We start from the raw sequence: 72,089 nt of genomic DNA, 5'->3' as shown, positions 1-72,089 counted from the left end.
TTATAAAGCTCTATTGCTCCTAATACCTACACCAATGTCTTCAAAATGTCGAAATTATCTAGGAACACCTTTTCTTGAACTCAATATGGTCGAAAATTGCTCCAATTATGGCTCAAACAGTCTTTCCCTACAATTTCTCCTCCAAATATGGAAGAACTCTAGTGAGGGCTACTAAATTTGGGGGCAGGCCCGAAAATAGCGGAGTCCACCAAAAATCCATTGTTTTAAACTTGAGTTTAATTAAATATTAAATAGGTTTAATTATCCACTAATCTGCAATTATCACTATAAATCGCAATTAGGGCTAACCGTTACTGTTGGAGGTTTTTGTGGGGTCACATGTGGTGTAACCGTCATGGTTTTGTAGCATTGGCCACCAAGTAAATTAACCTCCATCGTAACCATGGGGTATGCGTTCAAATGGCATATATTAACCTTCACAGTTAAGGTTTATGAAGTCATTGCATTAATTGTTTGTGGTAGCCATTGTTGTGGCCACATGGGGATAATCGTTGTATTGTTGGAGCCCCGAGTGTTGCTGTAACATTAACCAATAATTATTTGTGTTCACATGGGGAGGTTTGGCCTATGGGCTGGCCCCCCCAATCACCAACTCCAAAAAAACTATAATTTAAATATTTGTGGAGGTTTATTCACGTTAAGCAACAACAAATGGATATGGTAGAAGGCTTTGGTCTGTGGAAGGGAGGTCGCGGGGTCGAACCCCGGCGCATCCATAAATTTTTTGTTGAAATAAACCTTTTTCCTAGGTCGTTGGGAGGTGCCACGTGGCAGCCTCTGGGCTTGCCACATGGCATCCTCTCATTGGCCCAAAACTAACCAATAGAATTGCACCAACGCACCTGCCACATCACCAAACTGCAACCAATCACACTCTGACACTTGGCGAGACATGATTGAATGTTGACCAAAGTTGACCGTACCTAGTCACTTTCCATGTCCACAGTACAAATTGCTGACTTTGCAGTGACTAGGCATTTTGTTTTGCAAATTTCACCTATTTAGCAAAGTGAACAGAGCTCAATAACTTCCTCATACGAACTCGGTTTTTAGTGAAACAAGTTCCGTTAGGATTATTTTTTCGAGATGAACGCAGCCATTCAAATTTTGAGCCATTCTTAGAACTTTTATTTTTGAGCTAAATACTGAGGGACAGATCACTTTGAACCACAAAACTAATATAATTGGTAGGCAAAAATAAAACCCTCTTCATGAATTTTCAAGAACTTCTGGAATGATTTTGATGTTAGATTGAGCAATTGCCCTGACCTCAACTTTAGAGGTTTGTGCAAACCTACATTAAAGAAGGATTTGTACACACTTGCAGAAGTCTGCAAATACCTAAAAGAAATATCCACATAGAAAACCTATACTTAGTAAAACTCTAATTTATTGTTGCAACCCTGATGAGCCCTGAAAATGTTGTAGGCCATGACCCAAATGCAAACTACAATCCATGAATCCAATTAGGACTAACAACCATAGCTTGTGCATTTTTATATAATAAATTTCTATTAAATAAAACTCACATTATAAAACAAAATTTCATTAGGATTCCCGAGGTAAACAAGTAAAAAAAATGGCATTGGAAAATTTAGATCGCTAGGCAGAGCTAAAAGTTCAAACTCGAAGCCTGCAATCTCCCAACGTGCTTTTCATGTAGATATTTGAGTAGAGTAGTCTCTTGCAAATGAAAAAATCAAACGTTAGGAATAATATCATTCAAATAAAAAATATTAGGCTCCATACTCACTTGGAACGTTGCAGTGCTCGAAAAGTTATATTTTATGAGAAGCCCTAGCATATGAACCAGATTCAACAAAGCGATACCATCAGCTCCATTAGAAATTTTCTGAGTACAAATATTTTTATTTGAATTATTACATATCAGTGATAACAGTATAAATTGCTCAATAGCTATCACCACAAGATCAACAACATTCCCTAGAGAAGATTACAGGTACCAGTGGGGACCAATGTTGACTAGCAGTTTTCGTACTAGTGGGGACTAGTTTTCTATTAAGGCAAGAAAAGATCACTGAATAGGTTGCCAACCATTGGACCATACTTGGTTCATCAAGTTCTGCTGTGTACACTCCATTTCAAGGGGCTCTCCTTGAAACAACCTCTTTGCATCATCTTGAACCTTGCTAGTCTAGACTAGAACATCTACTTGAAGTTCCTTAAAAATTCCAACCTGATTTGTGCAGGGATGATTATCATCTAACATATGCCAGAAAAAACAAACTTTATCTTCATCAGGTTTCTCTGATTTTGATCTTCTTTCATCAAAAATACTTTGGGAATTTTTTCTTACAATAAGGCACTTCTTTTCTATTATCTTCCTCTTGTTTTTGCAATATTGGAAATTTCATTCATCTAGAGCAAGTACTGATTTTATTTTAGGAGTACAACATGTCATATGGAAGGCTTCCTCATAGATATCACAAATGAGGGTTCTAGTTGAATCTTTTGAAAAACAATATATTTTGTTGAAAAGTGAGAAATTGCCATCACCAACAACACCTGGATGACCTGTTGTTGCATACTCTCCCAGATAAACAAACCAACCAAGCAATCCATTCTCTTCTAAAACATAAATGCACCACTCTTTTTCACAGACACTCTCTTGAGAAAGTAGTTTTAGGTGCCTTACCAATTCAAACTTGATTTGTGAAAGGTTGATTATCTTCTAACCTGTGCCAGAAAATATCAGCATTATCTTCAACAAATTTCGTTCATTTTTATCCTCTTTCATCAAGAATACTTTCAGAGTTTATGCTTACAATAAGGAACTTCTTTTCTATTATCTTCCTCTTCTTTTGTCGATATTGGCAATGCCATTCATCTTGAACAAGTACTGATTTTATTTTAGTAGTATAACATGTCATATCAAAGGCTTCCTCACACATATCACAATTGAGATTTTTGGTTGAGTCTTCTGACAAATTGCATATTTTACAGAATAGTGAGAAACTTCCATCACTAACAACACCTGGATGCCCTGTTGCTACATACTCTCCCGAATACACAAACCAACCAAGCAATTCATACTCCTCCAAAACAAAAATGCACCATTCTTTTTCACAGCCACTCTCTCTAGAAAGTAGTTTATTATCACTAGAAGACACGTACTTAGATAGATAAATTACATCTTATTTAGTGGAGACCACAATCTGTTTTAAAATACAATCAGATAATTGGAAGGATGGACTGCTTAGAATCTGTAATTTGTGAGACTCTTAAATGATTGACATATTTCCTGAAGTAATCTCTCCAACATCAACAACATTCATATCTACGTTTTTGGAATCCAAATGTAAATTTGAATATCTTGTCTGACATAATGAAATGAATTCACCATCAACTATCCTACAATAAATATGCATTCCAGGACAAGTTTCATATTTCTTAGTATGAAAAATCCGACCCAAGCTATGGTTTATGAACTTGTTTCCCGATTGCAAAAGATTCAATGGATAACCTGTATAAGGGCTACCCAATACACTTATATCATGTTGCTCAATATTAATAGTGTGCTTGCCATTATCTTCTATCTGTGTCGCCTAGGGTGTCTAGATAGAATTTATGTTGTCATTATGCAATAACTCCTTTTGAGGAACAATATGGGTTTGTTTTTCTAGAAGTACTAAAAAAATTATCTCTAACTTTTTGTGTTTATATACATAATTATTTTTCTTTAGCACATAATCCCTAGACTTTTTCTCCATAATAGATGAATCCAAGCATTATTCAACATGCATTGAATAAAAAAAATAAGATCATCTACTATTATATTAGGATTTTCCTTTATACCAATGGAATTTAAACTTAACCCATCATCTAATCTCTTTCAACAAAATGTTGCAAAATCACCATATGAGGGGAAAAAAGTAATTGTTCTACTGTAGCATGGCCTGACACAGAACTCAATGCAACTCTTAAGGAACTGGGAAGGCTACTTTGAACACTCATTTGGTCTGCGTTTATGTCTGTTGGAACTATCATAGAGCTCCCTGCCCAAGAATCTACCAAAGAGCTCGATACTCCCTCCATTCCTCCAGTATTTATGGCCTAGAAAAGTTCCCTAGAGGAACCATCTCAGCCTCAGATACAACATGCAAAAAATTCACTCAAGTGGCTGTGCATAAATTAGATCCACTACAAATTTGAGCATGCCATGATAGATGCAAGAACATTAACGCCTGGAAAGACGACATTTTAGCAAATTTTTTTCAAGTAATAGCCAAACTCCATAATTCATAGATCTAGAATTGATTATAAGCCTTGACAGGGCCTTTGAAAATGGTGGTTTTCTCCAGGGCAAACCCTGAACACTCTAATATTTGAAGAGGCCACTTTATTCCTTCTCGTCTTGTAGTGGCATGGTATTTCTCCTCCTCTTCCTCTTCTCACTTGTTCTCATCCAAATGGGAATTGGAAGGTGGTTCCTTCTCCCTTGTCCCTGGGAAGGACCACTGACTTTATCTACAACTTCACCATATTCAACAAAATGTGATTTAAATCAAGATTATTGATGGTTTTTGAGAAATTTCACTTTCCACACTTTGATCACTAACTCTTGTAAATTATTGTACCGAAGCCTGGGAGGAAGGAACAAATGATTTAAATGATGTCCTGCGGCATACATCATTCTTGGTCGGTCTGGGAGACGATCACATAGATGGACTAAATGACATGGGAGATCTTGTAATAACAAAGATTTTAAAGAAGAAGAATAAAATTTCAAGGTTGAAGAACCTCAGGATTTCGTGGGGGCTGTAAAACTCGAACTAGTGATGGGCCTTGTAGAAATGCTTGAAAGAGAACCTTGGTGATTTTTAGTAGGTGAAGGACTGGGCTTCGAAGGAGTTGATGGCATGGAAGAAAATTTCTTGCACGGAGTGGATGGAGAGCTAATGCTCACCCCTCTATTATGAGGAACTCGATTGTGCCTTTCCACATGTCAAATTTTGATAAGTTGGAGGATGAAAATGGAGCACAATGATTGGCTAGATTGAACAATGTTTTCCCAGCCAACTCCATAGAAGAAAACCTTTGATGTAAAAAAATTAAATTACATTCATATCTTGATTAACCTTTTACACATATTTTTGCTAAACTTTCACATAAAAAATTATAGTTTCAAATACAGGAAAGTAAATAAATAAAAAGAATAATACCTATGCTACATTCGTATCTTTATCTCTAAAACATTAAATGAGTGAGTTAATACACACACGTTTGACCCACCACCCATTTTCTCTTCTATACTATATTAAAATTGCAATTTACTAAGATTGAGATTGTAAATTTGTATAAATCAGAATTTTCTAACGAAATTTAGATGGGATTAAAGGAGAACCAATACGGGGGAATTTAATCCCATTTCTTGGTTATAATGATGAGTTGCCTAGAAGGGTGGGTTAATTAAGGTGATGGGAAACAGAATATTGTGTGATCACAAATCTTTTCAAACTCTACATTGATGCGAGCAAGAGTGTATATTTTTTCCCATGAAAATAAATAACAACTTTTTATTAAATAAAAATATGTTTACATAATCATGGTCGATGTAAAGAGTAAATGACGACAGTCACATATTTGTATTTCTGTAGCAATATTCTCATAAGATAATTGGATATAAAGACAAGATCATTGGATATAAAGAGTAAGTTACGGTAGTCAGATATTTTGATTTATGTAGAAATTTTTTTTGGAAAATTATCCTACAAGATTTATGTGGGAAAATAAATGTATTTTGGGTGGTAAGAATTTACAAATTTGTGAAATTTTAAATGATAGGGATTTTATATCTTTATTCTCATCAAAATAGTTTCATAGATTAAAAACATCAATCATCATTATGTTGTTTGGAAGAATTGTGATTCCATAAGTAATTTAATAAAATTTTAGAAAATATTATAATTTTATAACTAAATTTTGTATAGTTAAATTGTGAAACTTTTATTATGTAAAATGGTCTAAAATTATAGTCGTTAAAGAAAAGCATTAAAAAATTCAACTATATTAAAAATTTAGCATAAATATAATTCAATACAAATTAATTTGAAAATTACCAATACACTATCAAACAAGGAACATCAAAATTTCAACTATCAAAAAATTGACAAAGAATGTAGAGGTGGAAATAGACAGAGAATGAACTCAAAAACTAGAATGGAGCGAGCATATCTTCTCAATATTCATAATCAGTTAAATAGAGTCACATTGGAGACATCAACAATAAATGATTGCAGTGAGACTGAACTACAACTCAACTAAACTCAATTAGTCTCAAGATAATCAAAACCGACTATGACACCTAACAAACAATGGAATTGAATATGATGATACCTAGCAGAAAATGTGCTTAATATATCCACACCCCCTTCTAATATCCACTGCTACAAGTAGTGACACTTATAATGCCTAGTTTCTCTCTTTGATATTAAAATATTTTTTGCCCAAAGGCTTTGTGAAAATATCTGCAAGTTGATCTTCCGAGCCACAAAAACAGGTAATGTGTCTCCATCATTGACAAGATCACGGATGAAATGGAAATGTGTGTCAATGTGCTTGCTCTTTTTGTGAAATAAATGATTTTTTAATAAATAAATTGCAGAAATAGTATGAGTAAATTGTAGTTGGCTCCTTCTGAACATTTGAAAGATTCACCAATAGTCTTCTAAGCCACACTACTTGACAATTTTCTGAAGTGGTAGCTACATATTCTTGCTCTGCTATAGATATTGAAATGATTGGTTGATTCTTAGATTCCAATGAAATCAAATTGGTTCCAAGATGAAAAAGATACCGTAAGGTGCTTTTGCAATCATCTAAATTTTCTGCATAATCGTTCCCTATATAACTTGAAAGCGAGTGATCTTTAGAATGTGTGCAGAGAAAAGCATAATTTAGGGTCCCTGCAACATATCTTAAGATCCTTTTTGCAACCTTTCAATGAGAAATCTTAGGTGATTGCTTAATCTTCGAGATGAATCTAGCTACAAACATGATACCAGTTCTAACTGCACTGAGATATAACAGACTACCAACTAGACTTTTATACAATGTGGAATAAACTAGTGATGCTACATCTTGCATTCTCAGCTTAGTGCCTTGAGAAATTGATGTATTAGATGGTTTGCAATTGGCCATTATAGACTTTTGGAGAATTCGAGTGGCATACATATTGTTGAATTTCAATGCCTAAGAAGTATTTCATGACCCCTAGATTAGTCATATCAAACTTTGTTTGCATTGTTTCTTTGAAGTCTTCTAGGATTATATTTCATGTATAAAGAAGATCACTAATGTAAATGCATACAATGAGAATCTTACCTTCAGGAATTTTGGTATACAACGTTGGCTCATGGCTACTTCTGCAAAAACCACTTTTGATGAGATAGTTGCAATGCAACTATACCAAGCCCTTGGAGCTTGTTTCAATCCATATAATTTTTTCTTCAATATGTACACCTTATTCTCTTGTCCTCGAACTTCAAAACTGGGAGGCTACTCCACATGAACTTCTTCCTCCAATATACCATTTAAGAAACTAGATTTTACATCAAGTGGATAGACTTTCCATTTGTGTTGAGATGTTGTGGACAAAATAGTTATGACAATGTTTGACCTTGCTACTGGAGCAAACGTTTCACCATAGTCAACACCAAAATGTTATGAGAATCCTTTGGCAACCAGCCTTGCCTTATGTTTATCAATTTCTCTTTTTTCATTCAGCTTGATCTTATATACCCATTTTATACCAATTTGGGTTTTGTCTCTTAGGATATCACTAATTCCAAAGTTTCGTTCTTCTATATGGCAACAATTTATTGGTTTAGTGCATCAAACTAATGTTTTTCTTTAACTTCTTTTTCAAAATGGGTTGGTTTCTATAAAATAAAGGAAAACATATTTTTTTGATCAAACTCATTGTCCTGCTCATATATCTCTCTGATGCTTCTTGTTTTATGATTATATTTTGAAGATGTTGAATCATAATTAGATTCACTGTTGGAAGAGGTACCATTTTCAGTGTGGTATAGCTCTTCTTGGGCCTACAATACTTTTAGTTGCGATGGTATTGATGGTGTTGGACCCACCAACATGTCAAGGGGATCTCCCCGGTAAGAATTCCAAATTAGACCTCAGACTGTTTGGTGTAGTATTCCCAACAGTGGGTCGTAAGTTAATGCCTTGACCACGATGTCGTATAGACGGAAGTAAGATAACTATGTTAGTAGCAATGGTGTGACTACTGCAGTGAGTCAAGGAAGGTGCATGATAGGTTCTAACATAAAGGGGGTGGGATGAGTGTGCCCCTTGACGACATGTATCATTACTCAGCTGGGTAGGGAACACACGAGCAAAGATGCATCACAAGCTAGAAGGCAGAGCAATCGATAATCCAAAGTGATGGTTAAACCAACACCACATTTTCATGCATATGTTGTTATTATAGTTGGACTTTTCCATTTTCCTTAATGATATATGTTCTTTAAATTACGTATTTGTGTATGAATTGATTCATATGAATCTTGAGCACAAAATTTTGCAGCTACAACCACCCTCCAAAATTTTTCCTTAGCCTATTTTGGAGCCTCCCTACCAACCTTACCCATCACTTTGCCTTGCTTCATAAAGTACACAAGCTTCAATGTTTTTGATGCACAAAGGTATCTTGTCAAGCACATCTTGATGCATTCCCCTCACAGGTTGTTCATTCGGACTTGGTCCAGCTACAAGCTAAGCAACTTCCCCTTAAAAATTGTGCATTTATGGAGGGCAACCAGCCTTCCCTTCAGGAATTGAGCAATCCTATCAGCCAACCTGTTGAGCTCCAGGATTGTGTAATCTTACCAGTCAACACTCTGAGCAGGATTTGCGCAAAATTCCCCAGCAAGGCTGCTCAGCCTAGGATTTGAGCAAATCCGGGCAGCAATCAACTTCTCTCCCAGATATTGCGCAATCCTCCTAGGCATTCAACCCATCTCCTAGCCAAGAATGCACATTTTTCCGAAGCAGTTGAGCAGCTGCATGAATGAGCAATCCTGTTGACCAATTTCCCTGGGACCGAGGAAACTTGACTTGCATGCATGCATGACTCATTCTTCTCCGAATAGCAAAAGGAAACATGAAAAGGAATCCCATGATTCAAGGAGCTATTTTTAGTAGTCAGGGGTTACATGCAAAGTTGTTTTAGAAGTTTCCCTCCAAGTGTCGCTTTTTATTAGATTTGTGGCATGCTCGTCATGAGACCAAACTTGTTTATTTGATGCATCAAAGCTCATTCATTCACATCAATATTGGAGCTCTAACATCCCACAGTACATCTATGACTCTTTGGCAAATCCGACTTAGCTATTCATGGGCAAGTGGCCTCAACTTGTCTTTTTCAGCATTCCTGTTGGTTTTTTGTGTATTCGCTTGTGTGAGTGTTGTTTTCTTGATTACTTTGCACGCTTACTTTCCTTTACATGTATACTAGCTTGTCCTAGCTCTATTTTAGTTTTCATTGCTATCTCACTACTGTTGCATGCATGAAACCATTTTGCACGGACATCTGCCGAACCAACAAACTGCCTCACCCACATGCATGTTGATTTGTTTGTTGAATCTTTCATTCATGTTTTGCATGCACTGTCAACAACTTCTTCTATCACTTAGTGTCACCATGCATTCACTGTCTTATTTTCTTTCAGTTTCCCATTGGTGAGTCAGGTCAACCTTGACCCGGACTTTGCCTTCACCAAGGGTGCATTACGCAATCTAGGGAAGGAAGGCTCACCTTCCTCTCCAAAAATGCACATTCCTACCCAGCACTGGCCTCCAGGACTGTTTTTCACATTTTTGGAGGATAGTGGTTGCTTGGCTTAAGAAATTGCACAAATCTATCCCTAAGCCAATAGTCCTTCCCAACTAGAATTTTGCATGGCGTAATCCCAACAGTAAGCTACCTGACTAGATTACGCATTTCATAGTTCCAACACCCTATCTTGCCTCACAAAAAGCCCAAACTGCATTTTGCACAGTTCTGGCAACCAGTCACCCACCCTCTTAGTAAAATTTGCGCAATCTTTCTCATCAGCTTCCCAGGTATGTGTTGTGTCCTTGCCCAGATTTTCTTTGTTTTCACTGCATATCTCTTGCCGTGCATGTTGCTCGTCTCCAGATCTTTCAGGTGTTCATTGTCTCAATGGCTTCCAAGAGAACATGACCATAGGACACTGATGGAGTTGCAACTGGAGCAGCAGTTGAGCAGGTGTCCTCTAGTTTGTCAATCTATGAAGATATGGAGTTATATCTAGGCAAGGAAATCAAACTGAAGTGGAAAGAGGTTAATGAAACATTCACAAGCACTTTTGGGGAAGGCCTTGAAGACTATCAGGTGTACGTGAACATTCGCAAGTTCAGCTTGTACCAAATTGCATGTAGATACCACGTGTTCCCATGCACACACATGATTCACTAGATCATCTCTCACACTGATCCCAATACGATGACCTTGAACAGTGTCAGTGGGACAAAGCTTGCAACCTTCAGGGCACGATATTATGATGAGATGTATGAGATGTCAGAGCCCGTGATTGTCATGAGTCGTCCATTCAGCTTTCCCAATAGTAGAGCTAACTGTAGAGACATCCTGAAGGATTTGATAAAGGAGCCAGCTCATTTCAGGATGACACCTAATCAGATCTACAAGATGAAGATATTGAGAAAGGTGTACCAATACTTGTTCATATTCCCATGTTGACTGTGTGGCTAAGCAAGAACTGAAACCTTTCCTCAGAGTTGGGTGACCACACTAGACTAACTGGCAAAAGAAGGAAGACCATGCAACTGGTCCGACATACTGGCTCATTAGCTGAAGGAACAAGTCATGAAGGCTCGACAATCACTTGAAGGTATGCATGCAGATATTTACATGTCCACCTACATCCTAGATGCAATCTATGCTCGACATGAGTTCCGGAGCTTGGAGTGGGCATGATCACGAGTGGAGACTATTGTGAACACATATTTCAGGTTGTTGTCTGAATGCAGCTTTAGGGGAGTAATCATACAACTATCCGACCATTTTGTCACCCGAGTATAGAGGATGATATTCGAACAGGATCCACCCTGCATGTCAAAGGAAGCAATGGAGACATTGTTAAGCAATGGAGATTGGTATGCCTCACCGTTTGACACTTCCATCTGAATGTTTAGCGCGGAGAAGCCTCTGCATGTTCTGCCAAAGTTTTCCTTGGACATACTTGTCATGTAGGATGTAATGTATCACATATCGGCAGGATTGATAGCTAGAATGTAGCAAAAGAATAAGGTACCTTGGCCCACTCTTCCATTGCGGATTGGGTTATATGAGATATGGAGTATCAAGCAAGTGGATGCTGAAGCAAAACAGATGAAGAACAACCTGTTCAACCTCTGAAACATCAACTCGTATGACCCACATTACATTGTGAAGGATCACTGCATGAGAGTTCAGTTTGGCTGGATCCATGGGGCATTTCATTGGGCTAAGGAAGACTCATGGAGGTATTGCTACAATCCCTTTGGACCCAATGAATATGTCAGCTTCGTTGTAAAGTGGTTAGCAAAGCAGCATGAAGCAACATCACGGAGAGCACTAATAGTAGCAGCAACAACAGAGGTAGTAGAGGCAAGCACACCTATGCGCAACAAAGGGAAGAGGAAGATTGCCAACTACATGGAGGAGGAGAAAAGTTGCAAGTTTTGAGGAGATCCACTTATAGAACAAGCAGTTATGGCTATTCAGGAAAAGAGGCAACAGCACGACAAGCGCATTGCACGAAGGCAGAGGGATAAGAAGAGAATGGAAGAAGCAGAGAAGGAGTTTCATGAGCTAAGGGAGCAACTCTGGAAAGAACAAGAGTTGCACCAATAGGAGAAGGAAGCATAGAAGCAATAGATACAACAGGGGGTGCATCATGTTCAGACAGACGAAGAAACGCCCATACAAGTAGTTGATTGAGCTAAATAGTTGGCATCAGGTGAACCATCACAGGGGAAAGACTTTGCTCATGAGATAGAACAGACACTTGAACAGTTGGATGCAGACATGGAGCAGCAGGAGTTGGAACAGGACACCGACCTCATGCCTCACCACAAAGAGGTCGACTCACCCGCTTCAATGCATCCAAATGATGAGCAAGTCTCAAATGACCAAGGAGGCACTAAGATCCTTGGTGGTCATCCAGAAGCAAAGATGCACAACATCTCCTTTGACGAATCTCATCACAAAGTTGTGTAGTCTCACAGAGTACCGACTCTGGAGGACCAAACATCTCCTACGCAAGTTGAAGAACAAGTGATCATGACTGATGTGCACAAGCATCCAGCTTCTTTGGCCGATGCAACTAGAGTGTATGCTGAAGCCACTAGCTCAAGTGTTTGTTTCCTCATAGCTAAGAATGAGCTAATGGTGAAGGAACTACAGGTGGCCAAGAAAGGAGGAGACTTGGTGATAATGTCTGCCCGAGTTGAACTAAAGAAGGCAATACTATATGAAGTATTTTCCCTTGACATAGTTATGCGAGCATTATACTCCAAGTTTGGTACCATGCAACAAGAAGTCGTCCATCTCCACAGATGGTAGCAACGATGTGTGAGAAGAGCACGCATATTGAAGAACATACATGTTGTTATCAATAACATGCAAGCATGGATGATGAATTACAAGGGAATGCCACTTCACTTTCCAAAGATGATGAGGGTCAGTGTGGTCGAGCTGCAAGCACATATCCGGAGTCATATCTAGAACTATGAGGATCTACCGAAAGTCATCACTAGCATACATGATTCCCATGCACATGTATTTAAGAGAATGGATTTTGTGGTGCACACACATGCGATCCCATCACTTGGGATTCTCACCAAGGCAAGGACAAAGAATCAAGTCTAACAAGAGCTCGACTCATACTTTGACGATTTGATGCACACCGCCACCAGCCTAGACTTTCCTATCAGTGCAGACATCATGCGAAAGTATGTTGTTGGTCCGACCACATTGAAGACAATGATGTGCATGCTTTCAAATGAGTTGGAGAGAGGAGCTTGAGCAGTGTACCCTAATGCTATGGAGGCAAAGTTCAAGTTTCAGACAGATGTCACAGCGGAACACACGGACACTATCAAGGACTACCAATCTTGGCATCAATATGTTACTATTGATTAGCATGAAGATGTGGAGCAGTTGGACTTCTATAGTTGTCTAAGTCAGAATGATGTCTAGTTTGGCTTGCTTGAGCCATTGTTCACATGGGTACATGTGCATTGTAATGTTGAGTCATGTCAAGTGTAAGTCAAGTCTCAATAGTGGATGTAACAGTCATAGAGTAGGTGAAGGTACATGAGGGTAGTTGAATGGTCACAAAGGGGAATGTCAAGGGTCACCCAACCCTTTGCAATAAATATTCCCTCACAACTCATTATAGAGGCTTTTGGTCAACCAAGCTTCTATTAAGACTATCTCAAACAAATCTTGGACAATATTGTAACGTGCCTTGGCTTCTCCACTTCACGGAGCTAGTACATCTCTTTAGAGGAGCAGGTTGATATGCATGTAATGTTTCACCCATGTGGCTAGTAGGTTTACATGTATATATTGTATGATTGGAACTTACACTTCTTTATATTATAAGAGCCAACACATTTGCATGCATATGTTTTTAATGTAGTTGGATTTTTTTGGTTTTGTTAATGATATATGTTGTTTAATTACGTATTTTTGTATGAACTAATTCGTATGCAATTATATGAATCTTGTTGCAAATGTGTTGTTGGTTTAACCATCACTTTGGATTGTTGACTACTATGCTTTCCAGCTTGTGATGAATCTTCGCTCGTGTGTTCCCTTCCCAACTGAGTATTGATATAGGTTTCCAAGGGGCACACTCATCGCACCCCCTTTGTGTTAGAACATCTCATACACCTTCCTTGACTCACTGCAGTAGTCACACCCTTGCTACTGACAGAGTTATCTTACTTGCCTCTGTGCGATGTCGCGGTCAAGGCATTACCTTATGACCTACTACTCGGACTCGTACACCAAACGTCTGAGGTCTAATTATGACTTCTTACTAGGTTGATCCCCTTGACATGTTGGTGGGTCTAGCACCATCAATAGGTGGATAAACAAACTTAGTTAAAGTTTCATCAATATGATGAAACCAAGATTTATTTCCAAAAAAATTAACATATTTTCTTAAAACAAACTTCTTGGTAACTGGATTGTAAATTATATTGGCCTTTGATTATTCACTATAGCCTATGAAAATACATCTTTCACTCCTATCATCAAGCTTCTTTCTTAGCTGCTCAGGAACATTTTCAAATGTTACAGATCCAAAAATCATAAGGTGAGATACATTCACTTTCTTACAATCCCATGCTTCTTGAGGTACTGCATTTTAGAGACTGGTTGTTGGAGATTTGTCTAGAGCATATACTGTTATCAAAACTGCTTCATCCCAATAGTCAGTAGAAAACTTCTTCCCATGCAACATACATCTGGCCATATTCATGACTGTCTGGTTTTTTCTTTCTGCTACTCCATTATGTTGTGGAGTATATATAGTGTTGTGTTATGCATGATGATTCCTTATTATTGAAAACAAGATTTGAAGTCATTAGAGTTGTACTCTCCTCCTCTATCTGACCTGAGGAATTATAAAGGCTTTACGATTTGCTTTTCTGCTTCTGCTTTGAATTCTTTGAACCTTGAGAATGTATCTTATTTATTTTTGAGAAAATAAACTCATATCTAAACCTGTTATAATCATCAATGAAGGTCAAAAAGTAAATACTACCACAAGGGGACTATGTCTGCATTGGGCCACATATATCTGTATGGTCTAGCTCCAAATGCTCTTTTGCTTTAGAAGAAAATGTGGGAAATCTATCTCTTTTATGCTTGGACAGAATACAGATTTCACAATTACAATATTTTTCATTCATAACAGGTAGACCAATGACCATATAATGTTTCTGAAGTGGACTTAGACTCTTAAAGAGAATATGCCCATATCTAGAATGTCATAGTTGAGACTTATCTATTCTTGACACATTGTAGGAAAAATACTGTGAGATATTTCGACTTCTAAGAGTCAAGGGTAACATCCTATTCTTGGTTTTTTTCAAACTTTTGCTATCAATCTTCTATTGGGACGTTTTCCATAGACATAGCATGTGTTCCCTTGGAATATTACATCATAACCACGTTCCATCAATTGACCTACACTAATGAGGTTATGCTTCAGATGTGAAACATAATAAACATCAGGTATGTATTTCTGTTGTTTATGTTTGGTAAGAACATGGGCAACACATTTCCCTTCATCTTTCATACAGGAATCATCTCCAAGAGTAAATTTAGATGTTATGGAAGCATCAATGCAATAAAGTAGATTTTTGTTACCTTTCAATGATTGTTGCAACCACTATCTAGCAAACAAAGGTCCTCACTTTAACTATCTTCAGAAATATGGCAGGAAAGAAACATCGTTTCAACGAATTCGCCTTCATTGTTGCAGAGATGGACACTACCTCTTTGTTGATTTGATTGTTTCTTTCTGCATTCATGTTCATAATGCCCAAATTTCTTGTAGTAATAACATTGCACATTAGATTTTCTCAATGTCCTGCTTCCTTGCATTTGGCTTTGTGTAGGTCTCAACTACTCTGTTGCATGATGATATTTTGATCTACCTTCACCTCACTTGTTATTGCCTCTATATCCTCTTCCTCCACCTCTACCAAGAGAGGGTTGTTCTTCGAAATCTTGTTCTATGGATTCTTTTGTCACATTAAATCTTATTTCATGTGCCATAAGTGATCCAATTAATTTTTCTACTAAGAAAGTTGTGAAATATTTGAATTCCAGAATAGTTGTTACAACCATGTCATGTTTCTTCGGTAGGCTTTGAAAGACTTTTCAAAAATCTTTTGATCTATAATGGTTTCACCAATGATTTTGATAAGATTCACTATTCCCGTGACTCTAGTCATGAACTGGTCCACATTCTATGTGTTAGTCATCTCCAGGGTTTCGAATTTAGCTCTTAGTGTCTGCAATTTAGCAGTCTTCACTATATCATTACCTTGATACGCAGCTTTCAAAATATCCCAGGCTTATTTTGATGTTGACACATTGATTATCTTGTCAATGATAGAGTCATCGACTCAGTTTTATATCCAACATTTGGCTCTATGTTCCTTCTTTCTCAATTGAATAGTTGCATTCCTCTCATTATTGGTCATGGCTACCAGTGCTTCTTGGGTTGGCTCTACATAGGCGTTCTGAAGTGTATCCCAAGGTTCTTGGGCTTGCAGAAATGTCTTCATTTGTAAAGATCAAAATTCATAATTTTTGCCAAACAAAACTAATATTTATAACAAAACACTAAAAAAACCCATTATTTTAATGTAGCTATATGCCCCTTTTTATTTAAATCTCTTTTTAAAACTTAAAAAAATATCTCCTTAATTAAAAATGCAACGCTCTCTTTTCTCTTAACTCTTTACCAATTCAAAATAAAAATAAAAACACTTTAATACTCTCTTTTCTTTTAACTCGTTACAAATTCGGAAAAAAATAAGACACTTTAATAAAATCTTTTTGTTTAAATAACAAATTTCCTTTTTGAAAAGGGCTTTCATCCCGTCTTAATATGAAATGGCTTTAAAGGAACTTGTAAAGGGACCGGAATGGGAATGAAACGATTGGATCGAACGAAAAAAAAAACTTGGCTTGAACGAAACAAAAGACTTTGGAGATTTTTAACCAGACTTGACTTTCAAGCAATACCTTTCTTACTGTAACATATTTTTTTGTCACGGAGCCACGTGAGTTCCAAATTCACGTAAGTGATGATGACTAACGCGAGCTCTTGTAGTGGGGTCGAGCGTTAGTAATGATTACAGCACTAATACGACTTTTGTGCGTTGTATGATGCGTTAGTAACAAGGGTGTTAGGTTGCGTTAATAATCCAGGCTTCAAGACTCTTAGGGTGCATTACTTTGGCTCCCCTTCACCAATTTAAAAAGAAAATAAACTCAACTTCCCCTGTGCGTCAAACACAACAAATGATCACTTCGTTTTCAGTGACCTTTTGGCTTTCACTTGGTTGGACACAATTGGGTTGTTGATTTCTTTTGCAAATTCTCACAACTGGGTTTTTTATTTTTTTCGCAAATTTTGGTGTTTTCGCAAATTTTTGGTGTTTTAGCTAGCTTTTTTTTGAGTCTTATGTAATTTGGCTTTGTTACTATGACAAAGAACGCAGAGGTAGAAATAGACAGAGAATGAACTCAAAAATTAGAATGGAACGAACCTCTTCTCAATATTCAAAATAAGTTAAATAGAATTACATTGAAAACATCAACAATAAATAATTACAGCAAAACTAAACTACAACTCTACTAAACTTAACTAATATCAATTACAACAAAACAAAACTAAACTACAACTCTACTAAACTTAACTAATATCAAGAAAATCAAAACCACCCATAACACCCAACAAACAATAGAAATAAATATAATAATACCTCACAAACAATTATATTAATATCTCAACAAAAATTCTACTTAACTAATATCAAGAAAATCAAAGCCACCTATAACACCTAACAAACAATAGAAATAAATATAATAATACCTCACAAACAATTATATTAATATCTCAACAAAAATTTTATTTTAAAAAATTAAAGGTGAACACATTTTTCATACTACAAACAATAAAACTTATTAAAAAAAAACTAATAATCTACCAATCAAATCAATTATATACACATAGTTAGAGTCACTATGAGTCATTTATCGTATCTTTCAGTCAACAAACTATTCAAGTGGAAGTAATATTTTGATATCGTGTAAAGCTCCGTAATATTTTAAAATTCTCGTTGAATGTAAAGTTTCCTCTTTATAATGGAAAAAAATGTCATGTTACACATAAAAATTTGCAAACACGTGCATGGTTTCGAATTAAACGATATAGAGTGTTTGCAATACTGGCATTTTTTTTTTTCAAATTTGTTTGAAGTTATAGTAAAAGGCCTATATCAAATTTTAACCTTATATTATTTTTATTTTTATTATTATTAATTTTTGGGTAGGTAAAGCAGGGATTATAGTAATTGAAATGGTGGTTTTAATATTTATTTAAGTTAAATATTATGACAAATAATTTGTTAGTTTTATGAATAATTATTTTCTTTAATATAAATTAGTTTGATTGTTTTATTTGGCCTTTTTCCGAGGCCAGAGAGTCTAAAAGCATAGGTTATATTCATCTTTTAGCTTGGCATTTGGAAATTTCACTTCAAAAAGTAAACTAATGCTAGCATTAGCTGAAAACATTAAGCTTCTCTGCCAGTTTCGATATACCTCATGTTCCTATGTCTTATAAACTTGTCTTATATGTTTATAAGAGAAGTTATGTCACACAGACACACCACCACTCGACACCCTAGTTCTCTTTCCTTCTCCAAATATACACAAAAAGAATCAGTGACTAGTAAGTATTCAAGTTCAAACTTCAATTCAATAATCTAATATATTTTAAGATCAAATGATAGAGATTCGCTTCCACGACTAAAAATATGGATATTATCAATTTTATAGGTAGATATGATAACAAGTCAACAATCAATCCTTAGCGCATGCACAACATTTGTCTAGCTGTAAAATGGCTACAAGCCTACAAGTACATATCAAATTGGAAAAAAGTTTAAAGTTCCAGTTGAATACTGAGCCAAAACCTTCAAGCAATGGACTTACAAAATGGCTTCCATTTAGTCTAGACTCTATACCTATGAAGCAACTTCATTGAATAGACCTTCCTCCAACCAGCTCACAAAATTGGATGGTTGTTGTTGCCATTATGGAGAAACTGGGTGTCGATGAAATAATTGCAAGTTAATGAGACGATTGAATATGAAAATTAAACCAATGAACTAAATTTTACTTGCAAAACTATCCTCTTAAGAGAATTTAGAGAACCCAAAGACATGAAAAACTTATTCTATAATAATGGACCTCACTCCCTTCATTTATCACACACTTTGAAAACAAGCAATTAAGGTAAGTGTTCTGTGGAGTATTCATTCCCACACACCTAACTTGTTTTGGCTCTTACATGAAACATCTTTGGGAATAAAGAAAGGAAAGCATACAACATACAAGAAAGTTCCTAACTGTCCAAATTATAACATACATGCTCTAGTCCATGAAATTGAATAAGAAGAAATCATGTATTGCATAAAAATTGTTCAACCAAGAAATTACAGAGGCACTTGTTGTGCATGACTATAAATGCTTGATGGTTAAACTAATTTCCTTACCTAAAGCACACTTCCATTTTCTTGAATCAAATACTCATAAATTTTATGAAACAAATGATATAAAACAACAAATTTTGAAATGGAACATAGTTGTTAGTTGTTATTGTTGTAAATATGATACTTCTTTTAATCACTTACATCCTCTCTATTATATATTTCCACATTGCATATAACTCAGTGTTTGTATGCCATGACCTACGTATGCCTCCTAGATTTTATGTTTGAGAGGATGCACTACTCCCATTATGCATTAACCCCTGCATTTAACCCCTGCATTTGTGTATATTATACACATGAAAATGATTAAAAATGTACTGATGTAAGGTCAATACAGAAACGGGTATAGGAACAGAACAAGAAATGGGTCTCCTGGTCATGTTTCGAGTAACAAACTATAAATCAACTGTAGTATTGCTGAGAAACCAGTGTTGCAACTCATTTTCCAATGGATCAATTTCAGTTCGCCTTTAACATTTTATTCACCTCCATGCCAAACTAGCATAGATCTATGTATGCTAGTTACACAAGGCCACAGAGCATTCCTTTTCGTTTAGTTACATCCAATCTAAGTTCTGCTTCCGACTACCGATGGGAGAAATCTTGGACTTATCGAAACATGAAATAAGAGGTTTGTAATACGGGAATGGTATATGAAATCCAAATATACTTTCTAAGGCATCTGCTAGGCACAATCTACAGTTTGTCCGGGATAGTTATCTCCAGCACTGCAATAAGCAGTATATTTCGTCGTTAAACTAGAAGGGTCATCGACTGAATCTGCAAAGAAAAGCCTTGGGCTCCATTGGGGTTTAGTTGTACAATTCGAGAGTAGGGCTTTCATAACAGTTGTGAACTGTTGTGGCTGATTTCTTTCCGAGTGTTGCAAATAATATCTTCTCCTTCACCATCAATGTTGTTGTGAAAATTATGATTATCATAGTGCAAGATGTAGTCATCTGAATGAATTCAGAAGTGTTGCAACATCCCTGAACAAACTTTGCTTTAGTCGTGAATGTGCATTGTTTGCTGTCGGAAGAATCTAAATCTTCCTTGCCCACAAACAGTACTATTGTTCTTTTTCGCTTCAACCGTAGAAGTATTGAATCCGCTGGCATAAACATTCTCTACCAGTGAATCAAATATTGTTGTCTCATAAACATTTCAGAGCTGGTCATTGAATTTAAGGTATAACAGAGAAAAACAGAGGTTGATATAGTTGGTTTGCTCATCGAAACTCGCGAGCAACAATTCTTCAACATTACAAACATACTTTGCAACCATGAACGCGTGGTTCAGTAAATGGACACATTGTATCTAAGGTTCAGGTGGTCCTTTCAACAATACTAACGGTGGAAACGATGTTTGCAATCGAAAACCCTGGTAGAAACTCAATTCCAAACGCATAATCTTCGCTACACTGAGTGTGGCTCCGCTTTCGGACGACTATTCGGATAGGTGGCATTGGCCCGTGGGGTTTTTGATGTGAACATACAATTGTCTCAAACGTGATCCATCAACCACTATTCTGTCACACATCTTGGATGTGATCCATCAACCACTATTCTGTCACACATCATTGTCTTCAGCATCGTCATTCTTATCCTGATTAGTTAATTTACCAATAATTATAGAAGTTGTTTATAGTACGATTTTTTGGATTTTCACGGGAATTTGATGGAAAATTTTGAGGTGAAATTTTGATTTGTGTTATTTAAATTTTAAAATAATTTTTTAATTGCACATTTGGATTCAACACCCTGAAACACCTCTAAAATACTTTGATTGTGGAAAAACTATCAATAAAACTTGTTATTTCAATAAATTACTGTCAAATTTTAAAAAAATTGTTACGTAAGTTTCCATCCCTCAATTATTTTACCATCCCTCAATTGTTTTGGATGGACGTAGCGCTACAGTGCCTGGTGAGCAATTGTTCTTGGACGTAGCGCGACCTACCCCCTCCTCCACGGAGATGATCCATGCCAGTCATAGCGGCGATACCCCGAACAATGGGCTGTGTAACCAACGATGTTGGAATTTGCACGTATTCGTATCTATTTAGTAATCAGTTCGCTAGTTTCTTTGATCCCACTTGGTGTTCCTTTTCCATTCGTGTGGAAGCAATTAATAAGGCTCAGGCTGAGACGGGTGAAATTAAGGGACATTATTTAAATGCTACTGCAGGTAAGACATTACCACCAGACGATATTGAATGATCAATGGCGTCAGGTTCGGTCGGGGCAGGCACAACAAAGTGTGTTTGTTGGCACAAGATGACCACCTTCTAATTTGATGTTGTTGATCAATGAAACCTAAGTGATTGATAGTTCCATGAATTTGAGGTAGTAATAGGGGGAAGTTGGCTCAGCGAAGCTCCATCGTAATAACATCCCATTGTAATAACATCATTAAATTCATTAAAAAAAAACCACTATAAAAACTTAAAAAAAAAATAACACTAAAAGCAACTCCATAATTATATTCTCAATACTTCCCCACAATTAACGGCACTTACCTCCATACTTCCCCACAATTGACGGCACTTACCTCCAATGGCCAACCAATATTCGGCAATCCAAATAAAAATGCCGACTTCCCCTGACTTATCGATACATCCCTATCAGAAGCACCAACCTAAAAAATCTAATAATAAGGTTGATGGAAAATCAAGTATGTTTCCCGCGTCTAGCTGACGTTAATATTCAACGGAGAGGGGGCATAAATATTTGGCGTTAATATTCAACGGAGACGAGACATAAATATTTTGTATCGGTCCATTTTCTTGACTCGTTTCTCTTTCTCATGGCAGAGTATCAGCGACTGAATGCTGAAGAAGAGAACCAGTGTCACTATCGCTGCATTTAGTTTTAATGTGTCTTGTTCATTTAGTTTTAATGTGTCTTGTTCTCTTCTGAGGCCAGTCACGCAGAACGTACGTAAGTTATGATGTTGTCAATATTTTTATGAAGTGTATGATAAAAAATATAAAGAGTGGTTTGCGAGTTGGAAATTGAAAACAATATTTATTTATGGTTGTCGTGGGTATTACCTAACATTTCGGACGGTATTTTCCTATCATCCAAAAAAACGTCAAACAGTATTTTAATATCATCGCTAACCATTAAATTCCAGTCTAAAATGATTGCACCATGGGTAGAAATCTGGCTGTATGTTTATGACAAATATTTCACTAAAAATCTGGAAGTTTGCACGTTACATTCGACCGAAAAATCCTTTAGTCGGTGCCGTGCCGGTGCCACTACTAAATAAACATCCACTTGTGTCAACGTTGAGTAAAGTTTGAAAGTGACATGACATCAAGAGTTATGTTGTAAGGCTCCTTTGTTTGACATAGCAGGTCACATAACATGGAGGGCTCTATGCGCACATGTTGCGGGTAGAAGGAAGAGGGTAGTTTAAAGAATTTTCCATGGGTGGTTTTGTTTTTAATATCTATAAATAATTTTTTTATTATAGTTTAGTTTTGTAAACATGGTAATGGGTAAATATTAATGTATACGAATAAATTATAATTAATTATATATTTATAAAATATTTATTTATTATTTTCTAATTTATATAATATAAAATTAGTCTAGATCTATGTTAACATTGGATCTATCAAGTGTGTCGAGAGGGATCAAATCTCTCGAGGTGCAAACTTATTTTTTGAGTGTAAAATTTGAGGAAAAGCTTGCACCTTGAGAGATTTGATCTCTCTCCGTACTTGATAGATCCGGTATTAAGATGGATCTAGGTTGGTTTCAATTGTGGGGGGTCATAAACAATTTGCTGAACATCTAATTATTTTGATAATTTTAAATATGTTAAATTTGTTTAAGATTAATTTGGTCAATTTAATTTAAAATTTTCTTAGTTACCTCAGTTCGTTGAGATGATAGAGAGTATTAGTAACTTGAATGATGAAAAATGATGAAATACAAATTTTGAGTGAAAAGTGTCAATGTAACAATTTTGATAGATAGAAAATGTGAATGCAATCAATCTGAAACTGTTTTTTTGAATTTTCGCATATCGATCATATGAAAAGAGTAGTTGGAATCATAGACCATTCAAATATTTAACACGAGATACTGTAGTAAACAACATACCTTGTCTCTGTTGCTCTTTAATACTAATAGTATTTTTCTCGAAAGTCAATCACTGTCACTTATGCCGTGTTCAACCCCAGATCATTTTCAATGGTAGTTTTTTTATATTACCGTGTTTGAATGTAAAGTAATTAACAATGTTGAATGATGGAAAATGGGAATAATAAGAATGTACCCAATTGTAAATTCAAGTAAGAAAACATTTTATTTAGGATGAAAATTCAAGTATTGTATTTATGGTTGAATAATTTTTATGTGCTTACACTAAGAGAGAGAGTGTATGTTTAGGGGGTGAGAAGGAGAGACAAGGGGAGGTAAAGATATAGATGGGGGGAGAGGTAAGAAGAGAGAGGCAAAGATAAGGAGGGAGGAAGAGATATGGATATGGAGAGAGAATTGTTAGAGAGAGAGAGAGAAGGGGAAGAGAGAGAGAGAGGGAGGGGAAAGGGGGGAAGGGAGAGATAGATAGATAGATATCGAGAGAGAGTATGTATGTTTAGGGGCTGAGATTAAGAGATAGAGAAGGAGAGACAATGGGAGATAGAGATATAGATGGAGGAGGTAGAGATGTGATTACATTGAAATCAATGTACACTATTAATCTAATTACTTTGAAATTAATGTACATCATACATCTTGTTGCATCAAATCAGAAATCAACATCTACACTAAAATCAATGCATCTAGTGAAAACAATCAAATAGGATTAGAATCAACATCTAAATTGAAATCAATGCATCTAGTGCAAGCAATCAAATAGGTGTTGAAATATTAATTTACAACTGTCGTGCGCATTAACTCAGCTGAAAACCACCAAGCTCATCGGGCCGCTTTTGCTGTGAAAGTGGTATTCCGTAAATTCACCTAATGCAATCATTTTTTGACGCGCGTCCACTGTACCTTTTAGAAAACCATATTTCTATCAGGACGTAACATTCGTTCTGTTTGGGTGAGCGATGATCTTTGGATTAGTGTGAAGACTGTCCACAGTTGATTGCATCCAAAGCTGCTTACAAGCCTGCAACATGACATTGCGTAAAAATTTTGGTTGACCGCCGGTGAAATATAAATCAAATTAAATGTGTTCGTAGAGTATTGGTAAAAGGTTTTTAATTTTAATGTTTTTTATTCCTTACGAAGGTATGGGCATAGTAAAACGTATTTACATGTTATGTTTTTTTTTATGTATTGCATATGCATTGTATGTGTCATGTTTTTTGTGGCGTTGACCATTTTGTAATGAAACAGTGGAATACACAGCAGTGCCAAAACGAAGACAAAGGTAGAAACCAGAACAGAGCACCGTGGATGTTTTGATGTATTGTTTGGGAATGAAATGAAGTAGCAGAAGCAGCGTGTGAGTAAGGAGAAAGGAAATGCTCGGCAGAGCCTGAATGTAATTTTTTTTTTTTTGAATATGAATGTAAAAGTGCAGCACCATAGGTAAGAATACTTTTTATTTTACAGCAGTAAATGTAAACAAAAATTTACACACAGCTGTGTATTTTTTTTTTTTTTTTTTTTTTATGGAGACATAGTAATTTTGTTGAAATTATTTTGGTGAATCCCTCTGAGAGAAAGAGGATGAATTTTGTATCAGGCATTATATTTTAATGAATACAAATATTTTGTGGGTGTATGTAATACTCTCTTCTCATAAATCAATTATAGCCTCCCTATGCTAAGATCCTGGAGAGAAACAGAGCATTGTCTCTGTGTTCAGTTAATTCGTTTTTGTAATTTTACCAGAAAAATTCCCAACAGTGGTATCGGAGCTAATCCAGGCTCTTTGAAGGTGTTAAAGAAGCTGAAGGGAAAGGAGTTTTTTCACTGCAACAAGTTCTCCAGCAGAGTGAAGTCTCAGGCAAAAGAATCCAAGGTATTTCTCAAAGTTTTCTTTGTGTTACTGCTGATGAAACAATCAGTATTTTAAATACATAGTCTAATATTTGAAGCATAGCTGAGAATGCAAGGAATAGCCAGCACAAGCACTAGCATGGGTATGTTTAATACCTAGCTCCCACCGTTTAATGGGAAAAACTATGACTACTGGGCAATAACCATGAGAGCCCTGTTTGCTTCTCAAGATTTATGGGAACTTGTTGAATATGGGTTTGAAGAACCAGGAAATGAAGATGAGTTTAATGGATTGACTCAAGCAGAGAAAGATCTGCTGAAGAGTAATAGAAAGAAGGATTCAAAAGCCCTTGTATTTTTATATTAGTCAGTGCATGAGAGTGTGTTTCCAAGGATAGTAGCAACCAAAACATCCAAAGAAGCATGGAAAACTTTCAAGACAGCCTATCAAGGCATGGTGAAAGTGAAGATAGCAAAACTACAATTGCTGAGAAGAGATTTTGAGAATCTGTGCATGAAGGAGTCAGACAATATTGACTCATTCTTCACACATGTAATTGGTCTGGTCACACAAATAAGGACTCATGGAGAGATTCTTGAATAACGGAGGATTGTGGAGAAAATATTGAGGGTCCTACCCTCAAAATTTGATGTGATTGTCACTACCATAGAAGAGACAAAGGATCTCTCAAACTTTTCAGTTGATGAAATTCATGCATCACTGATAACACATGAGCAGAGGTTGAGTAGAAATGAAAACTCATCTCTAGAGCAAGCCTTCAAGACCCAAATGTCATTTGGAAGAGGAAGAGGTCAAGGGAGAGGAAAGAAGAGAGGAAGAGGCAAAAGCCAAAACAGAGGTGGAAGGAACAATTCAGCAAATGCTCAAGGAATAGGCAGCAATCCAAATCAGAACCAAGGCCAAGGCAGCAGCCAACAAAGTGGACATCATCATGCTCAAGGACAAAGGTATGAAAAATCCAATGTCCAATGTTACTACTGTAAAAAATATGGGCATTATGCAAATGAATGTAGGAAGAAGCAGCATGATATGAGTAATAGATCTAGTGCACATATCACTAGAGAAAATATCAGCCAAGATAATGTGTTGTTAGCTTGTAATATGGCTGAAACAAACAGTGAATATATATGGTTTCTAGATTCCAGTTGTAGCAACCATATGATAGGAAACATAACCATGTTTTCTGCTTTAGATCAGAGTGTGAAGTCACAAGTCACACTTGGGACTGATAGTAAAATTTCTGTTATGGGAAAATGGGAAGTTAAAATATTTACAAAGAAAGGTGAAAAGAAAACCATAGCAGATGTCTATTATGTTCCTCGAATGAAGTGTAACCTCTTGAGTATTGGACAGCTTGTTCAAAATGGTTACAATGTTTTCTTTGAGAATGATGTATGCACCATCATGGATAGAGCACACAGCAAATGATCCATTGTTGAAGTAAAGATTACAAGGAATAGGATGTTCCCTCTCAGAATAAGGGCAGATTTGAAAAACAAAGAAGTAATTACAGCAATTACCCAAGAGGCTTTCCAAAGCGTACCAAAGGATGAAAACTGGTTGTGGCACTTGAGATTTGGACATCTCAACTTTGGAGGTCTTAACTTGTTGAGTAGGAAAGGAATGGTAAGAGGATTACCATTGATAAAGAAACCAGGCAGCCTTTGTGAAGGTTGTATCTTGGGGAAACAACACAGAGAAAGTTTTCCATGAGGGAAAAGCATAAGGGCAAAGGCACCCTTAGAGATTGTCCACTCAGACTTATGTGGACCGATGAAAACTCCATCACTTGCAGACAGCCAATATTTTCTAACATTAATTGATGATTTCACCAGAAAAACTTTGGTTTATTTTCTAAAAAACAAAAGTGAAGTGTTTAAAAAATTTCGAAATTTCAAGGCACTTGTGGAAAACCAAAGCGGGCTACATATCAAAGCTTTAAGGACTGATAGAGGAGGTGAGTATATCTCCAAAGACTTTCTATGATTTTGTAGAGAAAATGGAATTCATAAGCAGTTTACAGCTAGGTACACCCCGCAGCAAAATGGAGTTGCTGAAAGGAAGAATAGGACCATCATGGATATGGCGAGGAGCACGTTGAAAGCAAATCATTTGCCAAATGATTATTGGGCTAAAGTTGTACACTGTGAAATATATATTTTGAATAAGTGTCCTACAAAAGTAGTGATGAATAAAGTGCCGGAAGAAGCATGGAGTGGGAGAAAGCAAGGAGTCACCCACATGAAAGCTTTTGGTTGTGTGGCTTATGCACACATTCCAGATCAGCTAAGGAAGAAGTTGGACAACAAAGGGGAGAAATGTATTTTCATCAGATACAATGAGGAATCCAAGGCTTACAGGTTGTATATCCCATCCACCAAGAAGTTTTTTATGAGCAGAGATGTTCAGTTCATTGAGGAGGAAGCTTGGGATGGAAGCATAGAGAAAATAGTGAATGTTAAAAACTATTTGTCTCATGATGAAGATGATGAGAAGATGGTCGAAATACATCCCCAAACAGTAGCGCCAACACAAGGACAGCAAGAGACACCCTTGAAGAGAAATGAGAGTGCTTCTCTTAGCACACCCCAAGGAGGAAATTCAACTGCATCTTCAAGCACTTGCACACCAAATGAAAGAGGTAAGAAATTCAGAAATTTAAGTGATATTTATGATGAAGGAATGAATTCGTTGTTTTCTTTGTATTGTCATGTTGATGACCCTATTCATTTCAAAGATGCAATCAAAGATAGGAAATGGATAGAAGCTATGGATGAGGAGATGAATGCCATAGAGAGAAGCAAGACATGGGATTTGGTTGAACTACCAAAAGGAAAATAATTCATTGGAGTTAAGTGGGTCTACAAGACCAAAAGTAATGCTGAAGGCAAAATAGAAAGACACAAGGCAAGGTTGGTTGTCAAAGGATACAAGCAGCAGTATGGGAGAGACTATGAGGAAACTTTCGCACCGATTGCAAGAATGGAAACCGTGAGAGCAGTGCTGCCCATAACAACACAAAACAAGTGGAAAGTTTACCAAATGGACGTGAAGTCAACATTCCTAAATGGAGTATTAATGGAAGAGGTTTACATTAAACAACCTCTAGGCTATGAAAAGAAAGGCCAAGAACACAAAGTATGCAAATTGAAGAAATCTCTTTATGGGCTGAAGTAAGTGCCAAGAGCGTGGTACAGTAGGATAGATTCCTATCTACTGGAAAATGAATTTGCAAAGTGTGAGGGAGAACCCACCCTCTACATCAAAGAAAAGGATGGTAAATTACTAATTGTTGTGGTGTATGTTAATGATCTTATTTTTACAGGTAATGATGACTACCTCATTGAAAACTTCAAATCGGTCATAAAAAAAGAATTTGAGATGACTGACATGGGTTTGCTGAGATACTTCTTAGGAATAGAAGTAGATCAAAATGAAAATGGGATTTTTATTTCACAAACAAAATATGTTAATGAAGTATTAGAGAGATTCAATATGCAGGACAACAAGGCAGTAATCACTCCCACAGTGATGGGATTAAAACTCAGCAAAGAGGACAACAGCAAGGATTTTGATCCTAGCTTGTATAAGAGCATAGTTGGCAGCGTAATGTATTTGACTGCAACTAGGCCGGACATAATGTATGCTGTTAGTTTAATTTCCAGATTCATGGAGAGGCCAAAAGAGGCACATTGGCAGGGAGCAAAAAGAATTCTGAGGTATGTTAAAGGTACTAAAATGTTTGGCATTTTATATACTGTCTCAGAATGTTCAGATTTAATTGGATACACTGATAGCGATTGGGCTGGAAGTGTAGATGATCGGAAAAGCACATCCGGTTATGTTTTTCACATGGGTTTAGGAGCTATTTCATGGGCTTCTAAGAAACAACCTATTGTAGCGTTGTCTACAACAGAGACAGAATATGTCGCAACTACAACAGCAGCATGTCAAACAGTTTGGATGAGAAGAATGTTAAGGAGCTTAGGCCAAGAGCAAGCAAAAGAGACGGTGATTTTTTGTGACAATAGCTCAGCTATTGCATTATCCAGGAATTCCATGTTTCATAAGAGAACGAAACACATTGACACAAGGTTTCATTACATCAGAGAACTGGTAAGCAATGGAGAAATTGTCTTAGAACATTGCAGGACTCAAGAGCAGGTTGTCGACATTCTGACCAAGCCATTGGACCAGAAAAGTTTTGAATTTTTGAGGAAGTGTTTGGGAATGACTGAACGCCCAGCAGTTGAAATTAAAGGGGAGTGTTGAAATATTAATTTACAACTGTTGTGCGAATTAACTCAGCTGAAAACCACCAAGCTCATCGGACCGCTTTTGCTGTGAAAGTGGTATTCTGTAAATCTCACCTGATGCAATCATTTTTTGACGCGCGTCCACTGTAACTTTTACAAAACCATCTTTCTATCGGGACGTAACATTCGTTCTGTTTGGGTGAGCGATGATCGTTGGATTAGTGTGAAGACTGTCCACCATTGATTGCATCCAAAGCTGCATACAAGCCTGCAACATGACATTACGTAAAAATTTTGGGTGACCGCCAGTAAAATATAAATGAAATTAAATGTGTTCGTAGAGTATTGGTAAAAGGTTTTTAATTTTAATTTTTTTTATTCCTTACGGAGGTATGGGCATAGTAAAACGTATTTACGTGTTATGTTTCTTTTATGTATTGCATATGCGTTGTATGTGTCATGTTTTTTGTGGTGTTGACCATTTTGTAATGAAACGGTGGAACGCACATCAGTGTGAAAACGAAAACAAAGGTAGAAACCAGAACAGAGCACCGTGGATGTTTTCATGTCTTGTTTAGGAATGAAATGAAGTAGCAGAAGCAGCGTGTGAGTAAGGAGAAAGGAAATGCTCGACAGGGCCTGAATGTAATTTTTTTATTTATTTTGAATATGCATATAGTGCATCTGATCAAATAGGATTAGAAATCAACAACTACCTTGAAATCAATACATCTATTTTCGTGAAAATCTAAAATATTCATGACTTTCTAGATCTAACTTCTGTTTGCATTTTTCTCTCTGAAACTCTTTCTTCTTCCCTCCTCCTCTCCTTCTCTCTCTTCCCCTCCCTCTCTGCCCTGCCTCAGTCTATCTGCCTCTCCCTAACTTTCTCTATATTTATCTTCTTTCCTCTCTCCCCCTGCCATCTATATTTATACCTCCCTCCATCTCTCCTTATTCGTCTCTCTATCTCATCCCCATAAACATATGCCATGCTCTCTCTCTCTCTCTCTCTCTCTCGCGCGTGCGCGCGCTCCCCATATCTATCTATATATATACCTATCTCTCCCTCTTCCTTTCCCTCTCTGTCTCTTCCCCTTCTCTCTCTCTCTCTCTCTCTCTCTCTCACACACACACACAAACTCTCCATCTCTCCCTTGCCACTCCCTTTCCACCTTTCTCTCTCTATGTCTTTCTTCCCCTTCCAACTCCATCTGTCTCTCCCCCTCTCTCTTTTCTTTATCAAGTACTCTCTCTTTTTCCTTTCTCTCTCTCCCCTTCTCTCCTACCCCCCTCTCTTTTCCTCCATCATACACACACTCTCTCTCCACCCTCCAACTATATATATATATATATATATATATATATATATATACACTTATCTCTCCCTCAAATTTTACACTCAAAAAATAAATTTGCACCTCAAGAGACTTGATTCCTCTCGACACTTGATAGATCCAATGTTGAGATAGACGTAGACTAGTTTTATATTATATAAATTAGAAAATAATAAATAAATATTTTATAAATATATAATTAATCTATGAGTAGATTTAGGTTTATTTTATAATTTATTCGTATACATTAATATTTACCAATTACCATGTTTACAAAACTAAACTATAATAAAAAAATTATTTATACATATTAAAAACAAAACCACCCATGGCAAACTCTTTAAACTACCCTCTTCCTTCTACACGCAACATGTGCGCATAGAGCCCTCCATGTTATGTGACCTGCTTTGTCAAACAAAGGAGCCTTAAAACATAACTCTTGATGTCATGTCACTTTCAAACTCTACTCAACGTTGACACAAGTGGATGTTTATTTAGTAGTGGCACGGCACCGACTAAAGGATTTTTCGGTCGAATGTAACGTGCAAACTTCTAGATTTTTAGTGAAAGATTTGTCATAAACATACAGCCAGATTTCTACCCATGGTGCAATCATTTTAGACTGGAATTTAATGGTTAGCGATGATATTAAAATACTGTTTGACGTTTTTTTGGATGATAGGAAAATACCGAATTGTTAGGTAATACCCACGACAACCATAAATAAATATTGTTTTCAAATTCCAACTCGCAAACCACTAATTCAGATCCATGTTAAGTTTATATTTTTTATCATACACTTCGTAAAAATATTGACAACATCATAACTTACGTACGCTCTGCGTGCCTGGCCTCAGAAGAGAACGAGACATATTAAAACTAAACGCAGCGATAGTGACACTGGTTCTCTTCTTCAGCGTTCAGTCGCTAATACTCTGCCATGAGAAAGAGAAACGAGTCAAGAAAATGGACCGATAGAAAATATTTATGTCTCGTCTCCTTTGAATATTAAGGCCAAATATTTATGCCCCCTCTCCGTTGAATATTAACGTCAGGTAGACCCGGGAAACACACTTGATTTTCCATCAACCCTATTATTAGATTTTTTAGGTTGGTGCTTCTGATAGGGACGTATTGCCGAATATTTGTTTTATATTCGGCCATTAGAGCTAAGTGCCGTCAATTGCCGTCAATTGTGGGGAAGTATTGAGGTAAGTGCAGTTAATTGTGGGGAAGTATAGAGAATATAGTTATGGAGTTGTCTTTAGTGTTACTTTTTGAAAGTTTTTAGGGTTGGTTTTTCTGGTCAATTTTTTTTAAAATCCAGTAGCAATTTATTGAAATAACAAGCTTCATCGGTAATCCTTGCACAATCAAAGTGTCCTAGGGGTGTTACAGGGTGGTGAATCCAAATGTGCACTGAAAAACCAATTTAAATAACATAAATCAAGATTTAAATAACACAAATCAAAATTTCACCTCAAAATTTTCTGCCAAATTCCGGTTCCAGAAAATCCAAAAAGACGCACCCATAAACATGTGCCATGCTCTCTCTCTCTCGCGCGCTACCCATATCTATCTATATATATACCTATCTCTCCCTCTTCCTTTCCCTCTTTGTCTCTTCTCCTTCTCTCTCTCTCTCTCTCTCTCTCACACACACACACACATAGACTCTCCATCTCTCCCTTGTCACTCCCTTTCCACCTTTCTCTCTCTATGTCTTTCTTCCCCTTCTAACTCCATCTGTCTCTCCCTCTTTCTCTCTCTTCTCTATCAAGTACTCTCTCTTTTTCCTTCCTCTCTCTCCCCTTCTCTCCCACCCCCCTCTGTCTTTTCCCCCATCATACACACACTCTCTCTCCACCCTCCAACTATGTCACTATCTCCCTCCCTCTGTCCTTCTCTCTCTCCCCCTCTCCCCCCTCCATATACATGTCTCCATCCATCTCATTTTCTTTCTTAAATATGATCCCATTATGTTGTATTTAACAAAGTAATTAAATTAATAAAAAACATAATTTGTTGTAAAATATTAAACTTATATTTTAGATCAATCATCTTAAAGAAAATACAATAATAAATAGATTAGAAGAATCATCCACTATCCTTCCCCTATCATTGTTAATCACTTTTCTTTCTCACTTCGCTTGGATCCTTGGTTAAGATGCATCTATCCTAGTTCTTTATAATATTATTTATATTATAAAAATTTCACATATGTATAAATAAAAGTATTCTCATTTTTAATTTATTGAAACCTCCATTTAATCTCTATGAAAATATTGTTAGTAGTCGTGAGGATGGAGGGTTTAGATATACCTCAAAAGTAATAATAACCTTTTTGCTCTTAGATTTAATTAAAAAATGTTATAAAATAAAATTAAAATAAAATATTTATAAAATGTTTTTACTTTGAAATAAGTATTGTTCATGGTATTGGCCCATGGTATTGTAATAATTAAAAGCCTAGATCCATAACATAATAATCAAAATTTTAGATGACCTATGGTATTCATAAACCATGGTAGTAGCCCATGGTATTATAGTTTTCTTCCCTCATCTCCCTCTCTATCTTTATCTTGCGGGTATTGGCCCATGATATTGTAAAAAACCTACTTAGAAGTTAATAATATCCATGGTAAATATTCATGATTAAAAATCTTGTCATATCATAAATATTACGTTTTTATAAGCTTATTAATTAAGTTTATAGATGGAACACATCTATATTAAGTGTTACAAATATGTTGATTACTTAAAATATAATATTACAAAATTATATGTTACCTAATATTTATAACCACCCCACCTTCGTAGAACCAAAAACATGAAGTCAGAGAAATATAAATTTACGTGATTATTATTATTACAAAAATCACACAACCGAAAACTCCTACTAATTTTTACGTTTTACTCGATTTTTCCCCTCACTCCTACTAATTTTATTGAGCACCTTCCATTATATTGTGTTTACCTTCCTACAACCCAAAACCTGAATGCAACAAAATATAAATTAACACAACCGAAAATTCCACAAAATATAAATTGACTTGGTTATTATTATTACATAAATCACACAATGGAAAACCTAAATGCTAGGAAATTTACTTTGTTATTAGTATAGCAGAGTACATGATATGCCCAATTGAATACTCTCCTTCCTTTACCTAATTTTCTTTGTTATTGAATGAATAAGATAACCGATCTCCTTTTAAATTGTGTATATATACTTTTCAAAATTGAGTTTGTTAATATTAGTCAACACATTACTTATTTTAATTAATTTTTTATTTTAAAGTAAAGCTACACATGTCTTTAACATATACAATATACATTAGTAGACACACATATCTTTTTTAATATTTTTCTTTAGTGTAACTCTACGTTAAGTAACAACATCTCCCTCATATATTGGGTTGTAGAGTGTCAGGGCAAAAATAATATAAAAAATTTCAATATATATATTTTATATATATATATAAATATCTTTTTAAATATATCTAAAAAACAATTTATATTTTTTATAATTATATATATCTACATATATGATATTAATAAAATTAAAATTAAAATTAATGAATATATGACCAATATTTTTAAATATCTTTTTAAATATATCTAAAAAACAATTTTTTTTTTTATAATTATATATATCTACATATATGATATTAATAAAATTAATATTAAAATTAATGAATATATGACCAATATTTGTTTTAATAGGTTAACATTCAAGAGGATTTGAGCCAACACCTTGTAAAAATTTTCATTCGCATCTCTCACCATTCTTCAAAGGATTTAAAACACAATTTACAATATTTCTTACAAATTGAACTTAGTTGGTTCAAACAACTTATGAAATATACAACCCATGAGTTCTTTATACATAATTGGTATATAGTGATATAAAGTATCAAGCAACGGAGGCCAAAATCACCCAAGGACTTACAACTCATTTCCTTTAATGTGAATGTGACAACAAAAGAAATAATAGAAGAAACCCATCATATAGAGCTCGAGATATCAAGTATTATACACTTATATGGATTTAGAAACAAATGAATGTTATCGAATAGTAATGGTTGCGAAGGCTCACAGAGTGCATTTAGAGATCTAGTTTCGAAAAATTCAGAAAGGCATTTTCATTAACATCTTAATTCAAATGAATCTGCAAAGGGAAGGAAACATGTCTCGCAACTACATAATGCAAAATCCAAGAAGAACATAAACATTTATGAAATTACAAAAGAGAGGAGACATACTATAATCCTGGAACGAAGGAATCGCCATTGATATGCATTAATATTCTGAATAACACATACACTAAAAGAATGAGAGCGTTCTAAAAAATAACACAGAGTTTCTTTCCAAAATCATGAACCTTTCCTTTGTTCATAAAAATCACATATATAGGCCTCTATGGACAAAGATAGGTCGTTAGAGCAATATTATTTCGTGATTCAGTTGATTATGTCAAAAATAGCGTAAGACTTCAGTGTGTGCACATGCACAACTGTTTCAACTAAAATGTACTCATGATAACTCATCAAAGTAAAAAATAGTAAGTAAAGATAACATACAAATAGTCTAAAATGTGAAACATTGGCATGATTCATAGAATCTTCAAGAGCGGTTGGATGATGAGGCCTAGTGAGGCGTGTGCGGAGCCCGAGGAGGAACCATATTCATGATAGGTGGATTACTGAATTGTTCACATCTTTCCCATAAGGTTGGAGGAGGTTGGGGAGAATAGCTAAACCTTTTATAGTTGACCTTGAAATCAATTACCCCTGAGTAGTCCAACCTATGGTGAAACAGACTCCTAACCATCCCGAGTAATTGAAATTCCTTCTTTGAGAAATTTAGGATGACTGGTCCTTTTAGAGTAGTTGTTTTCTAATGATAAGACCCTACCTTACTCTTTGTTTCTATCATCTTCTCATTATACTACTCTTATGGAAACAATTCCCCATAAGGTCCCCAAATGTTAGGTATCCCAGCTTGCAGGATCCTATCGAACTCTTCATTGAAAGTAGCCATGTCCTGCAACTTCATGAGGCTCTGCTCCGCTTTGACTCGGGCTTCCTCTTCTGGATTCGGAAATATAACCATTTTATTTATGTGATCCTCCACTATATTGACACCCCCTATTGAGTCAGTAGCCCTCTCTGATGATTTTGCCATACTGACTATGGACTTGGTCTCCATCTTTGTATTAAGAGGTTGTGAGTCAAAGTTAGCTTTTCATTCAATTTCAGGCTTAGGTTCATGCACAAAAGCCAAAGCTTTAATTTTTTCTCTCCTTCGGGCAATGAGGCCTTGGGAATCATAGTGGCAAGTGTCACCATTTTCTAGCTCCATGGATTCTAGTAAGGCCTCAACTATTTTAAAAGCCTTCCTTGTCTTTACCAAACTAGGGCCTACTGTTTGTCCCATCTTGAAGATGTAACCATTCTTTGCTGGTACCAAATGAAGCAGGTCTACACTAAGGATGTGTTAGATGAACTTAAGGTCAAAGATCCTCATTGGCATGAATACTGGAAAATGATATGGACGAAGTTCACATGGTAAGCAATAACCATGAAAGTCGAGATAAATTGGGGATACCCACCTAAGAGAGGCCTCTTCGTCACTGAGACATTCCAGTCAAAGACATAATTTTGTTGTTTGTTGGGAGAGGATACTTGGAGATCTAGACATTGGAACTCCTCGACATGAGTATGCAAGAACAGGTAAAATAGAAGGGAATAGTAACGAAAGTAGGAGGAAGGAGGGAATAAACAAAGTTGAAGGCTTATGGAAGTAGATAGGTATAATGGGATATTAAGTAAACAGTTTGGTTGCTTCATCTTATGCATAAACCCCTAGGTGGCTTTATTTACTATTTGTGAGTCATCTTCGCCCATTAAGTAGGAAATTGCAGTCAGGATGAGTGGAATGGATTTTTGAGAGAGGGTTATTGGGAACCACTTCTCATAGGGAAGGGATTTACTTTCAGGGGCAATGATTTTGTCCAGGAAAGAGTGTTGCTCCTCAGGGGGAAGTGTAATGAGGTGATGAATTAGGTTGGCATCAGTGAATGACTTTACTATTCGAGATGTGGGAAAAATTAACACCCTTTAGATTAGGGTAGGATTCATTGTACTTTGCTCCTCTTCTTATTCTATAAGTGAGATGAATGGGCACCATTGTGTTGGTTATCAAGATCTCGTGTTGAACTATTGTGTTGTATCTCTTCTAGTATTTAATAGAAGATAAACGCAATCGAGAGTTTGGATCTACGTATTTTCCATTAAAATTTTCCACGATATGTATTTGTAAACCAAAAAACTTATATCTTCCTTTTTTTTATTGGAACATCCAAATTTTCAGCTACCTAGTGTTCAGGTTATTCTTTCTAGCTGCATAATTTGCTTACCATTGTTAATGAAAATAAAGGGATATAAATATGAAGGGGCATAAAAAATGTTAATGAAAAAATAGATACCTACAATATCTAGTGAAAGTAGGAATTTTTTAAATTGGGAAGGTGTATTGGGTTCATATTGGTAGGGGAAATAAAATGATTTTTATAGGTAATTTCCAATATGTAGTCAAATTAAGGGTATTCTTTAGTATGTCGCGAACACACGTGCTATGTAATAATTTCATTGAGTGAAGACCCCATGGGTTGTCTTTGTTGCATGTCTTTTTGGGTTGTGTTATATTCTTTCCACGGCTAGCCCATGTAGTTAACCGGGGGGTTAGAGGGGGGGGGGAATCCCCCCCTTCATTGAGCCGATTGCGTAGCGAGGGGGTCACAGTAGGTTTGAGGGGTGCAGGTAACCCCCCTCTATGGGGTCCGGGGCAGCGCCCCTGAAAATTTTGTTTTTTAGACCCTATATTAGGTTGGGCAGACCTACCTATGGTTTTGTGCATGTTTTTTTCACATGGTCTTGGACGCGATCTTTTTGGTCCACGGTTTTGGACGTGATGGTTTTCGGTCCATGGTATTGGATGCTTTGACATGTATAAATATGTATTGTAACATTGAAAGGAACATAATGAAAAATCAAGCTGGTAGTCCTGGTTTTGGGATCCAGGGGAAAATCTTTGTGTATATGTGTTTTATGTGTTATGATCTTGCATTGTTTATTTTCTGTGTTTTAGAATTTGTATGTAGGTAATTTCTGTATAGGGTTAAAACCTACATGTCTAGTGAGAACTACTTGTCTTAGCTCTTCCTTTGCAATGCTCTCTTTCATGGGAAGATATGATGTTCTCTTAGCATCCTCTTTCCTCGATGGTTTCCATAATTTCTTAGAAGATTCTACTGCCTTTGAACATTCTCCTTCAATGTACCCAATCCTGTAAATCAAGGCAATTCCTCCACTTGGATGGGGTTCAAAATACCTTGGCCATAAGCTCCTATTCCCTTGCCTTCATATTCCATATTCTTCATTATCTCAAACCGATGTCTATAGTGTTCTTTTTAAAATAACCCAAATCATCATCATTATGTGAAAATTAAATGGAAGCACTACTAACATTGTTTACTATTGATTATCAAAATTGCCTTATGTTACCCTACCCTTAACCTAATTCTACCTTAACCTTTGTTTTACAACTTGAATTAAGCCTTTTACATATGATTCCTCATTCCTTTTAATGATTTTCGTGGATATGGATTACATAAGCTTATCAATTGTTAAAGAGGTAAAATAGGTTTATATTTTCGTGTAACTCATTAATTTACATTTCCTTAAGGCTTGATAAGTAATTGTCATTAATCGAAGTCAAAGTGGTTGGTGCAGGATCCCGATATTCCTCTACTCACAGTAGTTCCTACACCAAAATGGACAACCGACTGGTTTGATGTAGATTGCCTCCAAATGTATCATATTTGCCAATAGGGAATGGCATGCACTCGACGTTGAAGATTTGTTTCATTTATTGTGTAGAGCTTGGAGCGTTATGAGTATGCTAAAGATGAAGGTCGGTCATTAGTTGTCTTTCCTTTTGAGTTAATTCACTACAGTTGAGACTCGATAGAACAGGTATAAATTAAAGTTCTATAATTGGATAGGTTAGCAATACTGTGGAAGACATTGGTATTTTGTCGTAATTTTGAGATCTGTATTGCCATAACCCTCTCGACCTAGATCCATTATTTTTTCATGTATACTTGTAGAGACTTTTGATATTCGCAATAAAAAGAGTTGTTGGTTTTTATCCATTGTTCCTGTTATTTCTTGTAATGATAACCTTGCTCATATAATCTCAGAGTTCCCTTAAGAGGGAAACGAGCTGGTTGGCTAGGGCTCAGCTAACCTAGCTCGTTCTCCCAAATTTAGGGATGTGCATTAGGTACACGAATGAATGGTTAGAAGGTTGTTATCTTCATCTATCACACAATTAAGGTAAGTGTTTGTGGAGTATTCATTCCCTAACACCTAAATTTATTTGGCTCTTACCTAAAACATCTTTGTGAATAAAGAAAGGAAAGCATACAACATACAAGAAAGTTTCTAACTATCCAAATTAGAACATACATGCTCTCGTATGTGAAACTAAATAAGAAGAAAACATGTATTGGATAAAAAATGTTCAACCAAGCAATTACATAGGCAGTTGTTGTGTGTGACTCTAAATGCTTGATGGTTAAACTAATTTCCCTACGTGAAGCACACTTCCATTTTCTTGAAGAAATTTTATAAAACAAATTATATAAAACAAAAAAGTTTGAAATAGAATAGTTGTTATTGTTGAAAATATGATACTTCCTTTAATCAGGTACATCCTCTCCATTATATATTTCCACACTGCATATAACTCAGTGTTTGTATGGCATGACCTACGTATACCACCCAGATTTGATGTTTGAGCGGATCCACTACTCCCATTATGCATTAACCCCTACATCTCTGTATATTATACACATGAAAAGGATTAAAAATGTATTGACTTAAGGTCAATACAGAAACGGGTATAGGAACATAACAAGAAATGGGTCGCCTTGTCATGTTTCTGTTAACAAACTATAGATCAACTCTAGTATTGCTGAGAAACAAGTGTTGCAACTCATTTTCCAATGGATCAATTTCAGTTAGCTTATAACATATTATTCACCTCCACGCCAAACTAGCATAGATCTATCTATGCTAGTTACACAAGGCCACATGGATTTCCTTTTCGTTTAGGTACATCCATACTAAGTTCTACTTCCAACTATCAATGGGAGAAATATTGGACTTATAGCAAGATGAAATAAGAGGTTTGTAATACGGGAATGGTATATTAAATCCAAATATACTTTCTAAGGCATCTACTAGGCACAATCCGCAGTTTGTCCGGGATAGTTCTCTCCAGCGTTGTGATGAGAAGAATATTTCATCATTAAACGAGAAGTGGCATCGACTGAATCTGCAAAGAAAAGCTTTGGGCTCCGTTTAGCTTTAGCTGTACAATTCGAGAGCAGGGCTTTCATAGCAGTTGTGAACTGTTGTGGTTGATTTCTTTTCCTAGTGTTGCAAATAATATTTTCTCCTTCACCGTCAATGTTGTTGTAAAATTTATGATTATCTTAACACAAGATGTAGTTGTCTAGTTGAATGAATTCAGAAGTGTTGCAGCATCCCTGAACAAGCTTTGCTTTAAAAGTGAATGTGCATTGTTTTCATTCAGAAGAATCTAAATCTTCCTTGCCCGTAAACAGTACTATTGTTTTAGGTAAAGGAGGAATGACATGTTGTAGAGTTTTATGAACCCAACATTTCAGAGTACCAAGTGAGTCCATCCCGAGGGGAGTATGTATCAATAGATATTCTTAAGATCTTAATGATGTATCCAAGAGCTATAATTAGGGTATAAATATAAGTTATTAAACAAAAGAAATAAGAAAATAGGTCGACTCTTATCTTTTTATTTATTTAATTAATTAAATTATTATTATTATTATTATTATTAATTAATTTATTTAAGGGGATAAATTAATCGAATAATTTTATTATTTATAGAATTAATTATTATGTTTATTAATTTTATTTTAAATAATTGGTTCAATTGATTCATTAATTTGTTTAAATAATAAATTAATTTGTTTGATTAATCAAATTAATTAATTTAATAATGTATTCTTTATTAATATGTCTATTCATTTATTTACATTATTAATTTATTAATTTGATTAATTAATTCATTAATTAATAAGTTTACAGGGATAAATGAATTACTTATTTTTCTATTTCTTGAATTAATTATTGGGTTTAATACTTTTATGATTTTTTTGATTGATTAATTACTATGTTTTACTAATTTACTATTTTTTGATAGTTAATTAAACGGATAGATTAGTTAACAAATTTATTATTTACTATTATTATTTTTTTAATAAGTTTATTAATTTAATTTAATATACTTATTTCTTTGTTTAATTATTTATTTATTTGATTAATTTGTTTTATTTGCTTAATTAATTAATTAATTGTTTATTTATTTTTTGGTTTTAGTGAGTTATTTATCTATAATTTATAGAGTTTATATTATTATTATTATTATTATTATTTTGAAGTTTTGAGTAATTACACCTATATGCATTCTATTAGTTATTTTTTTAACGATAATAAATGATTATATGTGAAGAAATCTATTACTAATTTATGTTTATGATTGTTAATTAAATCTATTGCTTTAAGGAGGATATTACATAATTGATGATTTTATTATTTGTTTATTTTTATTTTTTTTTAAGTTTTTTAAGGGAATATAGTTAATTATTGGCTTTTAAGGTTTCAAGTAACGGTTTCCAGGTGTTGCTTAGTTTTAATCCATTGTCCCGGTTCGGGTTATTCTTCATTTTTTCTATTTCAATGGCTTCCTTGATTTTCTTTTTGAGACAGTGGTCTTATTTTCTAACTAGTTTGACGTCTTCTATGCAGATGTAATGAGAGGAAGAATGAAAATGTTTAGTTAAGGCTGATTCAGAGGTCCTTTCTCTTCTTAAGTCAGCAGTGTGTTCTTTAATTCTAATATTAAGAGACCTACATGTTTCGTCTATGTATTCCTTACCGAATGAGCAAGGAATCACATAAACACCTTTTTGAAGTTTAGGGTTTATGGGATCCTTGAAAGAGTTGAATAATTGTCTAATGGTATTAGCAGGGGTGAATGCTACATTAATGTTATGTTTATTAAGAATTTTAGAGATTTTATGAGTGGTGCCTTTTATGTATGGAAGGGAGACTTGAGGAGTGGATAAATTTTGACTTTTAATATCATTGTTAATCTTGTTTAGGGATAGGTGCATATCTTTCTTGATGGTATTTCTATTGTAGCCATTTAGTTCAAACACCTTGTGAAGATGGTTAAGCTCATCATTTAGATGGTCCGCATCAGATATTCTGGCCGCCCTAGTAGTTAAGGTCCTAATGATGCCAATCTTCTGTTTAGGGTGGTGATGGGAATTTGCGTGAAGATAGCTTTCTGTATGGGTTTTCTTTCTGTAGACTTGGAAACCAAGAGACCCATCTCTTTTAGTTAGAAGGATATCGAGAAAGGGAAGTTGGTTGTTGCTTTCAATTTCAATAGTGAATTTTATATGGTCAGAGAAGCTATTTAAGTGATTGAGGAATAGGTCAAGTTTTTCTTTTCCATGACTCCACTTGGAAAAATATGTCGTCAAAAATCCTTTTCCATTCTTCGGGGGTGTATGGAAATGACCTAAGAGCTGTCTGTTCAAAGTGCTCCATAAAGATGTTGGCAATTATGGGGGATAGAGGAGAGCCCATAGCCACACCATGAGTTTGTTCATAAATTTTACCTTTGAAGCTGAAGTAAGAGGATTTCAAGAATAGTTCCAGAAGATCCACAGTTTCTTTACCAGTGATGTTTCTCATGATCTCAATGGCTTCATCAATAGGAATCATGGTATAAAGGGATACAATATCAAAGCTAACCATAAGGTCTTCAACTTTCATTTTTATGTTATTAATCCATTGAACAAACAAATAGGAGTCTTTAATATAAGAAGGGGTATTGCCAGACAGGGGTCTGAGTTTTTTGGCTAGGTGTTTTGCCAAAAGGTAAGTAGGGGAACCTATGGTATTAACTATAGGTCTGAGATGAATGTTAGGTTAAAGATGAAGACCTTATGGTTAGCTAGTTTTTTGGCTAGGTGTTTTTCCAAAAGGTAAGTAGGGGAACCTATGATATTAACTATAGGTCTGAGAGGAATGTTAGGTTAAAGATGAAGACCTTATGGTTAGCTTTGATTAAACCTGGGACGATGGATTAAAACTAAGCAACATCTGGAAACCGTTACTTGAAACCTTAAAAACGAATAATTAACTATATTCCCTTAAAAAACTTAAATAAACAAATAATAAAATCATCAATTATGTAATATTCTCCGTAAAACAATAGATTTAATTAACAATCATAAACATAAATTAGTAATAGATTTCTTCACATATAATCATTTGATATCATTAAAAAAATAACTAATAAAATGCATATAGGTGTAATTACTCAAAAATTAATAATAATAATAATAATAATAAACTCTAGAAATTATAGATAAATAACTCACTAAAACCAAAAAAATAAAAAATAAATAAATAAATAAAATATATAAAAAAAATTAATTAAGAACATAAAACAAATTAATCAAATAAATAAATAATTAAACAAAGAAATAAGTACATTAAATTAAATTAATAAACTTATTAAATAATAATAATAATAATAGTAAATAATAAATTTGTTAATTAATCTATTCGTTTAATTAACTATTAAAAATTAGTAAATTAATAAAACATAGTAATTAATCCATCAAAAAATTCATAAAAGTATTAAACCTAATAATTAATTCAAGAAATAAAAAAATAAGTAATTAATTTATCCGTGTAAACTTATTAATTAATGAATTAATTAATCAAATTAATAAATTAATAATGTAAATAAATGAATAAACATATTAATAAAGAATACATAATTAAATTAATTAATTTGATTAATCAAACAAATTAATTTATTATTTAAACAAATTAATGAATCAATTGAACCAATTATTTAAAATAGAATTAATAAACATATAATTAATTCTATAAATAATAAAATTATTCGATTAAGTTATCCCCTTGAATAAATAAATTAATTAATTAATAATAATAATAATAATAATAATAAATAATTTAATTAATTAATTAATTAAAAAGATAGAGCAGACCTATTTTCTTATTTTTTTGATTAATAACTTATATATATACCCTAATTATAGCTCTGGATACATCATTAAGATCTTAAGAATATCTATTGATGCATACTCCCGTGATGATGGACTCACTTGGTAGTCCAAAAAGTAGATTCATAAAACTCTACAACAGATCATTAGTCTTCTACCTAAAATTATTCCCACCTGTATGGATTCATTATTTAAGTACCATTGTTGTTTCTCCCTTCAACAGTAGAAGTATTGAATCCGCTAGCATAAACATTCTTCACCAGTGAATCCAATACTGCTGTCTCATAAACATTTCAGGGTTGGTCATTGAATTTAAGGTATAGCAGAGCAAAATACAGGTTGATATAGTTGATTTGTTCATCGAAACTCGCGAACAACAATTCTTCAACATTACAACCATACATTGCAACCATGAAAGCGTGATTCAGTAAACGGACACATTGTATCTAAGGTCCAGGTGGTCCTTTCAACAGTATTAACGGTGGAAGCGATGTTTGCAATTGAAAACCCTGGTAGAAACCCAATTCCAGACGCATAATCTTCGCCGCATTGAGTGTGGCTCCTCTTTTAGATGGCTATTTGGATAGGTAGCATTGACCCGTGGGGTTTTGGATATGAACATACAGTTGTCTCAAACGTAATCCATCAACCACTATTCTGTCATATATCATCGTGCTCAGCATCATCATTCTTATCTTGATTAGTTAATTTACCAATAACTATATTCTCAATACTTGCCGACAATTTACCGTACTTATGTCTGATTGTCGAATATTCGGCAATCCAGATAAAAATGCCAACTTCCCTGAGCTTATCGTTACATCCCTATCACAAGCACCAGCCTAAAAAATCTAATAATAAGGTTGATGGAAAATCAAGTGCGTTTCCCGGGTCTACCTGACGTTAATATTCAACGGAGAGGGGACATAAATATTTGGCGTTAATATTCAACGGAGAGGGGTCATAAATATTTGGTATCAGTCGATTTTCTTGACTCGTTTCTCTTTCTCATGGCAGAGTATAGCGACTGAATGCTCAAGAAGAAAACCAGTGTCACTATCGCAGCGTTTAGTTTTAATGTCTTGTTCTGTTCTGAGGCCAGTCATGCTCTTCTCAGGCCAGGTATGCAGAACGTACGTAAGTTATGATGTTGTCGATTTTTTATGAAATGTATGATAAAAAGTATAAACTTAACATGGATCTGAATTAGTGGTTTGCGGGTTGGAATTTGGAAACAATATTTATTTACGGTTGTCGTGGGTATTACCTAACAATTCGGACGGTATTTTACTATGATAAAAAAAAAGTCAAACAGTATTTTAATATCAGTTTTAATATTGACGCTAACCATTAAATTCCAGTCTAAAATGATTGCACCATATCGTACATGGGTAGAAATCTGGCTTTATGTTTATGATAAATCTTTCACTAAAAATCTGGCTTTAAGTTTGCACGTTACATTCGACTGAAAAATCCTTTAGTCGGTGCCGTGCTACTACTAAATAAACATCCACTTGTGTGAACGCTGAGTAAAGTTTGAAAGTGACCTGACATCAAGAGTTATGTTGTAAGGCTCCTTTGTTTGACAAAGCAGGTCACGTGACGGAGGGCTCTATGCGCACATGTTGCGGGTAGAAGGTAGATAGTGGTTTAAAGAGTTTGCCATGGGTGGTTTTGTTTTTAATATCTATAAGTTACTTTTTATTATAGTTTAGTTTTGTAAACATCGTAATTAGTAAATGTTAATGTGTACGAATAAATTATAAAATAAACTTAAATTTACTTAACAGAAAATTGATTATATATTTATATAATACTTATACATTATTTTTTAATTTATAGAATATAATACCAATCTAAATCTATTTTAATACTGGATCTATCAAGCCCTAAAAGGGATCAAATTTCTAGAGGTGTAAACTTAATTTTTGAGTGCAAAATTCAAGGAAAGACTTGCACCTCAAGAGATTTGATCCCTCTTGGGGCTTGATAGATCGTGTTAAGATGGATCTACCTTGGTTTTAGTCGTGTGCGGTCATACACAATTTTCTGAACATCTAATTATTTTGATAATTTTAAATATGTTAAATATGTGTAAGATTAATTTGGTCAATTTAATTTAAAATTTTCTTAGTTACCTCAGTGCATTGAGATGAGAGAGACTGTCAGTAACTGATGAAAAATGATGAAATACAAATTTTGAATGTAAAGTGTCAATGTAACAATTTTGATAGATAGAAAATGTGAATACTAAGAATATAGTCAATTACAATTCTGTTTTTTTCCATTTTCTCATATTGATTATATGAAAAGAGTAGTTGGAATCATAGATCATTCAAATAAGAGTAGTTGGAATCATAGATCATTCAAATATTTAACTCGAACTACTGTAGTAAACAACTCTGTTGCTCTCTAATATTAATAGTATTTTTCTCCAAAGTCAATTACTGTCACTTATGGAGTGTTCAACCCCAAATCATTTTCAATGGTAGTTTTTTCTATTACCGTGTTTGAATGTAAAGTAATTAACAATGTTGAATGATGGAAAATGAGAATAATAAGAATGTACCCAATTATAAATTCAAGTAAGAAAACATTTTATTTAGGATGAAAATTCAAGCATTGTATTTATGGTTGAATAATTTTTATGTGCTTAAACTGAGAGAGTGTGTATATGTTTTGGGGGTGAGAATGAGAGACAAGGGGAGATAAAGATATAGATGGGGGGAGGTAAGAAGAGAGAGGCAAAGATAGTGCGTATGTCTTGGGGTGAGAAGGAGAGACAAGGGGAGATAAGGATATAGATGAGGGGAGAGGTAAGAAGAGAGAGGCAAAGACAGGGAGGGAGGAAGAGATATCGATATGAAGAGAGAAATGTTAGAGAGAGAGAGAAGGGGAAGAAAGAGAGAGGGAGGGGAAAGGGAGGAAGGGAGAGATAGATAGATAGACATGGAGAGAGAATGTGTATGTTTATGGGTTGAGATAAAGAGATAGAGAAGGAGAGACAATGGGAGATATAGATATAGATGGAGGAGGTAGAGATGTGATTACATTGAAATCAATGCACACTATTAATATAATTATATTGAAATTAATGTACATCATACATCTTATTGCATCAAATCAGAAATCAACATCTAAACTAAAATCAATGCATCCAGTGAAAATAATCAAATAGGATTAGAATGAACATCTAAATTGAAATCAATGTGTCTAGTGCAAGCAATCAAATAGGATTATAAATCAATATCTACACCAAAACCAATGCATATAATGCAGGCAATCAAATATGAGTAGATATCAACATGTACACTGAAATCAATGCATCTAGTGTAAGGTATTACATACAATTAGAAATCGACATCTACACTGAAATCAATGCATCTAGTACAAGCGATCAAATTGGATTAGAAGTCAATATCTACACTGAAACCAATGCATCATGTGCAAGAAATCACATAGGAGTAGAAATCAACATTGACACTGAAATCAGTGCATCTAGTGTAAGGTATTAAATAGAATTATATATCAACATCTACACTAAAATTAATGCATATATTGCATGTGATCAAATAAGATTAGATATAAACAACTACATTGAAATCAATACATCTATTTTAGTGAAAATCTAAAATATTCATGACTTTCTAGATCTAACTTCTATGTCTGTATTTTTCTCTCTGAGACTCTTTCTTCTTCCCTCCTCCTCTCCTTCTCTCTCTTCCCCTCCCTCTCTCCCCCGTCTCAGTCTATCTGCCTCTCCCTAACTTTCTCTATCTTTATCTTCTTTCCTCTCACCCCCGCCATCTATATTTATACCTCCCTCCATCTCTCCTTATTTGTCTCTCTATCTCAACCCCATAAACATATGCCATTCTTTCTCTCTTTCTCCCCATATCTATCTATCTATATATATCTTTCTCTCCCTCTTCCTTTCCTCTCTCTCTCTCTCTCTCTCTCTCTCTTACACACACACACACACACAGATACTGACTCTCCATCTCTCCCTTGCCACTCCCTTTCCACCTTTCTTTCTCTATGTCTTTCTTCCCCTTCCAACTCCATCTGTCTCTCCCCCTCTCTCTCTCCTCTCTATCAAGTACTCTCTCTTTTTCCTTCATCTGTCTCCCCTTCTCTCCCACCCCCTCTGTCTTTGCCCCCATCATACACACACTCTCTCTCCACCCTCCAACTATGTCACGTTCTCCCTCCCTCTGTCCTTCTCTCTTTCCCTCTCTCTCCTCCCTCCATATACATGTCTCCCTGTCTCTCTCTTCCCCTTCTTTCCCAATATTTATCCTCTCCTTTTCTCTCTCTTCCCCTTCTTTCCCTATCTTTATCCTCTCCTTTTCTCTCTCTTCCCTCGTCTTCTTTCTCCCTCATTCCATCTTCATCTCTCCATTGTCACTCCCTCCCTTTCCCCCTCCAAATACATCTCTCTCCCTCCCTCTCTCGCCCTACTCTCTCTTTTCCTTTCTCTCTCTCACTATGTCTCTCACCTCTATGTCTCCCTCCCACACTCCATTCCCCCATCCATCTCATTCTCTTTCTTAAATATGATCTCATTGTGTTGTATTTAACAAAGTATTTAAATTAATAAAAAAACATAATTGGTTGTAAAATATTAAACCTATATTTTGGATCAATCATGTTAAAGAAAATACAATAATAAAAGATTAAAAGAATCATCCACTATCCTTCCTCTATCATTGTTAATCACTTTTCTTTCTCACTTTTCTTGGATCCTTGGTTAAGATGCGTCTATCCTAGTTCTTTATAATAGTATTTATATTATATAAATTTCACATATGTATAAATAAAAGTATTCTCATTTTTTAATTTATTAAAACCTCCATTTAATCTCTATGAAAATATTGTTAGTAGTCATGAGGATGGAGGGTTTAGATATACCTCAGAAGTAATAATAAACTTTTTTCTCTTAGATTGAATTAAAAAATGTTATAAAATTAAATTAAAATAAAATGTTTGTAAATTGTTTTTACTTTCAAATAAGTATTGCTCATGGTATTGGCTCATGGTATTGTAATAATTAAAAGTCTAGATCCATAACATAATAATCAAAAGTTTAGATGACCCATGGTATTCATAAACCATGGTAGTAGCTCATGGAATTATAGTTTTCTTCCCTCCTCTCCCTCTCTATCTTTCTCTTTTGGGCATTGGCCCATGGTATTGTAAGAAAGCCTACTTAGAAGTTAATAATATCCATGGTAAATAGTCATGATTAAAAATCTTGTCATATCATAAATATTAAGTTTTTATAAGCTTATTAATTAAATTTATAGATGGAACACATCTATATTAAGTGGTACAAATATGTTGATCACATAAAATATAATATTACAATATTATATGTTACCCAATATTTATAACCACCCCCACCTAATAAATAGTGGCCATGGGTGGGGATAAATACTAATTAAAATCTAATATTATTAAATTTTACCTAATATTTCAGGTGAGACCCCACCCTAAATATTACATTCTACTCAATATTTCCCCTCACTCCTACTAATTTTTACATTCTACTCAATATTTCCCCTCACTCCTGCTAATTTTATTGAGCACCTTCCATTGTATCGAGTTTACCTTCCTACAATCGAAAACCTGAATTCAACGAAATATAAATTTACCTGATTATTATTACTAGCATTTGCACCAAATGTTGCAAAGGAGATGTCATAAGGCATAAATTGAGGAACAATCAAGGCATAAATTGAGGAATAATCACGACATGGGAATGGGAAAATCTAACTTGCAATTTTTTTGACATGATGAATATAATGGACTTTGCTAATAAATATCTAAGCTATTTAGGTTGTCAAATGATTCATGATGCTGATATTAAGATATTTACATGTTTCTAGATGATAAAGATATAATAATAAAATACAACTTTTTGTAGTTGTCTTTATCACATTATGTAGATATATATTTTCTAGTGGGAAAGCATAATAAGAGAGTGCAAGCCTCACTTATGGTTGTCCTTATTACATTATGTATATTATGATGTGAATCATATATATTTTCCAGTAACAAAAATAATAAGAAACTGCAAGCCTCACTAACTCCCTTTGAAAAACAAAACCAAAACGAATATTATATTAGGCAATTGCACTTTCTCCAAATATTTATTCTTCAAGCATAACTTTCTACACTCGCTATCCTGCAAGAATCAATTGGTGTAATCATAAAAAAACTCCATCCATTATCTTACCACCTGAGAACCATCATGTGCGTTTGTGAGCCATCAAAGATGTGGTGTAGTTATTTTAAAGCTAAGCCTCTGCAAAGTATTACTACGGTTCAATCATTAATACATCTCCAAGTCAAGATAATAGCGTTGTAGGTTAAAGATGAAAGCATTTTACAATTATAGGATATAAGATGGTCAGTGATTATGAGGGCAACATGTATGCTATAAAAGTAATTTTTATTTTGATGTACTCTAGTAGAGTTCAGAATTCTTTTAATCTAGATGTATCATGTACTGACAGTTTTGGATGATATTTGGTATAACAAATTATTTTTCTTAAGCTATTTTGGAGGTTACTCTCTTCATAAGTGTTCCTCAGGAGGGGTTTTTTAGCAATTTGAACAGTCAATGTTGTATACCGTATCACTAAGTATGATTTTTTTTTCTTAGTTTTTCTTCTGGAATTGAGTTGTTATTGTTGAATTGAATTTATTCTGAAAAATATGAATAGTCAAGGTTGTATACCGTATCACTAAGTATGATTTTTTTTCTTAGTTTTTCTTCTGGAATTGAGTTGTTATTGCTGAATTGAATTTATGCTCAAAAATATCAGAAAAGGACTGAATTTTTTACCCTTTCAAGATTATCAAATTCTAGAATATTCCCAAAATCTGCAATCTACATAGAATGCCTAACTTTTCTAAGAATGTTCAAGATTGAATATCATTCAATCAAAATACAACAATTTTTTTTTTTTTTCACAATGCTGACAGTAACACTGTGAGTGTTTATGTACAGTGTTCTTTCTTTTTCAGCAAGCAAATAGATTTAATGTTAAATACATCATACTGTGAAATGTTGCTATCAAAATCAGCAGAATCAAGATCATGCAAGACTAGATATAAAGAAAATTTTGATTTGATATTAATCTAATTTTTATATTGGATGGAAAAATAATATACTCAACTATAAAATACTCCTATCAAGATCATGTATAGTGTTCTTTCTTTTTCAGCATGCAAATAGCTGTAATGTTAAATACATCATACTGTAAAATGCTGCTATCAAAATCAGCAAAATCAAGATCATGCAAGACTAGATATAAAGTAAATTTTGATTTGATATTAATCCAATTTTTATATTGGATGGAAAAATAATATGCTCAACTATAAAATACTCCTACCAAGATCATGTACAGTGTTCTTTCTTTTTCAACAAGCAAATAGCTTTAATGTTAAATACATCATACTATAAAATGCTGCTATCAAAATCAGCAGAATCAAGATCATGCAAGACTAGATATAAAGTAAATTTTGATTTGATATTAATCTAATTTTTATATTGGATGGAAAGATAATATACTCAACTATAAAATACTCCTATCAAGATCATAGAGACTAAATATCAACTGAAAATGCTGCTATCAAAATCATATCGACATACTAGACTGTCACACTCATTCCACTATAGATATCAACAGACTAAACTATCATATTCATTCCACTGTTATCAACAGACTAATCTATCATACTCATTCCACGTACTCATCCCACTGTTTTTCACTATACCATCACATTCATTCCACTGATTTGCATGAGACTAGTCTATCACACACATTCCACATTTCACTATTTTAAATAAGAACAAATTTTGACTTGATCGTATGTAGTTTGCAAATGAAAAATGGATAAAAACGAGTAAATTGTAAAATCTATAAAATATATTAAAACCTACAAACTACACAAAAATACCATTAACCAATGTAAAATAAAATCTAAAACCCAACACCACCTTTGAGGCAATTTTTAAATCCAAATCCCACCCCACCCTGGACCCTTTCTATCCCTCCTAGACATATTACTATCCCTCCTCTAACTAAAACTATATCTAGGCAAAGCCCTCCTACCCTTTCTATCCCTCCTAGACATACAACTATCCCTCCTCTAACTAAAACCATATCTAGAGAAAGCCCTCGTATATCTCTTGCAACAAAAGCTAAACACAGAAAAAATGGTTGTAAGAACTAACTTCAATTAAAATAATTAATTAATGGTCTAGTGTCACCAAGAAAAAGTATAGTTGTGAAAATGTTGAAATGGAATGTTGCCTCCTCTTCCCCATTGAAATGGAATGTAATCATAGAAAGTAGTGAAATGAACACTCAGACCCAGGCTTGCCACCGACATCTGTCCACTCAAGAGTTGGAAGCCATATAATCTAGTACTAAAGAAGGGAAATTCGAGACTATGTTATGGACAACAAAGGAAGTGGGTTCACTGCCAATGCATTTCCTACCAAAGCCATGGTGAATTCAAATTCCAATAACACAGATGTTTTCCAAGTGTTGACATTCAGAGGTAATTTTCTGCACATCAGAACCTTATCATTTATGGTTGGTTCTGCAAATTTGATTTTCTCTATTGTTTGGGCTCTGCTTGTATTTGAAGGAGGTACTATTGAATGGTATGATAACTCCATGCAACCCTATGAAGCTAGAGTTTCTGTGATAATGACGACCACTCTTATTGCTTTGGGCATGGGTTGCTCGGATTTGATGTTACAAAAACCTGCTGCTTTAGCTACTGGCACATTTATGTCAAAGTCTTGAGTTTGAGAGATATGTTCTAAGCTCCCATCATTGTTTGCCTTGGGATCAATTTCCCGTGTTGAGTGATTGGTAGAGTTGAAATTCACAAATTCATGGCGTTGGTCTTCAGGGGAGTCGGTGGTGGAAGTCTCCCTCTTGCAACAAAAGCTAAACACAGAAAAAATGGTTGTAAGAACTAACTTCAATTTAAAATAAATAAATAATTGATGGTCTAGTGTCACGAAGCAAAAGTACATTTGTGGAAATATGAATGGAATTCTGCCTCCTCTTCCCCATTGAAATCCAATGTAATCACAGAAAGTAGTGAAATGAACACTCACACCCAGGCTTGCCACCGACACCCGTCCACTCAAGAGTTGGAAGGCATATAATCTAGTACTAAAGAAGGGAAATTCGAGACTATGTTGTGGACAACAAAGGAAGTGGATTCACTACCAACGCATTTAAAACCAAAGCCATGGTGAAGTCAAATTCCAATAACACGGATGTTTGGCAAGTGTTGACATTCAGAGGTAATTTTCTAGACATCTGAACCTTATCGTTTATGGTTGGTTCTGCAAATTTGATTTGCTCTATTATTTGCACTCTGCTTCTTATATTTGAAGGAGGTACTATTGAATGGTATGATAACTCCATGCAACCCTCTAAAGCTAGAGTCACTGTGATAATAACAGCCATTCTTATTTCTTTGGTCATGGGTTGCTCAGATTTGATGTTACAAAAACCAGCCGCTTCAGCTACTGGCACATTTATGTCAGAGTCCTGATTTTGAGAGATATGTTCTAAGCTCCCATCGTTATTTTCCTTCGGATCAATTTCCTGTGCAGAGTGATTGGTAGAGCTGAAACTCACAAATTCCTGCCAGTGGTATTTATGGGAGTTGGTGGTGGAAGTCATAGAAACATTAACTATCTTAATGGATTCGACCTCACATTCAAATGTGGCAGAGTTTTGAAGAACAACTTTGACACCATGGATTCAACACGATGAATTTAACACCATGGAAAATCTCTGGGCTCTGATCATGGAGAGTTGGACGATTCAAAATTTATTAATTAACTCAAAATTAATTAATTAATCAAGTGATTAACTATGGAAGTGAAGTGATTCAGCAGAGTTCTTACTACTGGAATTGTGAAGTGATTCAACAGAGTTCTTACTACTATAATTGTGAAGTGATTCTACAGAGGTTTGTGAAGTGATTCAACAGAGTTCAAAGTTATTGATTCAACAAAGTTCAAAATTAGTGAAGTGATTCAACAGAGTTCTGACTACTCGAATGATGAAGTGATTTAGTAGAGTTGCTACTCAAATTCTGAAGTGATTCAGCAGAGTTATTTCAAATTTTGAAGTGATTCAGTAGAGTTATTCTAGGCCTTGGGATCCTAGGCAACTTATTATGGACAGGTTAGACGTCCCAGGAAACGTATTCTGGACAAGTTAGACCAAAACGTCTAACCGTACCCATTTTGGAAACTCCAAAATGTTTCAGCTCTTTATGCAACTGAGTTTATATACAAAATTACAGACTACAAACATAGGGAATGAGACTTTTTTCCTTTACATAAGATTTCATTAGATAATGCATTCTACAAACTCCTCTCACATACTCAACTGCATGACTGCCCTATTCAAGAAGCCAGCTATTCCAATAAGCATGTGAATGAAAATCACCTATACAATTTACCAATTACAACAACAACCAACCAACAAAAAAAAAATGTACTCAACAGACTAAGGCAACAAACTGGTCAAGTAATAATCCTAAAAAGGGCCAATATACTGGGACTCTCCATTCAACTAGGTATTACCACCTATATTTGATCCTAATTTAAGTATATTTCCAGTAACAATTCACCAAATAGTAGTCAGCCTTTGTGATGAAACAATATCACCAAAAGTTCAAACTAAGCATGTTACCAATAAAACTGTTGGCTAAACCTATAAACAATCGTAATCATCCACTTCTACTTGCCTTCTTAGTATTAGGCCTTTACCAACGGGTGTGTGGTTAAGTTGTTTCTCATCTTTTGTCAGCTACCAGGTTTGACAGAAAATAATTGCAAATTTCCTGCCTCCACTATCTAACAGATTTGCTAATTTCTGAATCATTCAAAACTTGAACAGGGCCAATATATTGAAATAACACCATTGAACTAAGAACATGAGAGCCTTATAACTTGTGCCTCCATTTATAAGCTATCTTAACTAAGCCATTTCTTTTGGTAATCCAAATAACAAAAAAACCATTCCATTTCTTGCCTTTAAAACAGATATTTTCACCCAACAACTTCTAGTGCCACGCAGAGGTAGATTCATTGACTTTTACCATTCACACCAGTCTTGGTATGTAGAGGTAGATTCATTGATTTTTACCATTCACACCAGTCATGGCATGTAGAGGAAGAACAATGGACTTCTACAATTCACACATCTTCACTCAACTGACTTAACAGTATCCTCCTCAAAGAGGTGATTTAAGGAGTTTCTGAGATCACCATGTTGTCATTGGGCCATTGTGAGTGAAATCATTAATGGATAGACAAAAATGATGGAAAATTCATAATGGACCAGTTCAAACCTCCTAAGCCACTGTCAGGCTTTCGGCCTTGGGCTTTAACAACTCAATGAAAATCAAAACAAAGACAGAAGGGGACAATATTAATATAGAAATTTGAAAAGCACAGTAACCTTCAATTGGCGATCCCCACCCACCAACCTTCAATTGTCCAATTTTATTATTGCAGGACCCCAAAATTCCATCTAACATACACCCCTCTCTTGGGGGCAGGAGAGCTGATCCATCAACCCTTCATGTATGTGTGAGTCTAAATAAATCTAGATTGTGCACTGGGTTCATTGAATATGGACATCAACACAAAGATGTCTGCAACATAGCCTCGAAGTGAATACCTCGGCTTTAGACAGATCTTTTCTAGTACACATCAAATATCTCAATTTAAAATCAAAACACCAAACATAGGCGATCTCAATCTTGCTTAGAATTCCAAATAAAGTTCTAAAAATAGTTATAAACCAGTAAAACTACCTGATCAAACCAAACAGAAAAACCGAATTATCTTATGATTCTTTTGTGCAGAAATTAAGATAAAGCATACGAACATCATCCACTTCTACCTCCCTTCTTAGTATTAGGCCTTTACCAATAGATGTGTGATTAAGTTGTTTCTCATCTTTTATCAGCTACCAGGTTTGGCAGAAAAGAAGTGAAAACTTCCTGCCTCCACTATCTAACAGATCTACTAATTTTTGAATCATTCAATAATTTAATAGGACCAATATATTGAAATAACACCATTGAACTAAGAACATGAGAGCCTCAGAACTTGTGCATCCATTTATAAGCTATCTTAACTAAGCCATTTCTTTTGGCAATCCAAATAACAAAAAAACCATTCCATTTCTTGCCTTTAAAACAAATATCCAACAACTTCTAGTGGCACGCAGAGGCAGATTCATTGACTTTTACCATTCATGCCAGTCTTGGTATGCAGAGGCAGATTTATTGATTTTTACCACTCACACCAGTCTTGGCATGTAGAGGAAGAACAATGGACTTCTACAATTCACACATCTTCACTCAAGTGACTTTGCAGTATCTTCCCTGAAGAGGTGATTTAAGGAGTTGTCGAGATCACCATGTTGTCATTGTGCCGTTGTGAGTGACTGTGGGGCATTATTGAATGTCGTGGCAGTGACAGAGCTTGTAGAAGCCTATGAGGCAGTCAAGGAAGAGGCCATGGCAAAGGAATCCAAGGACAACCCAATTCAGATGTGCAGCAGCTTAAGCTACCCAAATGCTCAAAATTCAAGCTTTGCGTCTGTGACTACCTATAACAAATAGACTACAACGTTCATATATATTCTAAGGTTAATAAGATTTGAAAGGCCCTTACAATTATATCCAAATGATCCAGTTTGTTAAGAAGAGGAAAAGGTGTGGAAGCCACATGAGAAGACACTAGCTCTCCCCTTTGCTTTATGATGCTGGTTCCATTTCCATTCATAGCCTTATTACTTTCCTTTTCAATTGACTCATATCTCATTTGTTCACTACCTTTCTTACTATAAATCTTTCCACAGCTTGAGTCAGACTGTTCAGTTTCAAGAGCGCACCAGCTGCTTCAGCTACTGGCACATTTATATCAGTCCCGATTTTGAAAGATATGTTCAGAGAAATGTGGATGCCTAGACCTCTGCAGATGCATTGTATTAGACTTCACAACGACAGAGGTCATAAACCTTCTTGCTCTTAGGATGTCGAGAAACGACTGCCTCATTCCTAGTGCCTACTCCCATGTCTGAATTGCATGGAAAAAGGCTATCATGGCTACAACCAGGAAGTGGACCTGTTGCTTCGAGAGGAACCAGAGGACAGATTGTCAGAGGACGTGATACATGTGGAATTCTGTGTTACTTAAGTTTTTGAAACTCTGAATCATATTCTTTGGAGATCCATGCAAGAAGACCTAATTTGCATCTGCATTCCAATGCATTTCCCTGATGACTGGACAAAGGTACTCATCAGATCTTTGAAGTCTAAATATAAAGAATAAAGGAGTCACAGTCATGGTAGACGATGTCCTGGAAAATTTCATGGCTTAGTTTGGAGGAGCACCTTTCTTGGAACTAGAAGAATACAAACAAAATTACACTAAACACTGTAATAAACGATTCCCCATACATACCGAGTTGTTCCTCAGGCTGTGAAGTAATGAACAGGCTTAGGAATAGGGTTAGGGTTAGATGCACCCAGCCGAGCCAAGGAATAGCCAACCAGTGAAGAGAGTTGAAAGAATTGCAAATAAGATTATGGTTATAATAGTGTAAATCAAGAATTAGTTCATGGACAGTTAGTAGTATCTAATGGTAGAAACACATTTAATTGTCTAACAATGGATTTGATGGTCAAGATTGTGATAGAAAGGCAGTCTAGGGAGTTGATTTCAGAGGGAAACACCTTACGACTTAATTACAAAAATCACACAACCGACAAATTCTACTAATTTTTACATTCTACTCAATATTTCCCTCACTCCTACTAATTTTATTGAGTACCTTCCATTATATTGAGTTTACCTTCCTACAACCGAAAACCTGAATGCAACGAAATATAAATTTTCTTGATTACTATTATTACAGAAATAACACAACAGAAAATGCCATGAAATATAAATTTGCTTGGTTAGTATTATTACAGAAATCACACAACGGAAAACCTAAATACTAGGAAATTTACCTTGTTATTACACAACATAGTACATGATATGCCCAATTGAATACTCTGCTTCCTTTACCTAATTTTCCTTGTTATTCAATGAATAAGATAATTGATCTCCTTTTAAATGGTGTATATATAGTTTTCAAAATTGAGTTTGTTAATATTAGTCGACACATCTTTTATTTTAATTAAGTTTTTTTATCTTAAATTAAAGCGACACATGTCTTTAGCATATATAATATATATTAGCCGACACATATATAGTAACGCATATATCTTTAGCATATACAATATATATTAGCAGACACATATATCTTTTTTAATACTTTTCTTTAGTGTAACTCTACGTTAAGTGACAACATCTCCTTCATATTTATTAATTTTTTTTTAATCTAACGTTATGTTATGTGACACCATCTCCTTGATATTTTTTAATGTAACATTATGTTTTGTGACAACATCTCCCTCATATATTCGTCTGTAGAGTGTCAGGGAAAAAATAATATAAAAATTTTGAATATCATATATATATATATATATATATATATATATATAATATCTTTTTAAATATATATAAAAAATAATTTATATTTTTTATAATTTTATATATATTTAATATTAATAAAATTAAAATTAAAATTAATGAATACATGATCAATATTTGTTTTAATAGGTTAACATCCAAGAGGATTTGAGCCAACACCCTATCAAAATTTTCATTCACATTATTGTCGATTCTAAAGACAACGTCTAGATTGTGAAGAGACCAGTGCCAAGTACATATGAATCTGGTGCATATCTCACCATTCTTCAAAGGATTTAAAACACCATTTACAATATTTCTTACAAATTGAAAATAGTTGGTTCAAACAACTTAGGAAATACACAACCCATGAGTTCTTTATACATAAGTGGTATATAGTGATATAAAGTATCAACCAACGAAGGCCAAAATCACCCAAGGACTTACAACTCATTTCCTTTAATGTGAATGTGACAACAGAAGAAATAATAGAATAAACCCATCATATAGAGCTCGAGATATCAAGTATTCTACACTTATATGGATTTAGAAACAAATGACTGTTATGGAATAGTAATGGATGCTAAGATTCACAGAATGCATTTAAAGATCTAGTTTTCAAAAATTCAGAAAGGCATTTTCATTAACATCTTAATTCAAATGAATCTGCATAAGGAAGGAAACATGTCTCGCAACTACATAATGAAAAATCCAAGAAGAACATAAACATTTATGAAATTACAAAAGAGAAGAGACATACTATAATCCTGGAATGAAGGAATCACCATTGATATGCATTAATATTTTGAATAAAGCATACAATAAAAGAAAAAGAGCGCTCTAAAAAATAACACAGAGTTTCATTCCAAAATCATGAACCTTTCATTTCTTCATAAAAATCACATATATAGGCCTCTTTGGACAAAGATAGGTCATTAGAGAGATATTATTTCATGATTCAGTTGATTATGTCAAAAATAGCTTGAGACTTCAATGTTTGCACATGCACAGCTGTTTCAACTAAAATGTACTCATTATAACTCATCAAAGTAAAAAAAACAAAGTAAAGATAACATAAGAATAGTCTAAAATGTGAAACCTTGGCATGATCCATAGAATCTTCAAGAGTGGTTGGATGATGAAGCTTGGTGAGGCGCATGCAGAGCCTGAGGACGAACCATTTGCATGATAGGTGGATTACCGAATTGTTTACATCTTTCCCATAAGGTTTGACGAGGTTGAGGAGCATAGCTAAACCTTTTATAGTTGATCTTGAAATCAATTACCCCTAAGTAGTCCAACTTGTGGTGAAACAGACTCCTAACCATCCCGAGTAATTGAAATTCCTTCTTTAAGAAATTTACGCCGATTGTTCCTTTTAGAGTAGTTGTTTTCTGATGAGATGACCTTGCCTTACTCTTTGCTTCTATCATCTTCTGATTATACTGCTCATGTGGAAACAATTCCCCACAAGGTCCCCAAGGGTTAGGTAACCTAGCCTGCAGGATCCTATCGAACTCTTCATTGAAAGCAGCCATGTCCTGCAACTTCATGAAGCTCTGCTCCGCTTTGACTCAGGCTTCTTCTTCTGGATTCAGAACCCTAACCATTTTATTTATGTGATCCTCCACTATATTGACACCCCTTGTTGACTCAGTAGCCCTCTCTGATGATTTTCCCATGCTGACTAAGGACTTCATCTCCATCTTTGTATTAAGAGGTTGTGAGTCAAAGTTAGCTTTTCATTCAATTTCAGGCTTAGGTTCATGCACAAAATCCGAAGCTTTAATTTTTTCTCTCCTTCGGGAAATGACGCCTTGGGGATTGTAGTGGCAAGTGTCACCATTTTCTAGCTCCATGGATTCTAGTAAGGCCTCAACTATTTTAAAAGCCTTCCTTGTGTTTACCAAAATAGGGTCTACTGTTTGTCCCATTTTCAAGATGTAACCATTCTTTTTTGGTACCAAATGAAGCAGGTCTACACTCAGGATTTGTCGGATGAACTCAAGTTCAAAGAACCTCATTGGCATGAGTACTGGAAAATGATATGGACGAAGTTGACAACCGTAAACTCGTATTTCTAGGTAATCCTCATAGAGGTACTAGTCCCCTATCATGGCATATTTTCTGAGTTGGAGGAAGTCCTTCTGCTGCAGAAAGATTCTGAGAGTAGGTTTTCCATGAATAATACGGTAAGCAATAGCCATGAAAGTTGATATAAATTGGGAATACCCACCTAAGCAAGGCCTCTTCCTCACTGAGACATTCCAGTCAAAGACATAATTTTTTTGTTTGTTGGGAGAGGATACTTGGAGATCCAAACATTGGAACTCTTCGACATGAGTATATAGGAATAGGTAAAATAGAAGGGAATAGTAACGAAAGTAGGAAGAAGGAGGGAATAAACGAAGTTGAAGGCTTATGGAAGTAGATAGGTATAACAGGATATTAAGTAAACAGTTTGGTTGCTTCATCTTATGCATAAACCCTTAGGTGGCTTTATTTACTATTTGTGAGTCATATTCACCCATTCAGTAGGAAATTGCAGTCAGGATAGGTGGAATGGATTTTTGAGAGAGGGTTATTAGGAACCACTTCTCATAGGGAAGGGATTTACTTTCAAGGGCAATGATTTTGTCTAGGAAAGAGTGTTGCTCCTCAGGGGGAAGTGTAATGAAGTGATGAACTAGGTTGGCATCGATGAATGACTTTACTATGTGGGAAGTGGGAACATTTAACGCCTTTTGGATTAGGGTAGGAGTCATTGTAATTTCTCTCCTCTTCTTATTCTAATCGGCACCATTCTATTGGTTATCAAGGTTTTGTGTTGAACTATTGTGGTGTATCTTTTCTATTATTTAATAGAAGATAAACGCAATTGAGAGTTTCGATCTACGTATTCTCCATTCAAATTTTCCATGATATGTATTTGTAAACCAACAAACATATATCTTCCTTCTTTTACTAGAACTTTCAAATTCTTAGCTACCTAGCGTTTAGGTTATTCTTTCTAGCTGCATAGTTTACTTACCATTGTTAATGAAAATAAAGGGATATAAATATGAAGGGGTATAAAAAATGTTAATCAAAAAATAGATACCTACAATATCTAGTGAAAGTAGGTATTTTTAAATTGGGAAGGTGTATTGAGTTCATATTGGTAGGGAAATAAAGTTATTTTTAGAGGAAATTTCCAATATGTAGTCAAATTAAGGGTATTGTTTAGTATGTCGCGAACACACGTGCTATGTAAGAATTTCATTGAGTGAAGACCCCATGGGTTGTCTTTGGCGCATGTCTTGTTGGGCTGTGGTATATTCCTTCCACGGCTAGCCCACGTAGTTAAATAGGGGGTAGATCTCCCCCTTCGTTGGGCCAATTGCGTAGCGGGGGTGTCACAGCGGGTTTGAGGGGTGCAGGTAACCCCCCTCCATGGGGTCCAGGGCAGCGCCCTTGAAAATTTTGTTTTTTAGACCATATATTAGGTTGGGTAGACCTACCTATGGTTTTGTGCATGTTTTTCGCACATAGTCTTGGATGCGATGGTTTTCGGTCCATGGTTTTGGACGCGATGGTTTTCGGTCCATGGTATTGGATGCTTCGACATGTATAAATATGTATTGTAACATTGAAAGGAACATAATGAAAAGTCAAATTGGTAGTCCCGGTTTTTGGATCCAGGGGAAAATCTCTGTGTATATGTGTTTTATGTGTTATGCTCTCACATTGTTTATTTTCTGTGTTTTAGAATTTGTGTGCAAGTAATTTCTGTACAGGGTTAGAACCTACATGTCTAGTGAGAACTACTTGCCTCAACTCTTCCTTTGCAATGCTCTCTTTCATGGGAAAACTGTGATGTTCTCAATTCAATAGTTGCATTCCTCTCATTATTGGTCATGGCTACCAATGCGTCTTGGGTTGGCTCTACATAGGCGTTGTGAAGTGTATCCCAAGGCTCTTGGGCTTGCAGAAATAGCTTCATTTGTAAAGACCAAAATTCATAATTATTGCCCAACAAAATTAATATTTGTAACAAAACACTAAAAAAACCCATTATTTTAATGTAGCTATATGCCCCTTTTATTTAAATCTCTTTTAAAACTTTAAAAAATATCTCCTTAATTAAAAATGCAACGCTCTCTTTTCTTTTTAACTCTTTACAAATTCAAAATTAAAAAAAGAACACTTTAATACTCTCTTTTCTTTTAACTCGTTACAAATTCGGAAAAAATAAAAAGACACTTTAATAAAATCTTTTTGTTTAAATAACAAATTTCCTTTTTGAAATGGGCTTTCATCCCGTCTTAATATGAAATGGCTTTAAAGGAACTTGTAAAGGGACCGGAATTGGAATGAAACAATTGGATCGAATGAAAGAAAAAACTTGGCTTGAACGAAACAAAAGACTTTGGAGATTTTTAACCAGCCTTGACTTTCAAGCAATACCTTTTTTATAACATATTTTTTTGTCACGGAGCCACGTGAGTTCCAAATTCACGTAAGTAATGATGACTAACGCGAGCTCTTGCAGTGGGGTCGAGCGTTAGTAATGATTACAGCACTAATACGACTTTGGTGCGTTGTATGATGCGTTAGTAACAAGGCTGTTAGGTTGCGTTAATAATCCAGGCTTCAAGGCTGTTAGGGTGCATTACTTTGGCTCCCCTTCACCAATTTAAAAAGAAAATAAAGTCAACTTCCCCTGTGCCTCAAACACAACAAACGATCACTTCGTTTTCACTGACCTTTTGGCTTTCACTTCGTTGGACACAATTGGGTTGTTGATTTCTTTTACAAATTCTCAAATTCTTTTTGCAAATTTTTGGTGTTTTAGCTAGCTTTCCTCGGAGTCTTATGTAACTTGGCTTTGTTACTATGACAAACAACGCAGAGGTAGAAATAGACAGAGAATGAACTCAAAGATTAGGATAGAGCCAACAACTCTTCTCAATATTCAAAATAAGTTAAATAAAATTACATTGAAGATATCAACTATACATAATTACAACAAAACTAAACTATAACTCAACTAAACTTCACTAATATCAAGAAAATCAAAACCAACAATAACACCTAACAAACAATAGAAATAGATATCAACCATACATAATTACAACAAAACTAAACTATAACTCAACTAAACTTCACTAATATCAAGAAAATCAAAACCAACAATAACACCTAACAAACAATAGAAATAAATATAATAATACCTCACAAACAATTATATTAATATCTCAACCACAATTCTATTTTTAAAAATTAAAGATAAACACATTTTTCATACTACAAACAATAAAACTTATTAAAAAAAAACTAATAATCTACCAATCAAATCAATTATATACACATAGTTAGAGTCACTATGAGTCATTTATCGTATCTTTCAGTCAACAAACTATTCAAGTGGAAGTCATATTTTGATATCGTGTAAAGCTCCGTAATATTTTAAAATTCTCGTTGAATGTAAAGTTTCCTCTTTATAATGGAAAAAAAATGTCATGTTACACATAAAAATTTGCAAACACGTGCATGGTTTCGAATTAAACGATATAGAGTGTTTGCAATACTAGCATTTTTTTTTTTTCAAATTTGTTTGAAGTTATAGTAAAAGGCCTATATCAAATTTTAACGTTATATTATTTTTATTTTTATTATTATTAATTTTTGGGTAGGTAAAGCAGGGATTATAGTAATTGAAATGGTGGTTTTAACATTTATTTAAGTTAAATATTATGACAAATAATTTGTTAGTTTTATGAATAATTTTTTTTTTTTAACATGAATTAGTTTGATTGTTTTATTTAGCCTCTTCCCGAGGCGAGGATTATAGTAATTGAAATGGTAGTTTTAACATTTATTTAAGTTAAATATTATGACAAATAATTTGTTAGTTTTATGAATAATTAATTTTTTTTAACATGAATTAGTTTGATTGTTTTATTTGGCCTCTTCACGAGGCGAGAGAGGCTAAAAGCATAGGTTATATTCATCTTTTAGCTTGGCATTTGGAAATTTCACTTCGAAGAGTAAACTAATGCTAGCATTCGCTGAAAACATTAAGCTTCTCTGCCGGTTTCAATATACTTCATGTTCCTATGTCTTATAAACTTGTCTTATATGTTTATAAGAGAAGTTATGTCACACAGACACACCACTACTCGACACCCTAGTTCTCTTTCCTTCTCCAAATATACACAAAAAGAATCAGTAACCAGTAAGTATTCAAGTTCAAACGTCAATTCAATAATCTAATATCTTTTAAGATCAAATGGTGGAGATTTGCTTCCACGACTAAAAATATGGATATTCTCAATTTTATAGGTAGAGATGATAGCAAGTCAACAATCAATCCTTAGCGCATGCACAACATTTGTCTAGCTGTAAAATGGCTACAAGCCTACAAGTACATATCAAATTGGAAAAAAGTTTAAAGTTTCAGTTGAATACTGAGCCAAAACCTTCAAGCAATGGACTTACAAAATGGCTTCCATTTAGTCTAGACTGTATACCTATGAAGCAGCTTCATTGAATAGACCTTCCTCCAACCGACTCACAAAATTGGACGGTTGTTGTTGCCAATATGGATAAATTGATTGTCAATGAAATAATTGCAAGTTAATGAGACGAATGAATATGAAAATTAAACCAATGAACTAAATTTTACTTGCAAAACTATCATCTTAAGAGAATTTAGAGAACCCAAAGACATGAAAAACTTATTGTATAATAATGGACCTCACTCCCTTCATTTATCACACACTTTGAAAACAAGCAATTAAGGTAAGTGTTCTATGGAGTATTCATTCCCTCACACCTAACTTGTTTTGGCTCTTACATGAAACATCTTTGGGAATAAAGAAAGGAAAGCATACAACATACAAGAAAGTTCCAAAGTGTCCAAATTATAACATACATGCTCTAGTCCATGAAATTGAATAAGAATAAATGAAATTGAATAAGAAGAAATCATGTATGGGATAAAAATTGTTCAACCAAGCAATTACCGAGGTACTTGTTGTGCATGACTATAAATGCTTGATGGTTAAGCTAATTTCCCCACCTGAAGCACACTTCCATTTTCTTGAATCAAACACTCATAAATTTTATGAAACAAATTATATAAAACAACAAATTTTGAAATGGAACATAGTTGTTATTGTTGTAAATATGATACTTCCTTTAATCACTTACATCCTCACTATTATATATTTCCACATTGCATATAACTCAGTGTTTGTATGCCATGACCTACGTATACCTCCTAGATTTGATGTTTGAGAGGATGCACTACTCCCATTATGCATTAACCCCTGCATTTGTGTATCTTATACACATGAAAATGATTAAAAATGTACTGATGTAAGGTCAATACAGAAACGGGTATAGGAACAGAACAAGAAATGGGTCTCCTGGTCATTTTTCTGGTAACAAACTATAAATCAACTGTAGTATTGTTGAGAAACAAGTGTTGCAACTCATTTTCCAATGGATCAATTTCAGTTAGCTTATAACAATTTATTCACCTCCATGCCAAACTAGCATAGATCTATGTATGCTAGTTACACAAGGCCACAGAGCATTCCTTTTCGTTTAGTTACATCCAATCTAAGTTCTGCTTCCGACTACCGATGGGAGAAATCTTGGACTTATAGAAAGATGAAATAAGAGGTTTGTAATACGGGAATGGTATATGAAATCCAAATATACTTTCTAAGGCATCTGCTAGGCACAATCTACAGTTTCTCCGGGATAGTTATCTCCAGCACTGCAATAAGCAGTATATTTCATCGTTAAACTAGAAGGGTCATCGACTGAATCTGCAAAGAAAAGCCTTGGGCTCCATTGAGGTTTAGTTGTACAATTCGAGAGTAGGGCTTTCATAACAGTTGTGAACTGTTGTGGCTGATTTCTTTCCGAGTGTTGCAAATAATATCTTCTCCCTCACCATCAATGTTGTTGTGAAAATTATGATTATCATAGTGCAAGATGTAGTCATCTGAATGAATTCAGAAGTGTTGCAACATCCCTGAACAAACTTTTTTTTAGTCATGAATGTGAATTGTTTGCTGTCGGAATCTAAATCTCCCTTTCCCATAAACAGTACTATTGTTCTTTTTCCCTTCAACAGTAGAAGTATTGAATCCGCTGGCATAAACATTCTCCACCAGTGAATCAAATATTGTTGTCTCATAAACATTTCAGAGTTGGTTATTGAATTTAAGGTATAACAGAGAAAAACAGAGGTTGATATAGTTGGTTTGCTCATCGAAACTCGCGAGCAACAATTCTTCAACATTACAAACATACTTTGCAACCATGAACGCGTGGTTCAGTGAATGGACACATTGTATCTAAGGTTCAGGTGGTCCTTTCAACAATATTAACGGTGGAAACGATGTTTGCAATCGAAAATCCTGGTAGAAACTCAATTCCAAACGCATAATCTTCGCTACATTGAGTGTGGCTCCGCTTTTGGACGACTATTTGGATAGGTGGCATTGGCCCGTGGGGTTTTGGATGTGAACATACAATTGTCTCAAACGTGATCCATCGACCACTATTCTGTCACACATCATTGTGCTCAGCATAGTCATTCTTATACTGATTAGTTAATTTACTAATAATTATATGATTTGTTTTTAGTGTGATTTTTTGGATTTTCTGGAACCGAAATTTGGCGGAAAATTTTGAGGTGAAATCTTGATTTGTGTTATTTAAACTGGTTTTTTAACTGTACATTGAGATTCAGCACCCTGAAACACTTCTAGGACACTTGATTGTGCAGAGATTACTGATGAAGCTTGTTATTTCAATAAATTGCGACTGGACTTTAAAAAAAATTGACCAAAAAACCCACCATAAAAACTTTTAAAAAATAACACTAAAGACAACTCCATAACTATATTCTCAATACTTCCCCACAATTAACGGCACTTACCTCAATACTTCCCCACAATTGACTGCACTTACCTCAAATGGCCGAATATTCAACAAATATTCGGCAATCCAAATAAAAATGCCGACTTCCCCTGAGCTTATCGATACATCCCTATCAGAAGCACCAACCGAAAAAATCTAATAATAAGGTTGATGGAAAATCAATTGTGTTTCCCGGGTCTACCTGACGTTAATATTCAACGGAGAGGGGGCATAAATATTTGGCGTTAATATTCAACGGAGACGAGACATAAATATTTTGTATCGGTCCATTTTCTTGACTTCGTTTCTCTTTCTCATGGCAGAGTATTAGCGACTGAATGCTGAAGAAGAGAACCAGTGTCACTATCGCTGCCTTTAGTTTTAATATGTCTTGTTCTCTTCTGAGGCCAGTCACGCAGAACGTACGTAAGTTATGATGTTGTCAATATTTTTATGAAGTGTATGATAAAAAATATAAACTTAACATGGATCTGAATTAGTGGTTTGTGAGTTGGAATTTGAAAACAATATTTATTTATGGTTGTCGTGGGTATTACGTAACATTTCGGACGGTATTTTCCTATCATCCAAAAAAACGTCAAACACTATTTTAATATCATCGCTAACCATTAAATTCCAGTCTAAAATGATTGCACCATGGGTAGAAATCTGGCTGTATGTTTATGACAAATCTTTCACTAAAAATCTGGAAGTTTGCACGTTACATTCGACCAAAAAATCCTTTAGTCGGTGCCGTGCCACTACTAAATAAACATCCACGTGTGTCAACGTTGAGTAAAGTTTGAAAGTGACATGACATCAAGAGTTATGTTGTAAGGCTCCTTTGTTTCACAAAGCAGGTCACATAACATGGAGGGCTCTATGCGCACATGTTGCGGGTAGAAGGAAGAGGGTAGTTTAAAGAGTTTCCCATGGGTGGTTTTGTTTTTAATATCTATAAATAATTTTATTATAGTTTAGTTTTGTAAACATGGTAATTCGTAAATATTAAGGTATACGAATAAATTATAAAGTAAACCTAAATCTACTCATACAAAAAATTAATTATATATTTATAAAATATTTATTTATTATTTTCTAATTTATATAATATAAAACTAGTCTAGATCTATCTTAACACTCGATCTATCAAGTGTCGAGAGGGATCAAATTTCTCGAGGTGTAAACTTATTTTTTGAGTGTAAAATTTGAGGAAAGGTTTGCACCTTGAGAGATTTGATCTCTCTCAGTGCTTGATAGATCTGGTGTTAAGATGGATTTAGGTTGGTTTCAATTGTGTGCGGTCATCCACAATTTGCTGAACATCTAATTATTTTGATAATTTTAAATATGTTAAATTTGTCTAAGATTAATTTGGTCAATTTAATTTAAAATTTTGTTAGTTACCTCAGTTCGTTGAGATGAGAGAGAGTATTAGTAACTTGAATGATGAAAAATGATGAAATACAAATTTTGAGTGAAAAGTCTCAATGTAACAATTTTGATAGATAGAAAATGTGAATACTAAGAATATAGTCAATTACATACAATTTTCATTGCAATCAATCTGAAACTGTTTTTTTCAAGTTTCTCATATTGATCATATGAAAAGATTAGTTGGAATCATAGACCATTCAAATATTTAACACGAGCTACTGTAGTAAACAACATACCTTGTCTCTGTTGCTTTAATCACTGTCACTTATGGAGTGTTCAACCCCAAATCATTTTCAATGGTAGTTTTTTTCTATTACTGTGTTTGAATGTAAAGTAATTAACAATGTTGAATGATGGAAAATGGGAATAATAAGAATGTATCCAATTGTAAATTCAAGTAAGAAAACATTTTATTTAGGATGAAAATTCAAGTATTGTATTTATGGTTGAATAATTTTTATGTGCTTACACTGAGAGAGAGTGTGTATGTTTTTGGGGTGAGAAGGAGAGACAAGGGGAGATAAAGATATAGATGGGGGGAGAGGTAAGAAGAGAGAGGCAAAGACAAGGAGGGAGGAAGAGATATGGATATGGAGAGAGAATTGTTAGAGAGAGGGAGAAGGGGAAGAGAGAGAGAGAGGGAGGGGAAAGGGGGGAAGGAAGAGATAGATAGATAGATATGGAGAGAGAGTATGTATGTTTAGGGGCTGAGATAAAGAGATAGAGAAGGAGAGACAATTGGAGATAGAGATATAGATGGAGGAGGTAGAGATGTGATTACATTGAAATCAATGTACACTATTAATCTAATTACTTTGAAATTAATGTACATCATACATCTTGTTGCATCAAATGAGAAATCAACATCTACACTAAAATCAATGCATCCAGTGAAAACAATCAAATAGGATTAGAATCTACATCTAAATTGAAATCAATGCATCTAGTGCAAGCAATCAAATAGGATTATAAATCAATATCTACACCAAAACCAATGCATCTAATGCAGACAGTCAAATATGAGTAGAAATCAACATCTACACCGAAATCAATGCATCTAGTGTAATGTATTAAATACAATTAGAAATCGACATCTACACTGAAATCAATGCATCTAGTGCAAACGATAAAATAGGATTAGAAATGAATATCTACACTGAAATCAATGCATCATGTGCAAGAAATCAAATAGGAGTAGAAATCAACATCGACACTGAAATCAATGCATCTAGTGTAAGGTATTAAATAGAATTATAAATTGACATCTACATTGAAATTAATGCATATAGTGCATCTGATCAAATAGGATTAGAAATCAACAACTACATTGAAATGAATACATCTATTTTCGTGAAAATCTAAAATATTCATGACTTTCTAAGTCTAACTTCTGTTTGTATTTTTCTCTCTGAGACTCTTTCTTCTTCCCTCCTCCTCTCCTTCTCTCTCTTCCCCTCCCTCTCTCCCTCGTCTCATCTATCTGCCTCTGCCTAACTTTCTCTATATTTATCTTCTTTCCTCTCTCCCCCTGCCATCTATATTTATACCTCCCTCCATCTCTCCTTATTTGTCTCTTTATCTCATCCCCATAAACATATGCATTGCTCTCTCTCTCTCTCTCTCTCTCTCTCTTGCGCGAGCCCTCCATAGATCTGTCTATATATATACCTATCTCTCCCTCTTCCTTTCCCTCTCTGTCTCTTCCCCTTCTCTCTCTCTCTCTCTCACACACACAGACTCTCCATCTCTCCCTTGCCACTCCCTTTCCACCTTTCTCTATATGTCTTTCTTCCCCTTCCAACTCCATATGTCTCTCCCCTCTCTCTCTTTTCTCTATCAAGAACTCTCTCTTTTTCGTTCCTCTCTCTCCCCTTCTCTCCCACCCCCCTCTGTCTTTTCCCCCATCATACACACACTCTCTCTCCACCCTCCAACTATATATATATATATATATATATATATATATATATATATATATACCTATCTCTCCCTCAAATTTTACACTCAAACAATAAATTTGCACCTCGAGAGATTTGATCCCTCTCGACACTTGATAGATTCAGTGTTAAAATAAATCTAAATTAGTTTTACATTATATAAATTAGAAAATAATAAATAAATATTTTATAAATATATAATTAATTTTTTGTATGAGTATAGTTAGGTTTATTTTATAATTTATTCGTATACATTAATATTTACCAATTACCATGTTTACAAAACTAAACTATAATTTACCAATTACCATGTTTACAAAACTAAACTATAATAAAAAATTATTTATAGATATTAAAAACAAAACCACCCATGGAACTCTTTAAACTACCCTCTTCCTTCTACCCGCAACATGTGCGCATAGAGCCCTCCATGTTATGTGACCTGCTTTGTCAAACAAAGGAGCCTTACAACATAACTCTTGAGGTCATGTCACTTTCAAACTTTACTCAACGTTGACACGAGTGGATGTTTATTTAGTAGTGGCACGGCACCGACTAAAGGATTTTTCGGTCGAATGTAACGTGCAAACTTCCAGATTTTTAGTGAAAGATTTGTCATAAACATACAGCCAGATTTCTACCCTTGGTGCAATCATTTTAGACTGGAATTTAATGGTTAGCGATTATATTAAAATACTGTTTGACGTTTTTTTGGATGATAGGAAAATACCGAATTGTTAGGTAATACCCACGACAACCATAAATAAATATTGTTTTCAAATTCCAACTCGCAAACCACTAATTCAGATCCATGTTAAGTTTATATTTTTTATCATACACTTCATAAAAATATTGACAACATCATAACTTACGTACGCTCTGCGTGCCTGGCCTCAGAAGAGAACAAGACATATTAAAACTAAACGCAGCGATAGTGACACTGGTTCTCTTCTTCAGCGTTCAGTCGCTAATACTCTGCCATGAGAAAGAGAAACGAGT

General features: G+C 34.8%; 1 pseudogene; it reads right to left on the bottom strand.

Moving 5' to 3' along the window:
* Positions 1-18,867: 18,867 nt before the first annotated feature.
* LOC149156292 (uncharacterized) lies at positions 18,868-66,113 on the bottom strand (annotated as a pseudogene).
* Between the last annotated feature and the right edge of the window lie 5,976 nt (positions 66,114-72,089).

Source organism: Pinus tabuliformis, chromosome 9, assembly GCF_031772625.1.
Source record: "Pinus tabuliformis cultivar Carrire ecotype Pingquan chromosome 9, CPIR1, whole genome shotgun sequence".
NCBI lineage: Eukaryota > Viridiplantae > Streptophyta > Pinopsida > Pinales > Pinaceae > Pinus > Pinus tabuliformis.
Note: the sequence above shows the minus strand (reverse complement) of the source record. Positions and strands in the feature narration are given on the sequence as shown.